Below are 72,089 nucleotides of genomic sequence, written 5' to 3' on the forward strand. Positions count from 1 at the left end.
TCTGGCAGCATGAGCTCCTTGTTAGGTGTATACCACCATCCCTTTATCTCCTGGGCCATGGGGAGTTTCTTGATCCGCTGTAACTCCTCCTGGGAGTATTTGGGCTGGGCTGGTAAAACTGGGTCTCCCAAGTCTGGTAGTTGTTAAGCCATTTTCTAGCTCCCAGCATCAGCGCCTTGGTGAGGGCTATGAGCTCTGCTCGCTGGGCTGACGTTCCGGAGGGTAGAGCCTCCACCCATACAGTGTCCGTTTCGGTGACCCCCGCTGCACCTGCATACCTGTGTCCGTCTCGCACAAAGCTGCTGTCATCAGTGAACCAAGTAGCCTCGGCATCGGGGAGGGGCCAGTTGGTCAGGTCCGTCTGGAATCCATGTACTTGTTCCAGGATTCCCGCAGTCATGTAGTGGAGCACCTAGGTCAGGGTCGGGCAGCAGGGTTGCAGGATTGAGGGCTGCACTGGGGTGGAACTGCACTCGTGGAGGGTTGAGTAGGAGGCTCGGGTAATGAGCCATATGTGTGTTGCTCATCCATCTATCAGGAGGCTGTTTCAGGACTCCTTCAATGGCGTGTGGGGTCGTGATCCAGATCTCCTTTCCTAGGGTCAGTTTGTCTGCGTCCTTGACTAGGAGTGCTGTCGCCGCAATAATTCTTAGGCATGGCGGCCAGCCGGCAGCCACTGGGTATAGTTTCTTGGACAGGTAAGCCACTGGGCGGTTCCAGGGGCCTAAGGCTTGAGTTAGAACCCCTTTTGCTATTCCCTTATGTTCGTCTACAAAGAGGTGGAAGGGCTTCGTAATGTCTGGTAGGCCCAGGGCTGCGGCACTTAGGAGGGCCTTTTTTAACTGATTAAAGGCAGTTTCTTCTTTTTCAGCCCATTTAAATGTTTTCTCCTCTTTAGTAGCTTCATATAGGGGCCTGGCGATCTCAGCAAAACCTGGAACCCAGAGGCAAGCAGTAGCCGGCTGATCCTAAGAATTCCCTTGCTTCTCTTCAGGAGGTGGGAGTAGGGATCTTTAGGACAGTTTTTTTTCTGGCATCTGATAACCACCGCTGTCCGCCCTCGAGGATATATCCCAGGTAACTTACCCTCTCCCTGCATATCTGAGCCTTCTTCGTGGATGCCCGGCACCCTAGGGCCCCCAGGGTAGCCAGCAGGTCCTGGGTCCCTCGCTCACAGTCTTTGGCCATGTCGGCAGCAATCAGGATGTCATCTACGTACTGTAGGAGGGTGAGGCCAGGGTGCTCCCTTCTGTACTCACCCAGGTCCTCGTGTAGTGCCTCGTCGAAGATGGGGGGCGAATTTTTGAATCCCTGAGGTAGCCATGTCCAGGTGAGTTGCCCACTGTAGCCCTCCTCCGGATCATGCCACTCGAAGGCGAACAAGGGTTGGCTCTGGGGTGCCAGCAGCAGACTGAAGAAGGCGTCCTTTAAATCTAGTACAGTATACCAGACCCTGGAGGGCGCCAAGGAGCTCAAGAGAGTATATGGGTTGGGAACAGTTGCGTGTATGTCCGTGACCCTCTTATTTACTTCCCGGAGGTCTTGAACCAGTCGGTAGTCATTTGTGTGAGGCTTTTTGACCGGCAGTAGGGGGGTGTTCCAGGGAGACTGGCAAGGAACTAGTACCCTTTGGCTTTGTAGTCTCCGGATGTGTGGCTGGATCCCCTTCCGGGCCTCCTGAGACATGGGGTATTGTTTGATCCTTACCGGACTCTCTCCTGGCTTGAGCTCTACCAGGACCGGGGTCCTGTGAGCGGCTAGTCCTATCCCCCCCAGTCTCTGCCCAAACCGAGGGGAATTCTTGTAGCCATCTGTCTATATTATCCTCTCTTGGAAGTGCCTCCTGGTGGAGGTGGTATTCATCCAGTTTCATGGTCAGGACCTGGACGGGGTGGCCCTTGCCATCGGTGACCTGAGGCCCTCCCTTGTCTGAAAGTTATCTGAGCTCCAATCTTGGTCAGTAAGTCCCATCCTAACAGTGGGTAGGGGCATTCTGGTATTACCATAAAGGAGTGGGATACCCGTCCCGTCCCCAAATCTACCGTTCTTCGGGTAGTCCATGAATACTGGCTCATACCAGTTGCCCCTTGTACCCAGGACTTCTTGCTGGCTAGTTTTCCTTGTGGGGTGTGGAGGACCGAATGCTGTGCTCCGATGTCAACAAGGAAGTCCACAGGGGTCCCCTCCACTTTAAGAGTTACCCTGGGTTCAGTGAGAGGGTCCGAACCCTGACTCCCCTAATCACTTAGTTCATCTAGCTCTAGGACTTTTACTCGATCAGTCTTGCTTCCCTTCCCACTGGCCCTTTTTGGACAATCCCGGGCCCAATGCCCTATCTCCTTGCAGTATGCGCACTGATCTTTCTGCAGCCTCTGCTTCCCCCCCTTTGTGGTTCCTTTACCTTTTCTTGCGTTGTCTGCCAGCTGCCGGAGATGGCGGTCTCGTTCCTCGGGGAAGTCAGCAGTGGTAGCTAGTAGTATTCTGTCCAGGTCTCGAGTCTGCTTACTGCTGACAGCCGTCATGGCGCGAGCCTGCTTGTCCTCAGGAGGTTCCCGGTTATTATATACCTTTTTGGCTACCACCAGTAAGTCCTGCAGACTTTTTTCTCCTAGTCTATCTATTTTCTGTAATTTTCTCCTAATGTCTATGGCCGATTGGTTTACAAAGGCCATGATAACAGCTGCCTTGCTTTCCGGAGCCTCTGGATCCCTGGGGGTATAGGTACGGAATGCCTCCATGCTCCGTTCTAAAAAGGCAGCCGGAGATTCATCTTTTCCCTGTTGTACATTTCCTACCTTGGCCAAATTGGTTGGCTTTCTAGCAGCCATTCGGAGACCCCCCCATTAGAGTCTGGCGGTAGACCTGGAGCCTCTCCTTACCTTCTGCCATGTTGAAATCCCACTGGGGCCGAGTTAAGGGGAAGGAGGCATCTATCTGAGCCTGGTTGGTGGTGGGATTCCCGTCTGCTCCTGGAACTAGTTTTCGGGCCCCATTGAGGATTCTTTCTCTTTCTTCAGTCGTGAACAGGACCTGCAAAAGCTTCTGGCAATCGTCCCACGTGGGCTGATGGGTAAAAAGAACAGAGTCTAATAAATCAATAAGCCCTGCCGGTTTCTTGGGAAACTTAGGATTCTGAGCTTTCTAATTGTAGAGGTCACTAGTGGCAAAAGGCCAATAGTGATGGGGCTGATTCCCCTCTGCGTCTGGGGGTCCAGTGGCTCACAGGGGCAGAACAGTGGAGTCGGCGGAGGCGGATTGCTCCCCCTGAGCCCTTTGTCTGGTAAAGGGTGGGCTTCCCACTGGAGCGTTTCTGCCTCCCGCTCTCGGAACAGCATCTGCCTCCCCCGGGCGGGGAGGATGGTGTTCTTCTGGCATCCTAGAGGGGTTATACGGGGGAGGAAAAATTAATTCTTCTTCAGTCCCCCCTTGTAGGACAGGGTAGAGGGGTGCTGAAGGCTGGGTAAGACTTTTCTTCCTCTTTGTCCCCTGCAAAGCAAGAATGGGTTTTGGCTCCGGAGGGAGTGGGGCTAGGAAAGGCTTAAGCCAAGAGGCTGGGTCTCCTACAAGGTCCTGCCAAGTGATAATGTAAGGGAGCTGATCAAGATGGCCCATCTTAGGCTGAGAGATGATACTCCTGACTCGGTGGATGGTAGGGAGGTCGAAGGTCCCCTCTGGTGGCCATCCAACATTGAAAGTTGGCCACTCGCTAGAACAAAAAACCTGCCATCGACCCTTTCGGACTTCCACGCTGAGGTTGTTAGCTCTTCCCCTCACATCCTTAAAGTGATTAATCATAATACTTAGAGGAGTAGTCTGAGTCTGTCCCATAACGTCCGTCCAGTAAGTCCAGTAAGTCCACAGAACAAAACAGAGAAACACAAAAACAAACAGGGCCCCTAGAAAGTCTTCCAACTCCATGGAAGCAAAACTGAAAGCTAGCTTAGACCTTTGAGGGGGTTCCACGTCCCTCCAAAACCGATGAGGGGATTCCACGTCCCTCCAAAAGGGAGGATCGGAACGTCTTCTGAAACTCCCGGCGCGTGGTCCTCCAGTGCGTCCACTTAGACCGCGTCGGGCACTACCAGAATTTCAGAAATGAGCTCACACAGAAAAGACGGAACGAACAGACACTAACCGTGGCCAGTCAGGCTCTCCGGGTCGGGCGTCCCTCGGGGGCCTTGGGGATCCCGGACGAGCCCCCAAATGTTATGCCCAGAATTCGTGATCCCCAAAGACCGCCAGGGAGCCAAGTCCGATGTAAAAGCAAAAGAGCCTTTATTCGAGCTAGCTCGAGCTCAATCCCCTACCTGCACCGACGCAGCGGTGAGATACCAGGGAGAGAGAGCGAGTTTCAGAAGCACAAAGGTTTTATTGGGGCCTAGGGGCAGTTGGTGAGGTAATGGCTGCGGCCTCAGCTGATTGGTTGGGGAAGGGTCGGAGTCCTGTTAGGCAGGTGAGCAGGAGGTTACTCAAGGGGAGGAGGCGTGGTCAAGGTGAAGGACACAGAAGATGGAGTCAGCCGGCTTAGGCCCGCCCTTTCAAAACCTTATGCCTGATTTCAGTGTAGCTCTAAGCCTGTTACTAGCTCAAATGCTTTCTGGTCCATCTGCTTTTCTGCCTCAAGGCTTTCTTTCAAATCCTAGTAGAATGCTTAACCCTGGGCAAGCATAATCAGGAAATGTTAATGAGTTCCAGCTGGGGGATTGAGATAACCCTCAAATAATGGGGATGAAAATTAAGAGGTAAATGACCCAGTTTCCTTGCTATTTGGTGGTGCAAAGCTGAGGCACCTTCTACATGGTTTTCAGAGGGTCTCCAGTAAGCTCAAGCCCAATTATCTAGTAAAGCTATCAGCTCAATATCACACTTTTCTTGGCTTTTCCACTTTCCCCTCTTTCATTCTGTCTCCCTCCCATCTGTTTCTGGAGCTTACTTCCCAAACAAATTACCAGCAACCAAGTCCTGGCCTCAGATTTTGCTTTTGGGGAACCCAACTGAAGACATTACTTAGCTATACAGGAGTTTCTTTAGAGATAATGTTTTGCCCTAGGAGTTTTGTGCTTTAGCCTCCTGGACTTCTTTGAGTATCACTGCTGTTCCCTACACTCTGCCTTGCTCATGCTGCTCCCTCTGCCTGGCACAGTCTTCCTTTCCTTTGCCTGGCTGACAGCTATTCATTCTTCAAGACTCAGCTAGGGTATCCACTCCTCTTTAGGATTTTCGTTGTTTTACTCCTGCCACCTCTAATTGAGAGTTCTCTCTGTGATTCGGTAGCACTTCAAACACTAGTTAACCTCTATCAAAGCCATTTTCTCTCCATCTCTCTCTTTTTGTTTCTGTGACTACATCCTTTTGTTCAGTAAAGAAATGTATGGAGTGTCCACTCTCTGGTGGGCTAACATCCTAGAATAAGTGGAAGTCCAGGCTGGAGGTGGTGTCTCTATGAGGTATATAAAGCCATAATCTCTTCCTTTCTCTGTGAGACCTTTGAAGAGAAGGGGCCTAGAATGGTAGTTGTTAAAAAATTAAGTGCTCAATAAAACTGGTAGGATGTGCAGGAGTGAACTTAGGATTCATTTTTCATTCCACAAACATTTACTTTTATGAAGCACTTACCTTGTGTCAAGCACTATGCTGTGGTATGGAGTATACCTAGATGAAGTGTCAGACCCCAGGCATCAGAGAGCTCACCCCACCCTTAAGTGAGGAAGAGAGAAGTAAATAATGCATAAAGCATTGTCAGCATCAGGCCAGGGACACACAGGTGACTGTGGGAGGATAAAGCAGCTCAGAAAAGGGTAATGTTTAGCTTGGTCTTAGAAGATCGTGTCGATTCACCAGGGGGAGATGGGAAAATACATCCTAAGTATACTGAGAAATACAGCAGTAAAGTCTAGGGTTAGGGCTGGTGCAGTTGTAGAGGGGCAAGGAGCCAGAACTCTTTGGGCCTCTTCGAGTTTGGTATCGGTGGGCACAGAACTATTGATTCCTCAGTGCATTTCAGTTGAAGAAATAGGTTACCCAGCACCTCGGCCAGAACCAGGCAGGCCAGGAGGAGATGTGTTGGGAAATCAGGAAATCTGTCTCAAGTCCCAAATTGAGCTTCAACAGCAGTAAAGCCAGTCCTTACATGTCTGGGGTGGGCAGGAAGAACCCCTCAGTGCAGCAGAGCGCCATCCCAGCACAATGGGTCTCCAGAGGTGGCTGAGCATGCTCAGTTGCCAGGACTCGAATGCTCAGGAGCAAAATGAGAAGTGCTGGGGACTCCTAGCCCTGTGGGCACCTGGACCCAAGAGGACTGGGGCCATGGGGGGGTGGGGCCTCAGGCGACTGCTCCCTCCCAGCCCACCTACCACCTCCCCGCCAGGCCCTCTACGTGCCTGCAGCTAGCACGTGGACCACCAGTTGCTCTATCAGCCATTGTTCCCAGTCTTCCTGAGGAAGGTATGTCACCCCGAGGATCCTATTGCCCACTCCCCACTGCCCCGCGATTTTTGCATGGGCTTAGAAGTGGAGGGACAACAAAACATGGCAGAGCAGAGCCAGAGGGCACCTGAGGCAGGTCTGTGGGGGCGGTCGTTCAGGGGGAAGCGCTGAAGCAGCTGGGCAGTCCTGGGTCTGAGGGGAGAGGGGACTTGGGCATGGCCCTACTCCTGAGGAGGCGTCCCTGTGTGTTTGTGTGGTGGGGCTGGGACCTCGGGGTCAGGGGTCAAGGGAAGTCATACAACTCTGAATGGTGGGAAGGGACCTCGGAGTCCCAGAGAAGGCGCAGGGATGTATGTGCGAGTGTGCCCACTCCTGAGTGAGCATGAGCCCAGAAAGTGCTGGGACTCCAGGGAAGATACAGGACTCCAATCCTGAGGGGCACTTGTGATGGGGCTGATCATAGGAGTGGGCTTAGTCATGGACCGGGGTACACAGACTTGTGGGAACATGGGAGGGCTCCCTAAAGGGACATGGTTTGATAGGGTCTCTAATTGTGAGGAGGCAGGTATCTGTGAGGCGAGTGTTACTGTAATATCAGGCAGTGCCATGGAAAGGGGGTATACACTGAATATTTGTGTTTTGGGGAAGTACAGTGCCTTGGTTTCCGCCCAGGCCACCCAGAAAGTATACAAATCCTTCTGTGGGTTCTGATAAAGACAAGAGGCTTGAGGGGGCACTCAGAGACCCAGTCCCTCAGAACTTGCCATCTGATGCTGGAGCCTGAGTTTGAGTATATATGGGATCAGTGATCTTGAAGGTCATTCAGAATCACAAAGTAGTTCATGTCCATCTACGTGTGGGTAGAAGATAGTCTTTAAGGTGCAGGAGACTGCTGGGAAGGAGAGACCCAGGTTCCTTTTCCTGAGGGGCCCCCCGTTGTGGGTTTGACTGGACTTGGATAGTAGTGACCTAAGTGTCTCATAGGGTCAGGGAAAAGAGCAAGGGCTTTCACAGTCTTGTGTATATGGGAGGGAGTTTGTACCTGAAAGGGGCTGGGGACTGGAGAATGGAAGCTTCAACACATGTGATGTCTGTGTGTGTGTGTGTGTGTGTGTGTGTAGTAAAGAAGTGGCTTTAGGGATATGTGTGGTGGTGAGTGATGGAGGTGGTATACACAATCTTGTATCCGTGTCCTGATTAGGTATTTTGGTTTCAAGAGTGACCCACTTGAATTATCCAGCCCTTGGCACTGGGGAAGGAAGTGTATGGATACTAAATATGGTTATACTAAGACCATATAATGACTGGAACTGGAGCTGAATGAAGCCATTGAGAATGAATGGTTCAAGAGACTGTTATCTCTCAAGACCTGCCTGGTTTCTCTTTGTTTCATCCATCAAGTAGTTCCTTTAGTCTTTTACAGTTTACACTTTTTCATAACTTGAACATGCTCCTTCCTTTATTCATTCATCTGCTCAACAAATATTTCTTGAGGGCCAACTCTATGTCAGATACCAACTCAGGCACTGGAAACTCTCTGCTTGTGATTTTCTTACCCTTTTTTTTTCTTTCTTCCCCCCTTACCCCCAGTCCCCAGACTTACTGGCTTTACATATATTATACATTCTATGCATTATTTTATTGGTTATTGCCTGTTTGCTTCCACTAGAATGTAGGCTTCATGAAGGGAAGGGTTTTTTGTGTTTCTCAATCCCATATGTTTAGAGCTATACATGGTGTATAGTAGGTTTTTATTAAATATTTGTTGAATAAATAACTAAATGATCTGATAAAGTCTAGTTGTTCAAGAAACTTTCTGTGAGGAAGTATTATGAGATGAGATATAATAAGGATTAATTAAGTGAAGAGAAGGACGAGGAGTAGTCCAGGCAGAACGAAACCATGTGCAAAGATCCTAAGGTAGCAGGAAGTATAATCTATTATGTTTAAGGAACTGAAAAAAAAGACAAATATGGCTGCATGTAGGGCAACAGGAGAGGGAAAGAAGCTGAAACATATCTTGCAGGTCTTGACTACTATGATATGTATTTTCACCAAATATCTTAAGAATAGTAGGAAGCCATTGTGGACTCTTCAGCAGGAACATGACATGATTAGAATCATAAAAAAATATAACTTGTTACAGTATGGAAAGTACACAAGATATTAGAATGGATGTAGGTATACCTGTTAAAAGGTAGCAGTGGAGATGGAGAGAAGGAATTGAGAAATATTTAAGAGAGAAAATTAATAGGATTTAGTAGAAGATGGGGATAAAGGAAAAGGAGGTATTTGGGCATGCTTCTAATTTTCTAATTCGTGATCTGGTTACTTCTTGGGGCCATTATGGAGGTAAGGAGCACTGGAAGGGATCTTGGCTATGTTTGAGAGGGAAGATCATGAGTTTGGTTTGGGACATATGGTGTCGGAGGTATCATTTATCGTTGAGCCATCCAGAGAAGTGAGAGATGGACAAGGCAGTTGAATGTGTAATACAAGTCTGAGCTAACATGAAGATAATTAGTGAAGTCAAAAGTGTGGATGAAATTGCATAGAGGGACAGTGGGGTGTGGAGATTAGAGGCTTGGGATTAAGTGTTGAATAGCTGCAATTTTTCAGTGCTTTCCAAAGAGAATGAGGAGAATGGTCTTGAACATATGGAATGCTGCCAAATGATATAAAAATGAAGACTGAAAGACTAGATTCAGCAACAGTCTTAGCATTGTTGGTTACATTGATGAGAGAAAAATTGATGAAGGTAGGAGCCAAACCATATAAATTCTGAATTACGATTAATGGGCTTAGTCCTTGTTTCTTAATTCAGATTCCCAAGAGAGAGAAACTAGTAGACATGCATCATATTTTCACCGGATCATATCATAGATTTCAAGCCAGTGTAGGATTGACTGTTTTTGGATTAGATGTCCAGCTATTGCTGACTGGAGTCACCTGGTTTAAAACATGTCCATCTGGTGAGTTTTCATCTCAGTAGCAATAGCTAACATTTCTGGAGTGTTTACTATGTTCCAGATATTGTGCTAAGAGCTTTATATATTTTAATGTATGTCAGCATCATAACTAATTTCTAAGGTATTATCACTACTGTTTGAAGCAGTTTTGGCACAGAGAAGTTAAGCAACTTGCTCAAGATCTGCAAATAAGTGTAAGATTATACATGTTTGGGGCTTATTTTATTTATTTTGAGATAGCACACATGTGGGGAAAGAGCAGAGAGGGAGAGAGAATCCCAAGGAGGCTCCACACTACCAGTGCATATCTCTGTGGGGCATGAACCCGAGAACCAGGGGACCATGACCTGAGCCAAAGTCAGACACTTAACCAACTGAGCCAACCAGGCACCCCTGTTTGGGGCTTATTTTAACATTATCCAGATGCATTATTTGGCTTTCTCTTTATATTGCAATATTCTATATAATGAAGCAATAATAGCCATGATGAAATTCCTGTCCTACAGGAAACGTCATTCTAAGGTAAGCATATGTTAGCAAGGTAATGTGGAAAGAACTGGAATTCAGATCTTTGTTTAAAATCTGTTCCTGTAACCTATTAGATGAGAACTATGGACTCCATTTTCTGATCTATAGTTTCCTCATCTATAAAATGGGGGTGATATCTGCAGGATAGTTGTGAATTCTAAGAAATAATATATCTGAAGTGCACGAAAAATGATATTTTCTTAGTACCCCCTGAAGATTGAATGTCAAAAAATTAAGATGTATTACCTATACATATAAAAGCCAGCTCTAAGCATACAGTGATGAATTTAAGACATTCTTTTTTACCTCCTTTTTTTTCCACTGGTATAATGTATTTACTGTTACAAGAAAGGCAGACACCAAGTTTAGGAGCATGCGGAATTGTTATGTGAACTAAATGTCATGGAATAGGTCTGTATATGAGATGGATTCTGAGGAATTTCTTGGAGTGAAGGGATAGTTAAATGTTTTTTTCCAAGGTCTGTTAGAAGGTCATATTTGCAAAAGGAATTTTCTTTAAAATATTATATACTTTTTAAATTTATGTATGTATGTTTATTTATGTATGTATGTATGTTTGTTTATTCTTGAGAGAAAGAGAGAGAGGAAAAAAAAAAAAAAGAACAAACCGGGAAGGGGCAGAAAGAGAGAGAGAGGGACAGAGGATCTGAAGCAGGCTCTGTAGTAACAACAGACAGCCAGATGTGGGGCTTGAACTCACAAACCACGAGACCATGACCTGAGCTGAAGTGGGAAGCTTAACTGACTGAGCCACCCTGGTGCCCCTAAAATATTGTACTTTAAAATGAGGACAAGAACGTTTGAATTTTTCTTCTCCAACAATTTGACTATTAATAATAATAAAACAGAAACCTTATAGCTAACTACATGTAGGAGTATTAGTCTCACCCTAGATTGCACTTGCTTCAATTTCTCAGATTCTTCTTCCTTGCCAACTGTATAAAGGAAAGCTTTGTGTGAATTACCTGGTCACATTTTGTTCCTGTATTGCCAAATGTGTTATTTTTGTGGAGGCCCATACCAACCAGAAATTTTAGAATGATGCAGTCTGTTAAGAATGGCCTGTACCTTGAGGTGCCTGGGTGACTCAGTTGGTTAAACGTCTGACTCTCGGTTCTGGCTCAGGTCATGATCTCATGGTTTCATGAGTTCGAACCCCATGTCTGCCTCTGTCCTGGCAGCACGGAGCCTGGTTTGGATTCTCTCTCTCTCTCCCCCCCTCCCCTGCTTACTCTCTGTGTGTCTCTCTCTCTTAAAAAAAGGGCCTGTACCTCGATCACTTTGTGAAATAAATGCATATATTTTAAAAAGTAATTTTATGATACCTGAAATCATCTATAGATAGAATGTTGAAATTTTAAAAGCCTTAGAAATGAGAATAGTGTTTTCATCTTTTGTTAGTACTTGGGCAAAATACTTAAGTCTGTTGTAATTGGGAACAGTAAGATCAACTTCTCAGATGAGAGTTAGAGATAGATTTGGAAAGTGCATAATGTGTTACACCCTACCCTCAAAGAAATGGTAGTTTATTTGGTATCTGCGTGTGTGTGTGTGTGTGCATGGGTGTGTGTCTTTTCCTAAAGCTTACTAGTAAAATTGTCTTTTAAAGAAGAGGAAATGTACATCTAGAACCCCTTATTCGGAGCTTTGGATGCAAATATATTTCAGAATTTAGATTTTTTTTTTTGATTTGGAAAAGTAATACAGCATATGTACGGTTGATTACATAATATCCCCATGGGGTATGGGAGAGTACCTTGTAATCAAACACATTAATATCACATTCACAGTAAATGAATAAGTTATAAATAGTTTCATGTCAATTTAGCTTACATTTCATTGACAAAATAGTTTTGACACTAAATTTATGAAAAAAAATGCTGTTTTTAGAGATTTATGGATTTCAGAATTGTGGAAAAGGGAATGTGGATTTACATAATTTTATCCCTTTTTAGAAGAAATATTTTCTAAAGCTTAAAATTCTTTTTGTCACCTATATATTTTTCTGTAACATTAGCAAGTATACAGTTTTATTAATGATCAGAAAACACATTTGGTTTCCATGATGCTCCTGGGCTTATTTCTTCTAAGCAACTGATCATGTTGGAGATGTTAATAAGGTTTCATTTGGCTTCAGTTTCAGTATCATTGCTCAGTGTTAATTTTTAAAAATCTTTTTGTAAATTTTATTTTTTGTTTTTTAAAATTTACATCCACATTAGTTAGCATTAGTGCAACAATGATTTCAGGAGTAGATTCCTTAGTGCCCCTTACCTATTTAGCCCATCCTCCCTCCCACAACCCCTCCAGTAACGCTCAGTTTGTTCTCCATGAGTGTCTTCTGTTTTGTCCCCCTCCCTGTTTTTGTATTGTTTTTGTTTCCCTTCCCTTATGTTCATCTGTTTTGTGTCTCAAAGTCCTCATATGAGTGAAGTCATAGGATTTTTGTCTTTCTCTGACAAATTTCACTTACATAATACCCTCCATTTCCATCCACATAGTTGCAAATGGCAAGATTTCATTCTTTTTGATTGCTGAGTAATACTCCATATGTATATATATAGAGAGAGAGATCTATATCTATATCTATATCTATCTATATCTATCTATCTACGTAGAATATAGATAGAGTAGAAGACTAAAGATTAGAGACTAAAATAGCAATTAGTATATGCTTGCTACCTAGTAGGTATTCAATTAACATTTGTAGACCAAATGAATAGAAACATTTTTTATCCATAAATTTTAGGTTAAGTGTTACAACTTAGGCTACTGGAAGCTGAGGATGTTAACAGAAATGAAGGGGAAGATGAAGAAATTTTTACATTTCACAAACAAGATGTCCTAGTTGAATAGGGCTTAAACACAGTTACTATACTGTGGATGGAAGAAGCTCATTACAATCCCATTTGGGAAACTTCTGGGGAAGGTGGCAGAGTAGGAGGATGTTAAGCTTACCATGTCCCATTGATACAACTAGATAACATGCACATGGCTGTATATAACCCAGAAAACAACCTGAAGTCTGGCAGAACAGGCTCCCCAGGGCTATGTGTAGAGAAGAGGCCATATCAAAGAAGGTTGGAAAGACAGAAACGTCATTGGGAGGCAAAAGGATCTACAGGAGGAAGGAAGGGAAGGATGCTGCAGGTGCAGAAAGGAGAAAGAAACAGATTCTCCTAGCATATCCCAGGGGTGGAGTATCTACACGAGGAAGACGAATCCTCATAACATTTGGCTTTGAAAACCAGAAAGGCTGAATCTATGAGATCTTACAATCAATGGGGCTTAACACCTGGAAGTTTAAAAATCAGTGTGCTCAGCTTTGGGACAGACAGGAGGGCTAGAGGAAACTGAATCCCTGCCCTTAAAAAAGATAGGGGAATAAACAGCTCCTTACAGACATAGCATAGAAGCAGCATTTTCAAAAAAAAAAAATGCCTAAGGTATACAGGAGAGAGATTTGTTTAATAATCTCCAAATGTGTGCTGAAGGGGCAGGGATTCCTGGGAGACTTCTCCAGGAACAAAGGAGCTGGTGTGTGCCTTTTCCATCTTTGCCTCCCAGATTAGACACAGGGACATCTGCAGGAACCAGCATGATACCATTACTCTCTACCTAACTTGTTAATGGAATGCCCTGCCTCTGAATTCTCCTGTGGTCACACCGCCTCAAGCCAGGCCTTGGTTCCAGGCCTCCTCCCATAGAAAACCCATGCAAACCTTGCAAACGCCATATACACCACCGCCTCCAACCTTGCCTTGGTCCCTGGTTTCTGGAGGTCCCCTCTCACAGTGGACTGTGTTAGAGTCCTTGCTGGTACAGGGTGCCCCACTGCTTTATTCTCCTGCAGACCTGCTCCCTCCAAATCGCTCTTGGCTGGAGCCCATCCAGAGTGGTGCCACAAGCCTGGCAGTGTATAAGAGCCTTGACATTGACTCTTTTCTTGGGGAGAGGACACACACACCAGTCTGACTATGGTCCCGGCAGTGGGCTGGGGACAGACATTTGTTCTGAGTGCAGATCCCACCCATCAGTGAAGCTCCTCAGGGGACAACACAGGGAAAATGACCTATAGTTGGTTCTATTGCATCTCTGGCAAATGCCTGGTCTGATTCAACTCAAGCCTAAGATGGCCCCAGATTGGTTCACTAACAACACAAGGACCAAACACTGGCTACAAAAGGCAAAGAAAGCCATGCAGATGACTGGAGTGAAGGCAAATTCAGCTCAGCCACAACAGCTGGGCACATGCAGTAGACCTAAGGAGACCACCTTGAGCACCAGATTCTAGTGAACAGGGGATATTGCATTGCAGGGCACTGTAATGCCCTTCATAAGACCACTACTTTCAAGAACAGGAGACATGACTTAACTTTTCTAAGACATAGAAACAGACACAGAGAGTTAGACAAAATGAAGAGGCAGAGCAGTATGTCCCAAATGAAAGAATAGGACAAAATCATAGCAAGAGACCTAAACCAAATGGAGATACGTAATATGCCTGATAGAGAAATTAAACTAATGGTCATAAAGATACTGGATTTGAGAAGAGTGGAGGAGCTAAGTGAGACCCTTAACAAAGACATAGAAAACATTTAAAAAAAACCAATTAGAGATGCAGAGCTCAATAACTGAAATTAAAAGTAAGACTAGATGGAGTAAATAGTAGGCTAGAGAAGGTAGAAGAATGGGTCAGCAACCTGGAGGTCAAGGTATCAGAAAGCAGTCAAGTTCCACAAGAGAGAAAAATTAATAACAATGAAAATAGTCTCTGGAAACTCAGTAACACCATCAAGCATAATAATACTTACATTATAGGAATCCCAAAACGAGAAGAGAGATATGAGGCAGAACATTTATTTGAAGAAATTATAACTGAAAATGTCCCAAATCTGGTAAGGAAACAGAAATTCAGGTCCAGGAGGCATGGAGAGCTACCAATAGAATCAGCCCAAGGATGTCCACGTTGAGACACATTAGTAATTAAAATGGCAAAAAGTATTGATAAAGAGAGAATTTTAAAAACACTAAGAGAAAAGAAAAGTATCACATACAAGAAAATCTTATAACGCTATCACCTGAATTTTTTTTTTTTTTTTGTCAGAAACATTGCAGGCCCGGAGGGAGTGGCATGACATGGCAAGTACAAAAAGAAAAACCTGTAGAGAAGTATACTCTATCCAGGAAGGCTACAATTCTGAATAGGGGAGATAAAGTTTCCTAGACAAACAAAATTGAAAAGAAATTCATCACCACTAAACCACTTCTACAAAAAAAGTTAAAGAGGACTCTTTGAGTGGAAAGGAAAGAAAGACCAGGGGTACGGAAAGGAAAGGACTGGAACGTAGGAGTAAGAAAAGTAGGAAGCTCAAACGCATAAAAAGAAGCTTAGCTATAAAAATCAGTCGAGGGATTCACAAAATAAAAGGATGTAAAGTATCTGACATATACCTAAAATATGAGTGGGGAAAAGAGTAAAGAATGTGTTCCTATGTAAGCAACTATCAACTTAATGTAGATTGCTATATGTGGGAGATGTTACATACAAATATAATGGTAACCACAAATCAAAGTCTAGTAATAGATATGCAAAGAATGAAGAGAAAGGAATCCCAGTGTATCACTAAAGAAAACCACAAAACTTTGGGATGAAAGAACATGAGAAGAAAGAAACAGAGGACTACAAACAGAAATGCAGAACAAATAACAAAATGGTAACAAGTTACATACCTATGTATAATTCCTGTGAGTGTAAATGGACTAAATGCTCCAGTCAAAAGACATAGGGTGCTGAAATGGAGAAAAAAGCAAGACCCATCATATGCTGCCCATAAGAGACTCACGTTAGATCTAAAGACACATGTAGATTGAAAGTGGAGGATTGGAGAAGCATTGATCATACAAGTGGAAGTGAAAAGAAAGTTGAGGTAGCAACACTTCTGTCAGAGCAAAGACGGTAACACAAGACAAAGGAGGACACTACATAATCATCCTGGGAACAATCTAAGGAGAAAATAGAACAATTGTAAATATGTATGCACCCATCATGACAGCACACAAATACATAAGGCAGGTAATAACAAACATAAAAGAAGTAATCAATAGTAATACAATAATAGTAAAGACTTTCATACACCACTTACATGAATAGATAGATCATCCAAATAGAAAATCAAAGAGGAAACAGTGGCCTTGAATGACACATTGGACCAGATGGATCTAACATATATTCAGAACATGCCATCCAAAAACAGCAGAATACACATAGTTTTCATGTGCACGTGGAACATTCTCCAGAATAGGTCACATATTAGGCCACAAAACAAGTCTCAACAAATTCAAAAAGATCGAAATCATACATTGCATCTTTTCTGATCACAACACTGTGACACTAGAAATCAATCGCAATAAAAAAGTCTTGAAAGAACACAAATACATGGAGGTTAAATAGCATGCTGCTAAACAATAAATGGGTTAACCAAGAAATCCAAGAAGAAACAAAACAAAAAAAAAATACATGGAGACAAATGAAAATGAAAAGACGGTGCTCCAAAATCTTTGGAATGCAGCAGAAGTGGTTCTAAGGGAATTTTATACCAATACAGGCCTACCTCAAGAAACAAGAAAAATCTCAAATAAACAACCCAACCTTATACCTGAAGCATCTAGTAGAAGAAGACCAGACAAAACCCCAATCCAGCAGAAGGAAAGAAATAATAATGATTAGAACAGAAATAAATGATGTAGAAACTATAAAACAAACAAAACCAAACCAAACCAAACAAAACAAAACAAAAAAAGGAGAACATCAATGAAACCAGAAACTGCTTCTTTGGAAAGAACAAAATTGATAAGCCTTTAGCTGGACTTATCCCCATCCCTGAAAAATGAGGACTCAATAAACAAAACAGGAGGGACGCCTAGTTGTCTCAGTTGGGTAAGTGCCAGACTTCACTCAGGTGGTGATCTCTGACTTTGTGAGTTTGAGCCCTGCACCGGTCTCTGTGTGGACTGCTCAGAGCCTGGAGCCTGCTTCACGATCTGTGTCTCCCTCTCTCTCGCATCCCCCCCCCCCAACTCACACTCTGTCTCTCTCTGTATCTCAAAAATATAGAAAACATTAAATTAAAAAAATAAACAAAACAGGAAATGAAAGAGAAATACCTGATACCACAGAAATATCTGTGGTACAGATTATAAGAGAATATTATGAAAAACTGTATGCCAACAAGTTGGGGAACCTAGAAGAAATGGAGAAAGTCTTAGAAATGTATATCCTCCCCAGACTGAATCAGGAAGAAATAGAAAATTTGAACAGACTGATTACCAGCTATAAAATGGAATCATTAATCAAAAAACTCCCAACAAACAAAAGTCCAGGACCAGTAGCCTTCACAGGCGATTTTGCCAACCATTCAAAGATGATTTAAGACCTATTCTTCTCAAACTATTCTGAGAAATAGAGGAGGAGGGAGATTCCAAATTCCTTCTATGAGGCCAGCATTATTCTGATACCAACACCAGCAAAGGACAGTACCAAAAGAGAGAACTAGAGGCCAATATCTCCTGTGAACATAGATGAAAAATCCAGAACAAAAGATTAGCACATTGAATCCAACAATACACTAAAAACTCATTCACCATGATCAAGTGGCATTTATTCCTGGGAGGTAAGGGTGGTCATTATTCGTAAATCAATCAGTGTGATACATCACATCAGTAGGAGAAAGGATAAAAACCATATGATCATTTCAATAGATGTAGAAAAAGCATTTCACAAAGTACAACATTCATTTATGATAAAAACACTCAACGAAGTAGGTTTAAAGGGAACATAACTCAATATAATAAGGCCTTATATGAAAAACTCAGTTAACATCATACTCAGTGGGCGGAAACAGAGAGCTTTCCTCCCAAGGTCAGGAACAAGACAAGGATATCTACTCTCACTATTTTTATTCAACATTGTGCTGGAAGTCCCACACTCAGCAGTCAGAAAAGAGAAAAAAATAAAAATCAGATTGGTAAGAAGGAAGTGAAACTTGCATTGTTTGCAGATGACATGATACTATATATAGAAAACCCTAACGACTCCAGGAAAACAAAACAAAACAAAACAAAACAAAACAAACCAGGGAACTTGAACAATACATTTGGTAAGTTCACAGGATAAAAAATCAATGTACAGAAATCTGTTGCATTCCTATACACTAATAATGAAGTAGCAGAAAGAGAAATTAAGAAAGAAATGCCTTTCACATTTGCACTAAAAATAATAAAATCCTTAGGAATAAACAAAAGAGGGAAAGACCTGTGCTCTGAAAAGTACAGAACGTTGATGAAAGAATTTACAGATGACACAAATGGAAAGATATTTCCTGCTCATGGATTAGAAGAACAAATATTGTTAAAATGTCTACACTACCCAAGGCAATTTGCAGATTTAATACGATCTCTATGAAAAGACCTAAGAGTATTATTCACAGAACTAGAACCAACAATCCAAAATTTGTTTGGAACCAGATAAGACTCTGAATAGCCAAAGCAGTCTTGAAAAAGGAAAACTGGAGGTGCCCCAGTCTCCAATATTAAGGTATAGTAGTACAAAGCTATAGTAATCAAAATAGTTGTGGTACGGGCACAAAAATAGATACAAAGATCAATGGAGTGGATGGAAAGCCTAGATATAAACTCCTGAACGAAAAAGCAGACTTTTAACTGTACATAATAAACTAACGGTTATCAGAGGAAGGTGGATGGGGGGATGGGTGAAATATATGAAAGGGATTAAGTGAATGCTTATCAAGGGGTATCAGTCTTCTCAAGGGGTGCCTTTGTGGTTCAGTCTGACTTTGGCTCAGGTCAGGATCTCATGGCTTATGGGTTTGAGCCCTGCATCAGGCTCTGTGCTGACAGCTCATAGTTTAGAGCCTGCTTCATATTCTGTGTCTCCTTCTCTCTCTGTTCCCCTCCCTCAAAATTAAACAATTAAAAAAAATTAAAGGGTACACTTATCATGATAAGCACTGAGTAATGTATAGAATTGTTGAATCACTATATTGTACACCTGAAACTAATATAACACTGTATGTTAACTATACTAGAATTAAAATTTTAAGAAAGGAATAATGAAGGTTTTGTCATGTTGAGTGTGAGGTGTGGCAAAATGACCAAGTAGAAATGACTAGTGGATAGCTGAAGCTATAATTCTGATTGCTAATGAGAAGATAGCATGATTTGGGAGTTATTAGTAAGGAAGTAATGTCAAAGTCATGAAAGGGAGATCTCTGAGGGATGGAGAGGACAAGAGCATAAAATCAAGATCCACTAATGAAAGAGTTTATGGCATTGTTAGCTCAGTCTAGTTCTTGATGTATACAGGGAAAAACTGAGGCCCAGAAAGAAGAAAACAACTTGATTAAAATTATTCACTAATTCAGTGGAACCAGAGTCTATGTCTCTTCAGTCCCAGCCCATAGCACCCTTTCTTCCACTAATACTTATTTCAACCAATTTAGGTGTTCTGCAACAGAGGACTAGAGCTGCTCATGTGAAATTGACACTTGAAATGGAAACCAAAATCATGTACAGGAAGAGAATATTGACTTCCTTACTTTTACTCACTTTTGCCCAGCAATTCTTAGGTTCATCTTAGAAGGCCTGGCCTCTGGGGATCAGGGGACTGCACATTCCCGTGTGATTACACATGGGTTTATTTCTCTCTTGTTTTTTTATTTTTTTCCCTGTAAGTTTTGGTGTGTGTGTGTGTGTGTGTGTGTTCTGGTTTTTGTTTTGCTAATTTTCTTTCTTGGAGGACAGTTTGCTGAAAGACATTTGAAATATTGCTAGGGAATATGTGGCTTATCTTTCAAAACAGTAATTTCCCCTTTTCCTCAGCTGCTGGGGAACCCGGTCCTGAACATACTCACTACTTCCTCTGCCAGGAGATTTGCCTTGACATGCTTCCTAATTCATACTCTGCCTCCTTTAACCTTCTCCCACCAGTGGCAAAGAAATGAAAACTCCCTTTTCACCACTGTTTATTAATGCCTGTCTACTGTGAATCAGGGTTCAGTTTAATGGAAATGAATTATTTCAGTAGCAAAGTGTGATCAGTATAATTTTACCTGTCTTACAAATAAGGAAATTGAGACACAGATAACGGGTTGTGTGACATGATTATGGTAGATAGAATAAGGATCCTCCAAAGAAGTTCATGCCCTACTTCCTAGAACCTGTGAATATGTTACCTTACATGGCAAAAGTGACTTTGTTCCTATGTAGTTAAGGATTTTGAGATGAAAAGATTATGCTGGATTATTTAAGTGGGCCCAACATAATCACAGAGGTCCTTAAAAGAGGAAATATGAAGGGTTAGAGTCAGATGAGACATGGTGATGGAAACAGGTTAAAGAGAGACAGGTTTGAAGATGCCATGCTCCTGGCCTTGAAGATGGAGGAAGAAGCCACAAGCCAAAGAATGCAGATGACTTCTAGAAACTGAAAAGACAAGGGAACAGATTCTCCCCAGAGCCACCAGAAGGAATGTCACACTGCCCACACTTTGAAATTAGAACTCAAAAATTTTAACAGTTTTTTAATGTTTATTTTTGAGAGAGAGAGAGAGAGAGAGAGAGTGAGCAGGAGGGGGGCAGAGATAGAGGGATACACAGAGTCTGAAGCAGGTTCCAGGCTCTGAGCTGTCCACATAGAGCCCAATGTGGGGGTGGAACTCAGGAACTATGAAATCATGACCTGAGCCAAATTTGGAAGCTTAATCGACTGAGTCACCCAGGTGCCTCTAATTTTTTTTGTTTATTTCAAACAAATGAGGGAGAGAGAGAGGAGAGAGAGAGAGAGAGAGAGCATGAGCGGGAGGGGCAGAGAGAGAGGGACACACAGAATCTGATGCAGGCTCCAGGCTCTGAACTGTCAGCACAAAGGCCAAGGCAAGGCTTGAACCCAGGAGCCATGAGATCATGATCTGAGCCAAAGCCGGATGCTTAACCATCTGAGCCACCCAGGCACCCCTGAAATTCGAGCTTCTTACCTCTAAAATTGTAACATAACAAATTGGCATTGTTTTAAGCCACTAAGTCTGTGGTAATTTGTTGCCAAAGCAAAGGAAGCTGATACATTAAATTTAACAGCAGGTAATTTTGCCCGTGATTTCTGTTTTTCCACATGTAAACAATGCACTCTATAGACATGTAACTGAACCCTATCTTTCATGACATTGTTGACCCCTTCTTTGTGACTCTCTTCCCTTGCATCTCAGATAGTAGACACCCTTAACCTCTTCCTCCTTCTCTGATCATTTTGTCAATTATGGGTTCCATCTTTTATTTATTGTCTTCTAAATATATTTCTCTTTCCTTTCCATCTCCTAGCTTCCCTTTTCTTTACTCCTTTTCATACTGTCCCTAACATTCACCCCTCATTACTCCTACTTTTCCCCTTTATGCTAATGATTCCCAAAGATGTCTCTTGTCTAATCTTTAGGCTCCCTATTCATATCTATCCTTGGAGAACTGAGAACTAAGGCAGAGAAATTTTTAAAAATACGGCTATAGACCAAAGACCAATAATCTTCAAAGGTACAATAGATATGACCTTTCAATAGGGATGACAAAAGTCAGAAGACTATAGATTGACATATTTTTTTTAAAAAATAACATTTATTTATTTCTAAGAGACAGAGCATAACCAGGGGGAGGGGCAGAGACAGAGGGAGACACAGAATCTGAAGCAGGCTCTATCCAGGCCCTGAGCCGTCAGCACAGAGTCTGACGCAGGGCTCGAACTCACAAGCTGTGCTGAAGTCGGCCACTTAACCACCTAGCCCCCCCAGGTGCCCCATTAGGAGATAACTTTGAATGTTAACTGAAAATGTAGAACCCGATATGATGTGTGTTAACTATGATATTAGTGTTCGGATACCTAGATACATGACAAGAATGAATGATAATGTGAATAAAAATGAACACATGCTCTGTGATGAAACTCCAATGCTTCATTAATTCTATGATTGTGACGTTTTAATTTAGGACTTTCACCACAACTTCAAAGAGAATTGTAAGTTAACATCATCTTCAATAATTGTGCCAGCCCTGGAGAATTGTGGGTACCTGGACGGGAAATCCCTAACATTTCTGTGATTCAAGCAGTGGTTCATTCCCTATATTGGACTGTGTTAGCAAATCCTACCCCATCCCGCCAAGATAGATATCTCCAGGACTGAGAAAGTGAAAGACCATTGCAGAACTGGAAAGGGTCCCATTTCCAGTTCCATCTTAGAACAGCAATGGGTACATAAGGTCATTCCTGCAAAGACAAAGCACTTCCACTCAGAGATCCATTTGGAATTGGACTCTGCAGACATCTACTCTTTGCTCTATATGAATGGTCTTTTAAAAGAAGGTGCTAGGACAATGATTAACATAGAGTTTCTGTTTTGTAAGTTACACCTGCAAGAATGCTAACGTAGGGAGAATGTAGGAACTCTAAGATGAGTTCTGGCCTGTTTTCAGATCAATTCCTTTTTCCTCGTTGGTCAAAACATTTATTATATCCCTGAGGTCTGTTTAAGTTGAATGGGTGAGGCATGGTATTCAAGGAGTCTCTAAAACATAAGATGTTGCCTGCAACATTTTGGGTTGTCTACACACATATGCACCTGGGAGAATGAGGGAGAAAGTCTATAACATCTTTCTGATCCTCAAGGGAAAACCGGACTGAGGAATCAATGGTGTGAACGTGCCATGCAGGAGTAGGAGCACCTAAATCACGTTATTCACTCATTTATCAAATTTTCACTGAGTAATGTCTGTTTCATGGTACCTTCCACTACTTCAGAAACTGGACTGTTTATGAGGGTGGCAGTGTCAAATATACAATCTTGTCTTCATAGAACTCCAAATTCTGGTGCAGGCAAGCAAAAAATTCTGACATGAAAACAAACAAGTCATGGGTTTCTGTATTGCATAAGTAATCTGCTGGTAGTCTACAATGAAAAAATGTGCACTGTATAAGATAAAGTTGATTCTAGAAGTTTGAGAGGCTCTATATTTTCACAAAGACTATTATTAAAAATGTTTTATAAAATTCTGAACCTTTGAAAAGGTCTGCCTGTGTTGTAACATAGGTCAGCACTTCATTCCCTCTTTGCTGAATAATATTTCATTGTGCAGATACAGGACAGTTTATTCATGCCTCAGTTGATGAACATTTGTTACTGTTAGCACTTTGGGGTTATTGTGAATAAAGCTTCTGTGAACATTCATAGACAAGTTTTTGTGTGGACATATCTTTCATTTGTTTAGAGAAGTGCAATTGCTGGGTCCAAAGTTAAGTCCTTATGTCCCTATTTGAATACCTGCAAGACTGTTTTCCAGTGTGACTACAATTTTCCATTCCACCCAGCCAGGTGAGAGGGTTTCAATTTCTCCATCGTTTCACTGACAGTCTCAGCATGTCTTTTTGGTTATAGCTATACTGTGGCTATGAAAGGATATATGGTGGTTTTGGTTTCTGGGCTTTTGATGACGAGGGTTGTTGGACACGTTTTCCTGTCCTTAATGGTGTTCTGAATACCTTCTGCAGAGAACAGTCTTTGGCACTCATTTGTCCATGTTTAAATGGAGTTCCTTATCTTCTTATAAATGAGCTGTAATTGTACACTAACAATGTTTCTCATTAGCTCTATGAACTGTAAAGTTTTCTCTAGAGTGTGGGGTGTCCTTTGAATCACTAAAGTTTTACCTTTTAGTGAGGTCTAATGTATAGATACTGGAGTCCTACTCAAAAGTTATTTAAGCATTATCACATATCCATGTCCGCATTGTGGTTGTAGAAACTAAAGGTCACATGGGAAAGGGGGAAATTTCGAGTATGTTCAGCTTTGGTATAGATCCGACAGATTTCATCAGGGAATATGTCATTTCCCCGACCAAATTTTTATTTATTACTAATTTTTGTTTGTTCTCATTTCATTTCTAAGACCTAGCTTTGTTTTCTTGATTTTTCTATTGTCTTCCCATTTTTAACTTCATTGAACTTCTACAGTAATTGTTACTTCTTTCTTCTGTTTGCTTTGGGTTTATGTTGTTCTTCTTTTCCTAAGATTATTGTTGCAGATCAGTCTTCTTTCTAATACATGCCTTCAGTGCAGTGAATTTCTTCTTAAAAACTGCTTTCACTTCATTTCACACACACTTTCAGGAGTTGTATGTTTTCATTTCCATTTAGAGGAAAACGTTTGAAATTCCTCTTCCTGCTGCTGCTGCTTCTTTTTCTTCTCCTTTTTTTCCTCCTTCTCTCCCTCCTCCTTCTTCATCCAGCGACACTATTTCTTCATGGTTAGGGCAACAAGTACTTTCAAAAGAGAATTCTTTCAATTCCTCTATCCCATCACTGAACAAAATTTGTTATATGTTTTCATTATTTATAAACTATCATCAAAATTATTTTTGCAATTATTATATTAAGAAATGAGTCTTTAAATCAGCTTAAAAGAAGAAAAATAAGACCCTAAGGACAATTTTACCTTCATTTCTTCCTTTCTCCAAAACCCTTTCTTTGTGTGGAGTCAAGTTGCTGACATATATGTTATTCTTCCCTCTGAATACCCTCTTCAAGATACCTTGTAAGGAACATTTAATGTTGGCAATTCCAATTTCTATTTATATTAGAAAGACTTTATGTCTGCAGCGGTATTGAAGGAGAAATGTATTTGATTCAGAATTCATCTAATTAATTTTTTCTTTCTACACTTTAATCCCACTCTCTTCCTGCTTGCATGGTTGTTGAAGATAAATCCAGAATAACTCATACTGGTTCTTCTACACATAGGACTTTTCCCCTCTGTCTCCTTTCAAGTTTCTTTTTTTTTTTCCTTTTTGTCTTGATTTACTGCCCTTTGCAAATGCTTTACAAAGGTATTGATCACTTGGTATTTCTCTTGCTCTGACATTCCTGGATCTGTGGTTTCATACATGTTGAATTTGTCAGCCCTAATTGCTTGAAATATTTTCTGTGCCCCTTCCTTCCTTCCTTCCTTCCTTCCACATTCCTCACTCCCTCCCATCCTTCCTTTCCTGGTTTCTTTATACAGATGTTACCATTTTTACAATGTCCTATAGTTCCTGGATGTTCCTTTACATTTCCTTCTGTCATTATTTTCTTCTTTAGTTTGTAAAGATTCCAGTGGCATGGCTTCAACTCACAGATCCTTTCTTCATTCCTGTCCCCAGCTATCCATGAGCATATCTAAAGTATTCTTCATTTCTAACATAGTGTTTATTCCCACCATTTACTTTACATTCAGTAGAATTTCCATCTCTCTGCTCACATGGCTAATTACACCTTTTCCATTGCAGCCCTTAAGGTTTTAATTATATGTTAAATCCATAGCCTAATAACTCCCTACTCTCTGTCATAATCTGAATCTGATTATGGTGCTTGCTCTGTCTCTTCAAACTGTTGCCTTTTGACTTTTAATAAGCATTGTAATTTTTTTTTATTAAAAGCTGAACATAAGGTGTTGGGCAAAACCAACTCAAATAAGTTGAGTTTTTTATATTCTAGGAGTTAAACTATGTTCTCAGTTCGCTGCTAGGATAGATATCTAAGCTACCATTTCCTTTGTTTTTTGTTTGCTTGTTTGTTTATTTGAAGGATTTTTGCTGTTATTTATTTTGTCTCTCCTGTGTGCTTTGGGTTTCCTTTGATACATCTTCAGTAACATCTGAGACTTGGAGTTCTTCAGGTAAAATCCCCTTTTGATATAGGATTTTTAAAATCCCTATTCATGCAGCAGAAATGTATAGGGGAGGGGGCGTATTGTTCTATGATGAGGCCTCAGTCTTCCAGTGAGCCTGTGTCTTTGGGATTTGACAGTGACAGTGCTTCTCAGAATCCTCCTTCCCATGGGGTGAGAGAATTCAAGAGGGAGTTGAGTCCCTTCCTCTGCATGGGAACTGGAGTGACTAGATTTGGGCATTCCCTTTCCCCAGGCCACTTATGCTCCTGTCGCACCCAAGGTGATTGCTCTGCTGAGACACTTTCTTTGAATGAAGGCTTCCTTAAAGAGAACAGAGGGCACTGGGTGTGTTTTGGAATGGTTGATTCTCTTCTCCCTGGTCCAAAGTTTGAAGGATTTTTCTTTGACTTTCACCTTGAGAATGTGGAGGGGTACTGGAGGTAAACCATGGATGTATGGAGGCCCCACCCTCTGGGCCCCTGGAAATTTGCCCTTTGCAGCTTGTGCACACTGAGCCTTCAGAAATTCATCATTCAGAGTGGAAGTGTTGCAGCCCAGATCCCTGCTCCTGCAGAAGTCTCTGCTCCTGAATCTCTGACTCTTCTGTATTCACCTATTTGCCAATTATTCTCCAATAATTCTGCAATTATTACAATGATAGTTTGCCCTGTGAGATCAGTTCTCTGTAAATTTTAGGAATTGTTTATTTTCAGGTTGTTCTGCATTTCTCTTGTGGTGAGCACGGGAGTGATGATGTCTCAGCTACATACATATCAGACCACAAATTAGAAGTATTTCTTCTTTTTTATTAAACACCTGACTAATTTTCGTTTGGTTCCTGCTCGAATGGCTCCCTTTCATCCCTAAAGTTGCAGAAAGGAGGAGAGGAACAGAGAGAGTCCTGATATTCAAATCAGCATGTCACAAATCGCATGGGCATATGTGGCAGGCTAGAATCAAAGTTTTCCTTCTTTTCCCTGGCAAGAATGCTTCCCACCAGGCCCACAGTATGTAGATGAAAGGTGTACATAAGTGATATGCCTAGGACTTTCAAGCAACAATGTTTAAAAAATGAAACTGTTACATAGAGGAGGCTTTTAGTCTTGGACTCTTGGGTAATTTAATGTGGACTCCTGGTGACAACTAGTAATGGTAGAAGAGATTCGTCAGAGTGGTGTTTTAGTGGTAGCAATTTCAACAAGCATGGATGACTGTCCTTGTTTATTCCTCCCTTGCGCTTTTGGTATATTCCAAGTGTTATCCTTAAACTCCAACCACACTTTTAAAACTCAGGTGTCCATCCTAACCATCAAGGATTGCTACTTTCTCTAATCCATTAGTTGAGTCTCAGGAAATTTGAATCGGGTCATTCTCTCATGTTGCCCCTCATGATTTTCCACACTTGATCTACAGAGCACACTCACAGGAGAATTCTGCAGGTGAACAAGAGGCAGGCTTTATGACAAATATGGAGAAGTTACGAGAGTCCTGGGAAGAACACAGGCAGAGGGCAGGAGTGCAATATAGGCCGCGGGAGAGTTCCAGATCCAGGACTGTGAGAAAGGGGAACCTGGTTCTCTCTCTACTATGCTGAGGGCTCCAACGACAAAAATTGAACAGCAGCCTCAAACCACCCACTTTCAAGCATGCTGTGCTGTGGGCCTCTAGTTTGCTCCAGGGCCACAGAGGTCAGTGGTAGAGACGCATTTCAAATGGAAACAAGGCTCACCTGTGCTCCAGCCTGGGAGGAAGGGGCACATTGGAAAATTCTAAGGACAGTGGTTCTCAAGGCCAGCATTCTACTCTTAGACCCAAGGAAGTGGGTGCTTCCCTGGAGAGAAAGGTCATGGTGCATAACTCAGCATTTTGTGTCTAAGCAAGCCCTGGACAGGTAATGATGGGTACTCTTGGTAAGGCGCTCCTCACTGTGGTTACCACTGGGGCAGGGATGCTAAGAGTAGATGCTGGACAAACAGCTCTAAGGAGAGTCTTTCAGACAGTGGTGCTGGGCCCCCAGCTTTATGTCTGGGGACTCTGGTGAACAAGGCACTGGGAATGTGAGCGTCGGGTAATAATGTCTCCAAATTCATGGTTTTCCTTAATGTTGGGTCTCGTGGTTGCCACTGGAGTCTCTGGTGAGGGGGTCCTGAGTGTTCAGGTCCCAAATTGCAGTGTGATACTTGGGGCCACGCGTGGTAATGTTCTGGTGATGAGTGCTCCACAGTTAGAGTTCAGATGTGGGGTAGCCTCTCCTCCCTAAACCTATTGGTGCTTCCAAAACCCCCAGACTGAAGTGGGCCTGTTTTGTGGTGCTGCTGGCAATGTTCAGCCCAGCACTGGTCACAGTCTTCTGCATGGAGGCAATAGGAGTGATCCAGGGGTTGTGCCACAGGGAAATCTAGCTGGGTGGCAGCAAAGCCTGGCTGGGTGCTGGTGCCTGTGCCCAAGGGAGAAGTAATAGGTGATGAATCAACAAAAGCTACCTGTGTGGTGCTGCCCAAGACTTGCTGGCTTGGCTTTGTATCTGGAAGCCAGCAGGGGCCATCTGGGTGTAAGGGGCTGAGGACAGTGAGTGTGAAGAGATGTCTGGAGGCAGATATATCAGGGAGGAGAGGGGTCCAGTTGAGTCAGGTGTCCTTTGACACAAAGGATACAGCCAGGTTGCCCCTAAAGCGCATTCCAGGGTGGCCATTGACCATGGCAGACTTGCATTTCCCTGCATCTCTCCTTCTGCACATTCCCGCTGGGGACTGGAGAGACAGCAGGAGCAGGAGCAGCCCTGCAGCAGGCAAGGGGAAACCCTGGAAAGCTGCTCAGCCCCATGCTTCCAGATGGGCACACACTCACCCCACAGGGCACTATTGATGGTCTGGGGTGCTGCTTCCTCCTCATAGTGTCAGTCATCAGCGGTGCCTGGAAAACCAACCAGGGTGTGGTGGCCATCTTGCTGGGTCCCCTTGTCCCCAGGAGTCACAGTCTTCTCTGCTCATTGCAACCCCAAACATCTTCTATTTGTATGGCCCAGAAGATTCAGGTGCAGGAGAGGAGTTCCTCCAGCATTGTTTCTTTTCCAATTTTATTTAGGTACTGTCTTCATCTGGTTCTTCTAGGCCACCTTCAAAGCTGTTGGCTGGGGACCGAGGGCACTCCTGGTTCACTTTTTCTGAAATCTTCTGTGGCATCTGGAGCATCGTGGACACGGTCCAGCTATTTTCTTTTGCAGCTGCAGAAAACATTAGGTGGAGCTGTATGAGCTTGTGTGGCATGCTGTTTCAGGCAGATCTGACAACTGGGCTAGGGTTTATTTTGGAACATGCCTTTTGAGGTCTTGGAGTGGAAGTTTCCCTATAGAATCCATGGCTGGCATGAAGGAAGAGAACCTTCCACGTTTTGGCCCTGGGCTGAATGAAGGCTACATCCCAGGGTCTTCGGGCCCCTTCCCTGATTGCCCTAATTTTTTGACTGCTGAGTCCTTCCACTGCTTGATGTCCTATTCATACTCTATTTGAGGGCTGTCAACATCCCCTGCTCTGTCAAGGACCCTGGCACATGTGAGTGTTGTGGGACACGCGGTGGTGATATTTGCTCCTATCTCACATGGATGTGACTCTACACACTGATGTGACTGTGTGGGGAACAGACACTGTGGACTTCCCTGATCGACTTGACTACAGATGAGGCAGCATCTACAGATCCTGAAACTCATACTTGGAAGTGGTACTCTGAGGTGACCCTGTATCTCCCACAGCATTACTGGAGGTTTAGGGGACCCGAGGACATTGGAGTCTCCCAATCAGGGAGGGATCCTACAAGCCCCCTCCCCATTGAGACTGCATCTACTCAGTGCTCCCAGTGATGCACAGCTAGGCGAGTTGAGGGGTCCTCCTCACATGAGCTTCAGGGACTCTGTCAGGTTCCCTCAACTCCCGGATGTTTGAAGGGGATGATCAAAAAATGCCCAATGTCTCATCCCCACTAGTGATGTCCAGGGGAAGCTCTTGGATCACTTGAGCAGGATGGCAGGACAGGGCTGGGTCCTGCAGAGTGAGATGATGAACAACTCCTGGGGCTCTCTTCTCCTAGAATACAGTGCATATGTCTCCTGGATTCCTGCCCCCCAGGTCCCTTACTGGCAACCACAGCACTCCTTCGAAGTTCAGCAGCTGCTGGTGGAATGATAGCCCAGGATTTCATGGCCTTGTATAGATTAGATTGAGGTTCCTCGGGGAATGTGCTCAGGATATCCTTCAGGGTCTACAGGGATTATGGCATTAATCTTGTCTCCTCTTTGTGGTCACAAGCCCTGGCAGCATCCCAGGTTTTGGCTGGGTTTCCTGAATTGCCATGTAAGCTATGCAGAGATGGAGAATGTGTGCCCAGGTTTCCTTACCCTTTTCATGACAAACTCACCACATTTGCATTTGCTCCTCTGGTGACAGCAAACCTGCTTACCCTGCTTTTAATCGTAAGTTGAGCGAAGGGGTGCTTCTTGAGAGATGGAGGGAAGAACTGAATCTAGCATGAAAAGATCCATTCAGGCAGGAAACACACAGTGACGGAACCCAGGTAGATCCCCACTTCCTGAGACAGGTCCAACAAGTTGGGCTCAGCCCTGCTGACTCCTTCACCCCCTCCCTTCTGGGCCATTTGGGACATTTTCTCCAGACTTCGTGCTGAAGTAACATGCTGACACTAAGTGTCCAGAGGGACACTAAGAAAGGGACTGAGGGGTTCTGCAGAGAGGTTGCATACACGCTACATATGCAAGTCATCACTGCCTGCATGAAGCCAGGTATGTCAGCATGGGGATTATAAAAGGATTGAATGGGGAGGGCTCCAAAGCGTTGCTTATGGATGGCAGAAGAGAGTTTGTCCAAGACACGGAGGAGGAGATGAATTACAGGTAGCACATGGCTCCTTTCGTCTGAATCCTTGCCATCCTTGGAGTTGCCTTCCTTTGGACAGGGCATCAACCATGTTTGGGTGGCTGTTGAAAAGGGCAGGGAAGAGTTAGTGGAGGTGAGAACCTGTGGCCCTCTGCTCTTGGAATGATGGATCCTGGCTAAAGGGTGATGGGTCTTCAGTTCTGAGTCCTCCAGACCTCAAGCCCTTGAAACTTCAGGGGAGGAGTGTGTCTCCTATCTAACACTCATTTGTACCATCTCAGGTTATCTCCATGACGAGGAATGAAGCCTGTGTCATCCTGCCCATCCTTCAGGCGCTCACTGTCCCCATGACTGTGCAGGACTTTGCCTAGGTCCCTCCTTGCAACTCACACTTCGTGTTCCCCTTCCTCCTCCCTTCCCAGATATACTCCATTTCCATTCTTCTGACAACCTCCACAATTATACTGTTCTCAAATATGAGGAAAGATAGGTGATTTCCTGGCACCACTCAAACAATCCCTGATCTCTCCTGTTTGTAGAGTACCTGTCATGCATCTGGGCTGCTGGGTACCTAGAGGGAGAGAGTACTGACAGTATCCACATATCCAGTGTCAATTCTGTCACTGAGATGACTTTCCTAGGGACACACGTTAACCGAAAACAACCTCAACATTTCCCTTAACCTTATGTTAAGTGAACCTTTGTCAATCATGTCTACTATTGTCAAAAAATCTGGAAACACTCTTTCACGGGGAGATCGATATTGAGCTCTGTTCAAAAGGTAGCTAACGCGATACTAGACACTTGTGTACTATTCAACATGGATCCTGTGTTGATATAGAAATGCTTCTTAATTTCTATAGTTATTGTACTATGATTGACTTAAGGAATTTAAATTTGTAGCCTCAAAATCACTGAAACACCTGCCTCGACATTTTATACTGTTCCGGTAGTACAGGACAATGAATGAAAAAAAGTTATTCTTAACTTAGTGAGTAAATTTCCATGGTACCTTCCTCTGGTACAGGAAGAGGTTGCATCCTCATGTGCAACCAGAAGAGGTCTCCTTTCTTTATGGATGTGGTTGTCCTGGGTGGCACATCTTGTGCTTCATTGCTACAGCAATTTTCTGGGAAATGCAGAGAATTAGAGTAAGGTTGGCATCTTGCTAGCAGAAGACCATAGAACAATTCATCATACTTTACCCATAGTCAACTTCCCGCTCTCCCTACTCACCAGCTGCCCAACAAATCTCATGCATTCAAAATGGACTTAGGAAGATGTTGAGCTTTGGTTTGCACTGAAAAGGGCCCACAGCCAGGTTTGGTGGGCCAGTCCTGATATTTAGCAGGGACACTAATAGAAATGCCATAAAGCAGAGTCACCACACGTGATGGCCAGGGTTGACATCACAATAAGAATCTACACATACTTGAGAGAGACCGGAGAGGGCTCCATTCCTCAGGTTCCTGTTCTCAGATGTGAATATGTTACTATGCTGTGTTCGTTTGTTTCTGTGATGGGGCTAAAAGTGATGTACTACAAGTGGAACCTTGAGAAAAGTAGCAGTTGGGTACTTTACAGTTCACAAGATTTAGCCTCTAAAGGGAACTCAGATCATAATTTGGCACTGTTTATATTTATACTGTCTTAGGATAGCTACCTTAAATTGTTTACTTGCAAAAGCCTTCTTCACACTACATCAAGCCCCTCTTTCCACTGGCAGAGGGACACAAATGTAAGTGGGGATTCTCCCATCACACTGGTGAGATTCTCTTTCTCCACCTTAATGTACCCAATGTGACTTGAGTGACTTGGGAGGACTCATTGTGGAGCCTCAGATGAAGGGTGTTTTGTGTGAGGAAAATGGCAAGAGTGACATATTGTGACCAGTCATGCCGTGAGACCTACCAGGAGGTGAGGTCCTATTGTCTCTGACTCTGTGACAGATATTGTGTGATGAGAGGTTTGTTTTCCTGGTACATTGACATGGGTTGGGCGTATAATGAACACATTTCAATTGTACTATTTGATGCACTTTTACCTGCATAAACACTCATGATGTAACGGTGATGGGATTTTTTATTGAGATAGTCGACACCATTAATTGCAAGGTTTAGGGGATTATATATACATCTAGGGAAACTGCATACAAAACTGACACACACGGGCATATGCACACACATGCAAACACACACATACACACAAGCACTGAGAATTACAGGCACATGGATGCACATGTAGACACAGCTATTTCCCGGCACACAAACTGCCATCACCTGATGGCCCTACCGCTGCTTGCAGGGATGCTACAATGTGACTATAGGTCTTTTCCGGGAAAACCTCTATGGACTGCCATGTGTCTTCTTATTCCGGCAGGAGCTGGAATCAGAGTGGCTCTGCACAAGAAACCTGCAAGAAAGCCCCACCTTTTTCATCGTCCAGATTTCTCCTCACCAAGTGAGGGACTCCAGAATACATACCGCTTTCACATTCTAGAAGGGTGCTCTCCAAGATCAGAAAAGAAAACACTATGAGGTTCAGATCATGCTGTGTTTTGCTTGCACAGCTCTTTTGTTACCTTAGTGACAGGAGCAAACAAGATAGGAAAGAGTGATAGAGGGTCCTTATATCGGATCTTTATATCAATGTTATGGCAGCGATGGAATGAAACATAAAGGAAATCAATCAAGGAGAGAGAGGCGGAGCAGATGGGGAGACATAAACAGAAAACAAAGAGGAGGAAAAGCTTAAAGAAAAAAAAGTATAAAAAAGGAGAGAAGAAGAAAAGATGGGGGTATAAAATAATAGAACAAGAGATGAGAGATAGAATATTCATCCCAAAATGAGAAGGGGAACAATGGAAGTGGCCTAGTTGGTTCTGAATTATTAGAGTAATGGATTTTTTTTGTATTTGTTCGTTTGTTTTCCTCCCCTCAATTTCAATCTGGTTATGCCCTTTAGAGTAGTTTAAAATACTACCTCTGTCTTTGGAAAAGTGATTACTGAACCCACTTCCTTCACTGCTCTTCACCCGGAGCATGTGTGAGACTTTACTTCAAGTGGAGTCCCTACGGTGGCCATCAGAAATGGCAGAGTTCTCGGATCTGTACGTCTGGTGCTGGGGCAATTTCACAACAGGGTTTGGCTGACTTCCAAACAGGGTTTGCAACACGGGTCTCACTCTGCAGTAAATAAATGTGTGGCATTTGGAGTCTCCGCATTTATGGCCAGGTGGCTCCTCGAGTACAAGGTGGAGTCAATGGCTGGGCTTTACCTCAGGGGCAACCCTTTTGCTATGAACCTTGAAACCAACACATATAGAAAGACACGGCCATCACTTCAATTTCCAGTCTAAGCTTGATGTTCCCGTATCATACCTCGTCCTCCTTCTCTTAGTATTTTGTGTCTGCTTGTTTATTGCTGTTCTGGGGGGAAAAAAAAAAGACTCAGAATTGGAATGAAATGGCAAGGGCGTAAGTGTTTTCAAGTCCCCAAGAAGATCATGGAAAATAGCCTTCCCCGCCATTGGGAGATGTTTCTGTTTTGATTTGTTTTGGTATGATTTAGTCATAGAAATAGTGGGACACCTAGGTTCCTTTTATTTTTCTTATTTCAGCAACTGAATTCTGTAACAAACTCCTATGTATTTTGAATTATGTATGAATTCTTATGTTTTAACTTTTAAACTGTCAGGAAAATCCATTTTTATGAATGTGAAGAAGTGATTACTACATAAAAGAGGCAAGTTTGAACACTCATAACTCAGCAACACGTACACTGCTCTGACTTGCTCTTTTTTAGCACTTCACATTTGTGTTTTATTTTTCCCTCCTTCTATCAGCTCTGACGTTGATGTCATTCAAACATGAAGGTGAGAAGAGTACCAAATGTAAATTGATACCTAAATATAAATGTGCCATGGTGCAGGTCCTCTGAGAGGAGAAGCAATATCAATGAGGGAAACAAACAAACAGAAATAAAAGGGCTTACAATAAATAGACACAAAGCAGACAAACTAATGCATGTATATTAATTTCTTAAAAAATAAAGCTGGAGGAATTGCCCAGAAAATTGAAAAAAAGGCATGAAAAGAATAGAATATATGAGAAAAGAAAAAGGATGATCCCAGGAGTTTCACCATTAGTGCTTAGAGAAAGGCCAACAAAATATATAAAAGGGAAAACAATTCCAAATAAATTCGACAAGAAAATCTCCAGAACCGAAAGGCACACATCATCAGATTAGAAAAGCTCACGGGTATCAAGCAAATGAATAAAATAAAACTAAAAACTACTTAAACCTATCAGAAAATCTAAAAACGGTAAAGAAAAGGAGGAAGTCCTAGAAGCTTTTGGCGTGAGGAAAACATTATCAAACATAACAAAATAGAATTCACCTGCCATCAGATTTCTTAATAAAAATGCGGGATGTTATAAAATAGGGAAGTAATGCCTTTAACCTCTGAAGGAAAGTATTTTCAATCCAGAATTCTATACTCAGGGAAATTATCAATAGAATGGGAAGTGAAAATAAATTAATTTTCAGGCGTACAAGTTCTTTAAATTTATCTCTTTAGATCCTCCTCTTAGGAAGCTACTGTGGGATGTGTATCAGAAAAACAAGAGAGAAAATGAAAAATGAGAAGGACATGAAATCTAGCTAAGGAAGAATCTGAACAGCACAGGAGACCTAAGAAAACCAGAGCAGGGGACAGACACCTGCAGAGTGAAGGTGTTCCAGAAAACAATCAAGGCCAAATAAAAAAAGGAATTCTGCTCAGTCAACTGAAACATTTACCAATAGGCATTTGAAAGATCTGTTGGAATATTTGGAAAATGTAGTAATGATTCCAAATGAAACTGGGAAAATAGGGGGAGGAAAGGCAATGATTAATTCCACAGGAAAAATGTAAGAGAAAAAAATGTTATCATATACATATATATATACACATACACACATATATATATACACACACTAAGTAATGTAATCCCTGACTTCCTGTTAAAAAAGTAATGTTTAATTTTTTTTTGAGAGAGACAGAGAGAGTAAGTGGGGAGGGGCAGAAAGAGAGGGAGAGAGAGAATCCCAAGCAGGCTTCCCACTATCAGCATGAAGCCTAATCCAGGGCTTGAACTCATGACCCATTAGATCATGACCTGAGCCGAAGTCGGATGCTTAACCAACTGAGCCACCCAGGTGCCCCTAAAAACATAATGTTAAACTATATTGGGAGAATGAGGGAAAGGGAAGAATGTGTGTGTGTGTGTGTGTGTGTGTGTACATGCTTATTTATGTGTGTGACTGAGGCAGGGTGGACTTAATTGCCATAACAAAAATAAAGTGATAATATCTGAAATTGAAGATTGAAGAAATAGTAATGCAAGTCAATTATTTTAGAATATTGAGATAAGTAGAAGGAACAGCCAGAAGAATTAAAATATTTTAGAGACAAGGTTGGGACATAGAAAAAGTGGAGGGGACTGCAATTTATATTAAAAAAACTTTTAGAAAATATGTGACGTGAGGGGTGCCTGGATGCCTCCAGTTAAGCATTTGACTTCGGCTCACGATCTTGTTCATGGGTTCGAGCCCTACATCAGGCTCTGTGCTGGCAGCTCAGAGCCTGGAGCCTACTTCAGATTCAGTGTCTCCCTCTCCCCCTTTGCCACTGTGCTATGTCTCTCTCTCAAAAATAAATAAAAGTATTTTTAAAAATTTATAAAAAAGGAAATATATGACTTGAAAGCATTTAATTCATTACTTTAAAATAAAAATAATTTTTAAAAGAAATAAACATAAACTACTACCAGTTGTAATGTTTTAATCTACTAATATGAATGTAGGTTTTTTTTTTATGCTATCAATACCACTCAAGATTGTGAGACAAAACATGGTGCATGGGCTTAAGAAAATGATCCTACAGGGCACTTGGGTGGCTCAGTTGGTTAAGCATTCATCTTCAGCTCAGGTCATGATCTCACTGTTCATGAGTTTGAGCCCCGAATTGGGCTTTCTGCTGTCAGCGCAGAGCCCGCTTTGGATCCTCTGTCCCTCTCTCTCTCTGCCCCTCCCCAACTTGCCTTCTCTCTCTCTCAAAAATAAACAAAAATAACATTTAAAAAAAGAAAAGAAAAAAGAAAATGATCCTGATTTACACCTTGATTTCCTGTAAATGAGTTAAAAAAAAAAAAAACAAGGTAGAAGTTTGTTCTATCACAAAGAATTGGGTAAAGGATTTACAGGATTTGCATGTATGACATCTGCCCAGAGGTTGCGTATTATTCAGATTTTGATGAATTTTTGAGAGATATTAATTAAATTGGTGAATAATCCTAACTAAGGTGATTAAAATCCAAACATTCATTAATGTATTGTAATTCATAATATCAAACCAGCCTTGAGATAAACTCTGTGTGTGTGTGTGCGTGTGTGTGTGTGTCTGTGTGTGTGTGCGTGGTGGAGGGGCAGACACGATGACAAGAATCACATAACTTTCCTGTACCCCAAGGATTACTATTGATGCTTCTGATCCCGAGGGCTTATGGATGAACTGTGTTCCACTCCAAGGCATTCTTTACTTTTGGGTAATGCGTGATCAGAGGAAACTCTCTCTTTGTGCCATTAAATCGGTCCAGTGGCTCTGTCTTTTGAGGTTTTACCAGTTACACTGACAGCATTTCTGCATTGTTTCTAGTTTCTTTCCCTTTGTTCTCAGCCTTAGTGGTACATGGTTTGTTCAGTTCCCCTCCAGCCTATTTCTCTGCTTATTGCTCAGAGCAGCAGCCACAGGGGTGAGGCCCCCCACATCAGTAGAAAAAGAGCCTAATTTAAATCCTCTGTAATGATTCAGAGTTCAGCTTTGAACCCACTTCATCACAACACGGACCACTTCATCTGTCTCGCAAGATTTCTTCTTAATTCTTTTGTTAAGTGCCTTTATTTAGTTATTTTGATTGTGTTAGCATTCCCGTTTGTTTGATTATGCTGTAACCTTGCCATTATGATTTTTTTTTTCTTTTAGTGCACCACATGCTATTGCACGAAGAAAATGGTTGCTGAGTGTCAAGTGTTCTGGAACTATTTAGAGGTCAATGGCCCTCTAAAATACAGCACCTGTAATCCTGGTTTGCAAGACAGATGTGCTTTCAAACAAAGTACACTCATAAATCGTCTCTGTAGGGATAGCTTATTTTATGCTATGGAAAAGGGAAGGTACTAGAATGTTGAAGATTGCATAACAGGTACCCAGTTTCCTTTGGGATCGAGGGGAAATGCAGAATCAGTTAACTACTCATTACTATGCTTAGAAAAAAGCAGTATTAGCTTTAATCAAAATCATATAACCAACCTTCTTTTTACAGAATACCTAGTCCCAGGGCCAGCCAGTGTTTTGTTTCCCTAGTACAAGCCTCCGGTGCTTGCTGACTGATGGGATAGTGACAATTACCAGTAATAAGTTAATTCAATTCCATCCAATTCAATCAGTAATCGTGTACCAATTACATTGTGCAAGTACACTACTTGTAATACAGTTTTCCTACGACTCAGTTCCTGTCCTGGGCGAGTCACAGTCTAGTAGGAGAAATAAACATATGATTAATTAAGCATACCAGTAGGAAAGAAAACACCACGACGACCATAGCAGCAACTTTCTATATCTGGAGTTAATGCGCTCACAAATGTATACGCACAAGTTTAAAGCACTTCTTAATTTTTGAAACATTTTTAAATACCTTTTCTACTCCTGCATCTCTCTTTAACCACTATCTAGTGATTTTGAATTCCTCCAGTGATTTTGAATACTCTTCTGGAAACAGGAGTATTGGTGCATTTGTGTGAATATCTTCTGGAGTTAAACTTGATGGGACAAGGTGCTAGATCTCCACTCAGGAGTTTCCTTTAACTAAAGAGCACTGAGCTTCAAAATCTAATCCGGGATATTCCCCCATTCTTCCAGAGTTGTCCTTGTCCAGAAAAGCATCATCACATTTCTATCTTCTTGAACATCAGCATTGACAAGAGTGGCCTATGATGCAATTATGTTGGTCCCTGAGTGCCACAGGGTAAACCTCTCCAAAGCCAGTTAAATTAATCAAGAAGGCGAAATGTTAATATGTCAATATGGTGACTAAGCAGGGGAAATTCGTACCCTGAGCATCATCCCGTCTGCAAAACTGGGTCTGATACATGGAATAGCGATATGAAACGGGACTTGATTTGAGAGTAATGTTGGATGATGTGTTATAGCCTGATCAAGTCAGCAATTAAATATAATCAGAAGAGAGAGTTGTTTAAAAATGTTTCTCTACTTCACTTTGGTGGAATACAATTCTACAGAACACATTCAGAATTAAGAGGTTTATATTTAGCTTAAATATTTAATCACATGTCATCTACCTATTATTTCCACTCTCCAATTTTCCATAACACCCAGAAGAGTTGGCTAATTTTTAACATTTCTGTTGACTTTCTCCAAATTGAACACTACTGTTTTATGCTTCTATCCACCTTGTGGTTGTCACAAAATCTCTTCCTCTCATTACCTTCAGCTTTGCTGGGAAAACCAAGTGGAATTAGCAATCAATCACAGCATTTAGCAGCTCAGCTGGCCTGAATGAAAAGCTCAGGACACATCCAGGTGAAAAATGAAATTGCTTTGCCTTGTTGCAATCCTCACATATTTCTACTCCACTCCCTATAACCATTTCTTACTCTTAATCAGAAGGAAAAATGCAAGCCGATACATTATGTAAGACAGTGGACTAAAGACCTGGCCCCAGGTAGAGGCCATTTAATTAAAAGGTGTAAGATGAATAGGCTGTAAAATTCAGCTAGTCCCACATAAAAAGTGTTGGCTTAGCAGAACTGGATGATGATCCAAGTTAACACATGTGAATTTGTGGAAAAGAGAAAAACAGCTTTGAAATCTTATTAGCTTTGCTTTTACTTTTGTTGTGCTTCACATTCAAGATTATAGGCTAAGGAAAAAATTTTTTTAAACTGAAGAAAGGAAGGAAGAATGGAAAGGACAGATGGAAGGAAGAAGGACAGCAGTCATATAAGTATGTAGTTGCAGATTACAATCAAAGAATATTATTATGTTTTGTTTGTTTAGTATTAAGTGCCCATCAGCATATAGCTTCATAATTTTCAAACTGTTTCAATAGTGATTAGGAACAACAAATGTCTGGACTGTGGCTTCAAAATAGCTTATCCCAGATTTACGATAACAAAGAGGAATTTTGTGATGTTTGCTAGGGGGCACTGTGAGGCCATCTTCACCTTGTTTGTTCCTTTGAGTTGTTAGTGGTTGGTCCATTTTAATTGTCTGTGTTTTTGTGAGACATGAAGTATTACACTGTTAATTATGGAGTTTTCAGCCTCATAATGGTTTTTGTCTGACTACTTTGACTCCAGGTATTTCCTGTGCCCTTCAAAATCTATGTTTTCTGGTGGGATTTGGGTAAATTGAAAACACTAGATTATAGTGGGGGCTTCATCTGGGAAATGTAACCGAATCCCGCCTCCACTATGAAGAGTGACATTCGGGGTGCCTGAGTGTCTCAGTAGGTTAAGCGTCCAACTTCAGCTCAGGTTATGTTCTCACGGTTGGTGTGTTCCAGCCCCATGTTGGGTTCTGTGCTGACAGCTCACAGCCTGGAGCCTGCTTCAAATTCTGTGCCTCCCTCTCTCTCTGGCCCTCCCCTGCTCATGCTCTGTTTCTCTCTCTCTTTCTTGGTCTCAAAAATAAGTAAACAAAAAGAAAAGAAAAAAGAAAAGAAGAAAAAAAGAAAAGAAAAGAAAAGAAAAGAAAAGAAAAAAAAAGTGGCATTTGTTTTCCTCTAAAGTCGCCAGGTCTAAGCACATCACAGAGTTTGGTGTTGAACATCTGAATCTTGGGACTTGTATACTGAAAAGTATTCCTTCTATTCTGACATAAACATAATAGATTTTTGAAAGCAATATGCTATCCTCTCTATCATCAGCAGGGCCTGGGTTCACCGACCACAATGCAGTTAAATAATAAGAATATTCATAAGCACCTGGGGACTCTTGGTTTGGAGATTTTAATTTTCTAAGGGAAACAAAAATAGTTTCCGAGGCACTGCTGCTCCGACCTCAGAGCACCATAACTGAGCCAATTTAGGTTCTTCTGAGTCCATTTGTCCACAGCAGAGTTCTCCTAACTAAAATGTATTTGGTATTTTCATGGTCCAGGTAAGGCCACTCAACAGTTGAATTCTTTCATTCAAATTCTCAGAAATTAAGACAACAATTTTAGTGTAAATGCTCCAACAAGAAGCAGACACAGAACACTCACAAGGTCAGCAGAAAATGGAGAATTCATAGCTTGAACATCTCTAGCAATTTCAGACATGAGTAGTCTAAGCTTAATTTATAGGGGGTTAAATCAATCATTTGCTTATGAGTTCGAGTAGCAGTCAATAGATTTTGCAAGGCAAAGGGCCACCCAGATGGCATATATTTGTAAATCAGTCCTTCCCAAAACTTGAAACTAAAACTCATTTCATTTCTATGAGGCCCAGTTCTTAGGGTGGGCCCTCTGTGGTGACCAACAGACATGTCTCCAAGGTATAATGGAAACTTCTCTATCCATCACATTCAATTATTTGGGTGGGCAACTGTTACCTACTCAATACCTATTTCTCATTTACTTCCTTACTAACACAATAGCAATTTTATTGGGTGTGGCGATTGTCCAGCTAAAAACCCTTACTTTTCCCAACCTTCCTTGTAGCTAACATTTCCCATGTGAAACAGTTCTGACCCACGAATTTGAAAGAAAATTTTATTGGGTGCTTCCAATGAGACATTTAAAATGGGACAAACTTGGCTGGCTTGTCTGTTATCCTTTCATCTTTTCCACACTCCTTTATTTCTGGAATATAGATTCAATGGTGATACAGAGTAGGAACCATCTTGTGACCCATGTGGGCTGGCTGAGCACCATGGCAGAAGGTGCTTCCCGACAGCCTGTGCCAACACTGGACTCCCTAACTCACTCTTGACTTCTCATTACCTGATAAATAACACCTCTACCTCATACAAGCCACTGATATTTCAGATATCTCTTTAATGAGGCTGACCTAAGTTCTTATCTGGTACGTACACCCTATAGCAAAAAAAAAAAAAAATATATATATATATATATAAGCAATTGACATAATGAACAGCAAACTTTAAATTTCTTCAGTTTCTTATTTTATTTTGAAAAATTCAAACATTTTATTTTTTATACCATAATATACCTAAAGTAAAATCGATGACCTGGGGGAGGGGGGGGAAGGCGCCTGGGTGGCTCACTCAGTTAAGCATCCGACTTCAGCTCAGGTCATGGTCTTGTGGTCCTCAAGTTTGAGCCCCATGTCAGGCTCTGTGTTGACATCTGCTTCGGATTCTATGCCTCCCTCTCTGCCCCTCCACCACTCACACTGTCTCTTTCAAAAATGAATACATGTTAATTTTTTTTTAAATTGATGACTCAGGTAATGTGGCATTTATCCTCTGCCTTCTGATAGCACATCATGTCACTGTGTATCCAATATGGAAGATACAACATTGGAATAAAGTCCAGGAAGTTTGCAACAACATGTATCCCATGAAAATGCCATCAGTAGGTTAAGCTTTCATGTTCTCATATCTAAAATAGGAATAAAATATTTAAAACATCTCATTGTGAAAAGGAATACATAAGATGAAGCTAAATCCCCTAACACTGTGAATGGAAATCTCTGCCCCCATTTCTATTGAATGAAAGACTGAAGAATAAAATAAAAAAAGTTCAGTTATCTGAAAGGTAACTTTATCTGAAAGGTAACTTTAACACTAATGAGAAAATCTAAAGTGGAAATGGAGCAGTTCAAATCGAAGTGTCTCAAACAAGGTAGATAGACTAGATGGAGTAGACCACACCAACTGGACTTGTGTTAAGAGCCAGGAGCATTCTAAATTCAAAAAAAACAACATGAAGAGCAAAGTCATGTACAGAGATATCCTCTAAACTCATAAAAATTAAAAATGACTATATAAACCTATACTTATCAATACAGATTAAATATCTTTTTGACAAATCAAGCCTGAAATCCTTAGCTATCAGATGGCAAGTTCCATTTGTAGGGCTTCATAAGTCACCTACTGCCAAAATACAGAGATTGCCTGTGTTTCAGACCTAGAAAAGGCATAGCATATGATTGATTTGCAAAGAAAAATACTCTAGGATATTTCATAAATGAAGAAATTAATCATGTTTTGACTTAGGCCTAGATTTGATGTGGTGGAAAACAAAAAACAAAAACAAAAGGCCAATGTAACACAACACAAAGGAATATACAAAAGATATTAAAATCCATTGGACAATGAATTTATATAGTATCCGAGGAGTCATGAAGTTGTATAGAGAAAACATCTTCTATATTCATTAAAGCTGCTGAAATGGAAACTTGACTTTTGATTGAATATCCCTTTCTGATTAAAAGGAAGGTGGTTTAGAGGCCATGAGGTTTAATTAAAAAATGGCACTGGATTGAAAGAGAAGATCACGGCTCTAATCCCAGCTCAATCTTTAACATATGACCTTAAAAAGGTACTGTCTCTAGGTCTTGGTTTATTCAACAGAAAATGAAGGTAATAATAGCTACACTACAGGTCTTCAATGGAGACTGAATCAGATAATATATGTAGAAGTTTGCTAGCAGAGGACTTAACCTTATAGAAAATATTTCAAAAACATTCCTTTCTTGACTTCAGTGAGTTAGTGTCGTGCCTGATGGGGTGCAGTAGAGTCAGTATTTTTACTGAGCAAACCCAGTTGCAGAGTATGCTCCAATCTGTCCATCGCACTGCACAAAGGGAACAGAGATGGAGGGAGGGTTATAAATCTGGCTACTGGGGCGCAGTAACCCACAGCCACTGCATATCATGAAAAGGTTATTATGGGTTCACACTTTTTTGGGGGCAAGTGTCTCTAAGGAGTCTTATCAAGTGAATTGGGCAGGGTGGCCAGAGATTCTAGGAAATATTCAAGGTCAAGACTACCAGGAATATGGTTCTAGGTGACAAGTGCATTCAGAAGAGAACCAATCCAGTTACTGAGAAGCTGGTGAAAATACTGAGCAGGCTTGTAAGAAAGAGCAGGACAGAGGATCAGAAGAGGATTCCTTTCCCAGAAGGCCGGGGACATGACAAGCTCAAATTTACAATCCTTGGTTCCAAGGTTTCTGTATTTGTCATTTTAATAGATTCTGCCAACTTTACCTCCTTAGGAATTTCACAAATTCACACTTCTATCAACAATTTGCAAATCACAGGTGTGTTCTCAAACTTTTTGAGTTTTCCTGATGTGGCAGTGAAAACTCTGTATGTTGTGGTACCCTGTTTGTCTGTCTAAAGGTATCATAGGTTGGGTCTTACTTTCTCCCACTTTTATATCCTGGTGGATCATACCTAGGAATTTTTGACAAATGTTAAGTTCAGCATTACTCCATGAGAACAAGTAGCCAAGAAAAGAAAGCATGCACTCTTGTATCCAAACAAGCCTGACATCAAAACTCATTTACCCAATTACTTAGCCGTGGACCTTTAGGAATTTATTTCATTTTCAGCTATAATTTCCTCCTCTGTAAGTGGCATTATTGAATTGTGGGATTTACTGAAAATCTTATAAAGCACCTGTCATTTATCATGCATATAAGGTCCAATTTTTAAAAATTTAAATGTTTTTAAAAGTATTAAATTGTGATTGGGTGAATGTGTGTGTGTATTTGTGTGTCATTTCATGCTAAAATGCTTTTTATCCTATTTGTGCATTCTTTTGGAGGTAAGATATCTAAATTCATTAATACAGAACAAGTTATGCCCTGGACATTTTAGATAAGCAATGTGAAATGCATTTACTGATAATGTGTAATTAAATCAGTAAGTTAGATTGTTATGCCAGTAAACTTGGTTTCCTTTAGGGTTTCATAATAGGTCCTAATTCCAACTTCTTTCGCAATAACTTTGCCTAAGTGTTTGAAAATGGTACACGAGAATAGAATTTCTAGTGGTGGCAGTTTTACACACTCTCAGTCCTTTCTCTCCAAACTTAGTGCATCATTGGATACAAGACTGATAAAAGAGGTCTCATTCCTGTTATCTGTTACTTCCCATTATGTAAGACAATTGAATTTCCATTCTCAGTTTTTGGGAGATTTGCACATTTCCAACTGCTAGGAAATTTAGCCCTAATCCTTCTAGTCAAAGTAGAAAAAAAAATCTGCATCCGAACTTAATCTTATGCCATGCCTTCCACAAAGTTTACTTAATTTCCCAGTACCCTTTGAGTCTATTTTGAGTCTCTTTTACCTCCTAGTACTAACCAAAAATCGTAATTCTATATATGTGTGTATATTTCCTTTTAAAGATTGCCTTTTCACCACTAAAACACAAGTCCCATGTAGTTAGGGATCATGTTTGTTTTATTCACCGCCTTACACTGCCATACAATTCCAAAAATTGTATTCAGCCTGTAGTGGCTATTAAAACATATTTATTGAACGAATAAATACATTCCCATGCCTTCAGATATCTTTATGCCCCTCTTAGGAACAGATTACTAATCACATCATGGTTTAGTTCAAAGTCCTTCTATATGGTCTCTCTTTTTCTTTTTAAACCGTATCTTCCTAAAACCTAGTAATTTTTATTTCTTCTCTCTGGGCTGATATGATTCTCTGAGTTTCATTTTTCCATGTTAGACAGTTTCCAAATTAATTAAAAAGCAATGAAACAAAATATTTGTAGTCTCAAAAGCATGAGCATATAACGCTTTTATTTTTGCACTATAGCTATTGGTAAAAATATAAGACTATGTTTCAGTTCAATAAGTTTCTCTGACTGGTAAACGCGGCAATGATCTTTTGGCACTTCCTGACATATACCAAGAGAATAGAGCTTAAGAGCCTATCTTTGTCTCATAGGATATAAAAATCAGTATGACAACTGTCAATTCTCCAAAAGACCAGGAGAAAATTCTGTTAATCCAACAAAGCTAAGTTTATTATTGTAATAAAGGAAACTACAACTTTGACAGAGTCTTTGTGGCACTTCAGAAGGGGAAAATCTGGGAGGTGGGTAATATTTGTATACTTTTAGGTTATGAAAGGGGGAATTTTAAGTTGGGTCTTACCAGGAGGGGAACTGGTTGGGACTGGGCAGAGTTTATGAAATGACTATTTTCGATTGGCATGCACAGAGAAGTGAGGGTCTTGAAGTGGGTATGATGAGTAAGCTGTTAGTCTCTGTAAGTAAGCTATTCTTGTTTGTTTATAGTCCTATCTCCCAGGAGCAAGTATTTCCTGGAGCAAGTACCTAAGTTTACTTTGCTTATTCTCGATATTATTTAATGGAGTCAGAGGAAGTATGCCTAGCCCCAGTATTGTTTAACACAGGAATAGATGCGATGCCTGGGTGGCTCAGTTGGTTAAGTGACCAACTCTTGATTTTGACTCAGGTCACGATCTCATGATTTGTGGGATCAAGTGCCACATGGGGCTCTGTGCTGTCATCATGGAACCTGCTTGGGATTCTCTCTCCCTTTCTCTTTGCCCTCCTCCCAACTCATGGGCACCAACTCTCCCTCTCTCTCTCTCTCTCTCTCTTTCAAAATAAATAAACGTTTTTTAAAAACCACACAGGAAGAGAAAATCATTTTGTTATCACGTTTCAGCCCTTTCTTGATTCATCAGTGTTAGCTGAGAAAGACTCTATTATCATCTGAACACAGGATAAATCTGTATCTGTGTATTTTTTATGGTCATGGTTGTGTATAATGTTTCTGTCAAGAATCATTTCAAGTTTCAGACTTTCTTCTATATTTGTTGGAAGATACTTTATTGTATTGTTTGCTAGAACTATAGCTGTGAAACAACATTTAAGACTGGAGATTATTACACATCTGGGTGCTGTGACACAAATACTAATCTCAATGATTATTATCAGGACTGTAGGCCACTTCTAGGCCAGCCATAAAGAGTCCTCAAATGAAATCTTGAGAATAGATCAAATCCCACATCTAAATGGTGCACAAAACCATACAAGGGGTTGTTAGCTACATTTATGAATCTTTTATTCCTTAAATGTTCTTAGATGCAAGACAGATATTCCTCAAATATTAAAGATACAAGAGAGATCTTTTTCTCGGGGAGGGCTGGATGGCTCATTTGGTTAAGCGTCAAGTGTCTGACTTCAGCTCAGGTCATGATCTTGCAGTTCATGGGTTCAAGCCCCAGTGTTGGGCTCTGTGCTGACAGCTCAGAGCCTGGAGCCTGTTTGAGATTCTGTGTCTCCTTCTCTCTCTGCCCCTCTCCCACACACGCTCTGTCTCACTCTGTCTCTCTGTCTCTCAAAAATAAATAAACATTAAAAAAATTAAAAGAAGATCTTTTTCTTGATCATCAATTCTTGAATCCTCAAATTTAGCTGCTTTTCTACCTTTTCTGTAGCTTCATTATGTACTATACATATTACTTTAGCACTCTCTGGAGCAGTCCCATGTACAAAATAGCAGATTCCCTCTTCTTTTTCCTGAATGTAATGCACTGTGGAATCATTAACATTGAACACAAGGTAAACACCACTGTAACTAAGCCTGAGTGAAGCCTATCTAACACATATTTTCTAATAAGGCACATCACAGCCTTCTTGTGCTAAGGGATACTAAACAGAACTCTAGAACTACACTTGAAGAGAGTTTAAAATGGCAAAATCACAACAAAAACACAAAACTGCACAAGGCTTGGCATTAAATACACATCAAAAAGGACACTGTTTACGGTATGAACACTTAAACAATAAGGCAGCGTGTTGCCTTCAGTGACCTCGGAATGTGTTTAAGAATGTGTGTGAAGGGCACTTGGGTGGCTAAGTCGGTTAAGCATCCAACTTGAGTTCAGGTCATGATCTCGCGGTTTGTGGTTTGAGCCCTGCTTCGGGGTCTGTGCTGATGGCTCAGAGCCTGGTGCCTGCTTCAAGTTCTGAGTCTCCCTCTCCTTCTGCCCCTCCTCCGCTCATGCTCTGTCTCTGTCTCTCAATATTAAATAAACATTAAAAACAAAAAAGACTGTGTGTGAGAATGTGTACGTCGGGTCCCTCAAATCTTTCATTGCTCGGCACATGTTGGTGAATGACTGAATATTGCCATGGATATTAATTTGGGGGATTACAAATAAATTTTAGCGAGTAGCCAATTTCACAAATACAGAATCCATGAATAATGAGGATGAACTGTATGTTAGTGTGTTTAGTTGGATGCTCCATTTCTCCAGGGCTCTTGTTATTTTTTTCTCATTCTTTTTTTCTTTCTGCTCTCAGATTGGATGATCCTTACTAATCTAGCTTCATGGTTACTGATTTGTTCTTCTCTCCACTCCTGTATACTCTTGAGCCCCTCAAGCACATTTTGTAATTTGGTCATTAGACTTCCGAACTCCAGAATTTCCTTTTGGTTCATTTTATAACTTTTATTTTTCATTAATATTCTCTAATAGATGAGACGTTAGCATCATACCTTCCTCTAATTCTTTAAGCCTGGATTCCTTTAGTTCTTTGAACATATTTATAATAGCTACTGTCTGCTAAGCACAACATTAAGGCTCCACTAAAGGCGGTTTCTGTTGCTTACCCTTTTAAATCCTGAGTGTAGGTTACACCTTCTTGTTTATTAGCTTGTCTCATAATTCACCTTTTTTTTTGTTCAAAACTGGATATTTTGGTAATATATTGTAGAAACTCTGATACTGTCACCCTACCTCCAGGCTTGTCGTTGTTCGCTTACTTGTTTATTTTGGGGGGTACATGACTGAACTAGTTGAGTGAAAACTATTTTTCCCAAAATGTGCCACCTCTGACGTTGCTTCCCAGAGAGTGCAACTGTGGCCATGTACACAGGTACCCTAACTTCTACTCCACTGGCTTGACAATAGTTTTACTTTGACTATCTCTTTCCATGAATGCCCTCTTAAGCTACTGGCTCTGTCTGCCTATATTGGTATCAGACCCAGCAGTTAGTCTGTGCTCATTTCTAGCTGATTGCTCTATTGTTTTTGGCAACCCACTGATAAATAAATGACTCTGAAGTCTGACCCAATCCTATCTGAACAAAAATGGTCTGACTCCTGTTTGTAGGAAGAGACTTTGAGGCTAAACCTTAAGGCTTCCTTCAATCCCAGCAGAGCCCTTCTTTGTTGCTTCTTTCTTCAGTTATCTCTGTTAACCTTCTAGCTGTTTTGTCTTTTCTCTTACTGCTGTTACAGAGTCACAAGCCCCCTACTAATTGCTCACTGTCAAAATCTCCATTGTTTTCTATCATGCCCTTACACTTGAACTTCTCCACACTCTGTCCCATATGAAGTGTGTCTTTTAGGGAGAACTATGGAGGGTTTGTCCGTATGACCTTCCTCTTCCCCCTGGGAAGAACTGGGAAGAACATGGATGCTAGTGCTCCAGAGGTGGGGTGAGGACAGTAACCCATTTCACTTACAGGGACATCCATATTCTATGAACAGAGTTCTAGGCAAAGAAAGCCTCTGGTCTTCTTGGCTTTCTTCTCTTATCATGTAATTTTTGCTATGCACATGAAATGGGTCAAGAATGATTAGGACCCAGTATTCACAGCCTCTCATGCCTAGTAAAGAACTTCCTATGACAAGGGACTGGGGGAGAAAGAGGACCCATAACTTCTGTGTTAGTTTTGGCTGGAATAGAGCTTCTCCAACATGGAGCTGGGAGAGGCAGGGATGAGAAATACTGGTAGCCTGCCCCTCTTGGGGAGATGCCCTAACACTACACTTGGAGCTGTAGTGAAAGAGCTCCCCATCCTCTTAGCTTCACATGCTTAGAGTAGAGCTTCCATCATTCTGACCTGGGGAGATAAAGGGAGAAAGTCATGGCTCAAATTTACTGACTATTTCTGTTCTTGCTGCCAAGATTTAGCTTTTGTTGAATAAATATTTCTCCACTTACTGAATGACTTTCGGGGGATTTAAAAGGGGTTTGTTTTTTTTTTTTTTTTTTTTTTAGCTTTTCATGTTACTTTAGTTTACTGGGAAGAGGATCTACAGAGCTCCTCACATCACTATTCTACAAGTGCTTCTGACCTGGTATTATTTTGTATAGATGTTATCACTATTTACACATTGTTACATTGAAATACTTTTTCTATCTCTGATTATTGTTCTAAAAGCTTTTATCATGACAGAGCGTATGTCATCATTTGTAATCTATTATGATCATCATTCATGTTGGGAGACCGTCTCTTCCAAGACTTCCAGTTGGGTATCGAGACATAAGTCTTTTCTGCTTTCTTATTTCCATCCTTAATTAAAGTTTCAACCACAGTGTTGGCAGGTGCTAAACATGGGCATAAACAGAGAATAGATACCCAAGCCAGACGCTTAATTTTTCTAGCCCTAGTTTCTCTCCTCTTCAAGATCATTGCTCTAGTCCAGGAACTGTTTCTATCTCTCTCTTTGCTGTATGGTGTGAAAACAGCTCTCATTTCATCAACCCATATCTTCCATACTCTGTTTTGGTTTTGTTCTGTTTTTAAATAAAAGCTGTATTAAATCCACAAACACTTGCTTAAACCTCTTAAACCTAAAATGGCTTGCTCTCTCAAAATTCACAAGTGTTAGAAATCACAAAGGTTTTTATTTTCAATAAATTGCCTTTTCAGTAAGTTTTCAATAACCCAACAAAGAATGTGGCTGCTTATTCCTGCCTACCCTGAAGGGCAAGGCATAACGAAAGCTGCCAGAATGGCCCAACCATTGACAGTAGGGCAGTCAATGAACACAACAAAACTTGGACAAAGACATGTCAAGTAACATTTCAAAATATTACCCTGCTATGACTTTAGAATTGCTCAGCAAATCACATGATCTTTTTATTGGCGAGGGCGACTGTGGGATGGTAGGATGGGGAGAGGGTGGCTGCTAGTGAAAGCTTGCTTGGTTCCTTTTTTCTGTAAAAACCAAATGTAATTGAGAAGAGAGAGAAGAATAAAGGAATGAGTTACTTTGCTTTCATATGTTTTCTTTTAAAGTAGTGATTTGTGCAACCTGTTTTTCCTTAGCTCTTTTCAGAGTTTCCATTCCTGGATGATGGGTCCAGAGTTCCCTCAATGTCTCGGCCATGCCGTGTTCATCTGTGCATTTGTAGAGGCTGTGGTTTCTTCATCCCGTCTGCATGGGCTTTCGTTGAGCATTCATTCCCTGCTTTTTCAAGTGAGTTCCACTTGGTTATTTCATGCCCCATTTTTTAGTATGTCTGAAAGTCTGCACCACCAGAGCAGAAAGGGCAACTTTCTTCCACTGTAAGGAAGCTAAGCACTCATTATAAACTATTTTTACTTATTAGAAAACAAAAGGGAACATTTTCTAAGAAGATAAAATAAAATGAGAAAGCTGCCAAAATTGTTAATCATCCCTTCTCCAGATCAGAGCACCCATGTGTTCAAAAACCAGGGGGAAAGCTTGAGGGTCATGAAATCTAGTGTGGGAGGATAATCTTTTCGTATCTTCCCTGATTCATTTCTCCTGAAATTTCCAACTTTCTTTTTTTATCTTAGCCATTTTTTTCTCTGTTCAGCGAATCACGGAAAGGATTTAACAATGGAAATCAGGGTCAAATGGATTGTCTCCTCTTGACTTCTGATTTTCAAAAACCTGGATCCTTGTTGAAATAGAAATGGCTCCAGGCATAGAAAAAGTATTTTTGGATAATACTTTAGTAAGAGCAAAACATTCTTGCTGTCCACTAAGAAAAACGAGAAACAGAAAAGAAATCAACAGTAGTGGGTCCCCTAGGTAAGATCGCTGTGCCACCCTGCATGGGTTGTTTACCAGAAAGGTTGAGGGAAGGGTAGAAAATCCCCAAGTAGGTTTATGTCTCAATTCCCAGGTAGATCTTGCAGAGACCGCATGTTACAAGAATAAAAATTCTCTGTTGTGTAAAGTCTTCTACCTTTCCACTGAGTTTCCCATACCTTAACGTTATGTTGTAGAAGCAACAGAATACTCTCTCTCCAGTGTGCCCAATGTGCAGGTAAGGAAGGTGAGTAGCAAGAAAGAGAGCTCTCAGATGTGAACAGATGATGTGTGTGAAATTGACTTACGTGACCTTGGGAACCTATGTGGACGAAGAGCCGAGCCCCAAATAGGATGGTGGATGTCTCTGCAGATTATCACTATGGGTTAAAGACACAAAGGTTTAGATGTTTGTGGTTTTGCAGATTGGCTTCATTGTCAAAGAAGATTGCTCTAACGAACTATCACACTAAATTTCTAGCCAGTAGGAAAATGTCTTCTTTATCTGTTAAGTTCTACATATAGCTTTTCCTTATATCTCATTGGCCAAAGCAGGTGGAAAAAAAAAAAGAGACTAGGGAATACAGTGTTTGGCCGGTTCTTATTAAAGAGTTCTCTTTCTGTGCACCTCTCTTTTCTCTGATACTCTTTGCTGGGACCTCTAGCGATCTTCCTCCAGACTCTCAACACCAACTTTTCAACTCAAGGAATTTCCTGGGTGCAACCTGGGTTTGACCTCACGCATAACAACCTGGACTCTTTCTCAAGTCAGTGGGCTGGGGAAATTTTAGGGCTCACCTTTTCTGTTTCTCATTTTGAAGGATCACTTTCCTTCATTGCCTGATATCCAGGATCTCAAAACCGTTTGTTTCATATGTTTATTTCCTTTTATTGTTTGTGTGTTTCTGGTGGGAAAGGTTAATCAGGTCTCTGGTATTTTGTCTTGGCTAGAAGTGAAAGTTCCCTCCCCTATTCACTCCCCCCACCCACACTATTTATTATATGCCATCTCTTTCATCTACACGGTACTTTGCAAATTATTTTGGTATTCTTTGCAGTTTGCTAGACTATAAAGTGAAGTTGGCATATACACATTACTTCTTGCCAGAGATAAAAGTGCTTTTGAATAGTCTCATTTCTAATTATGTCTCTCTGCCTGCACAATTTGAGCCTGGAGAGATGGGGATTGGTTCAAGAAGAGGATGTATCTGGGGGCACCTGGGTGGCTCAATTAAGTGGCTGACTTCAGCTCAGATCATGATCTCATGGTTCGAGGGTTCCAGCCCCATGTCAGGGCTCTGTGCTGACAGCTCAGAGCCTGAAGCCTGCTTTCAATTCTGTGTCTCCCTCTCCCTCCCCTTCCTCCACTTACGCTCTGACCCTCTGTCAAAATACATAAAACATTTAAAAATTTTTAATATAAAACAAGAAAATGTATCTGAAGTGAAAGATTATGAACCTAGGAAAGCGGTAAGCAATATCTCAAGCAGGACTGTGTTATAGAGACAGCAAAGGTGATGGGTATTGAGGAGGGCACCTGTTGGGATGAGCACTGGGTGTTACATGGAAACCAATTTGACAATAAGTTTCATATTAAAAAAAAGAAAAGAAAAGAAACAGCAAAGGTCGTTTTAGAAAGGCCAAAGTGCATGATGAACAGGTTAGATCGGAGTACTCATACTCTTGTGGACTTTTTGCCTAATCGAAATTTGCAAAATGTCTTATAAAATGTTTAGCAATTAATGCATTATTATTTTTTTAAACTACTAAATTTAAGCGATTTGCAGGCAGATTACTCAAGTCTGGTCCTAGTTCTGGCATAAAATATTTTCAGGGTAGGTAATCTACCATTTCTAAACCTGTTTCCTTGTAAAGATTGTATATGGGAAGGAATAAACTACTTGATTTTTTCCATACTAAATTTCTATGTTTTTGTGGGAGGTTTTCTGAAAGTAGGCAACCCTATTGAAGTTTCTACAGATGTCAGAGAGCCAGTTTATCCTGGAGCTTTCCCCTTTCCTAATCCTTACAATTCTTGCTAACACTCAGTTCTGCATATAAAACTTTCATTGTAACCTCCAGGGTGTGCACAATCTGAAAAATTAGAAGAATTACACCTTGGTGAGTATTTGCTTTGTTGCACTTTCTCCCCTTCTACAATTCAAATTTTTTTTTGCTAATGACAACAATAACAAAAGTGTCATGTAAAAGAATTAGTGCCCACACTTGAGATGAAAAGATTTCAGAATATAAATCAAGTTGAACATAGTGACGGGATATTTTCCATTGGCAAACTATTCTTTATAAATCTGGGGGGGGACTGATGTGCCTGAATTTCAATCTTAAGGGAGCACAAGTTTTGTAGATATGAATTCTGTTATTACTATATTTCTAGCACATTTTACAAAAGCAAAATGTCTTCATACCACTAAACAACATCTACTTGCAAGTGAAGAGGGAACAAAAGCTCATAAAACTGCAATAAAATATTTATTTGTCTTCAGTGATAGGATTAATTTTATCACTGTAGATTTATGACCCCAGAAATTTGTTGCTGGATATTTAATATATCAAAATAGCAGAACAAGGAGCTTGTATTAAGAAATGTGTTGTGAAACTTGTGATTTACCAGAGAGAACAGGTTTCTTTCTTTCTTTCTTTTTTTTTTTTCTGTAAGACTTAATAAAACAGGAGCAAAATTGAATTAGTTTGGCATAAAGTTTAATTGCCTGACCAAAAAATTTGACACTATTACTGCATTACTGTTTATGTGCAACATTTATTGGACTTGTGGGTTATCATCCCCTCCCCCCCACCACTAGACCCTCAGATGGGGAGGGTTAATGATGGCAATAGGATCGTAGTGTTAGCGTCTAGGAATCTGCCTTTGATTGCATCTTCCTATCATAAAGGAGGAAAAGTTTGCCACAATGACCTTTCCAAAAGAGAAAACAGGGTTTTATAGCTTGCTGCCTCCCCTAATGAAATTCCTTTGTTGATTGCCTACCTCTTCAGGAATTCCAGAGCTCCTCAGCACTATAGTACCTTGAGATAGTGTGCCTTAGTGGCATTCACTTCATGCATCTGGGAGCTTTCTTTTCTTTTCTTTTCTTTTCTTTTTATGATGGAAATAGCCTGATAGCAGAAAGTCATAAAAGACCACAGCAAATCTACAAATTTTCTCTATTTTGAATTGTGGGTATAGACCTGAATTACTCTCTTTCTGCTCACATTTTTTTTTTTTTAAATCTTTTGAGCTCCTATAAGAATTAGGTACACAGGAAAAAACACAGTCTCCTCAGATTGTAATGTGGGACTAGACATCATCATGTTCAGAAAGGTTAGAGGAATATGGTCTGGCAGAGGCAGAACAAGTTCAGTCTCCATAATTCAACTAGCATGGAATTCAAGAATAGAGCCACTAAATCGATGATGCAGCCATAGAATTTACAACCAGAAACCAGCTCAGTTCTTATCCGTAAAGCTTTTAACAGCTAACCTTCATGGGGTTGCTTTGTGAATTTCCAAGCAGATGGACAGTTCCCAGAGTGTGGCTGAGTCTGGATCACTGTTATAGAAAATAATTAAGTGAAAATATATACCATGGAAGAGGGAGAAGCCAACAATTTCCTTTACGTTTGATTTGAATGAGAACAAAAAAAAAAAGCTGGATTTATTTTCTCTCGTCTATCCTAGTGTTTCCTGGGGGTCTTGATATTTCATGTTTTTAAAGAAAACCACTTGCTTTCCTTCACACCTCTGATTTGCTCTCTTGTCCCATTGTACGCTCTTGGTAGCAGAAACATGTAACTTGATGGAGTATATTTGATGGAGGCCAGCATTTTCAAGATTTGGGGGAAAAATTGTAAGATATCCAGTGCTTTTATTTCCACCCCCATAACTGTTTATTATTAACCTACTCAGAGATGTTAAAGACCACACAATGCATAAACCTGATTCACTGACAACCAGCCATTATTAGGCTTCTGTATGTAAATCTTGCTGTGAGTGATTCATCAAAAACCAATGAGATTTTTGTCTGAAAATTTCCAATCAGAAGTTAAAATAAAAGATTGAACCCATAAAACCTGCATGTGTTTATGGTAGAAAAAGAGATTATCGGTTAAATTCAAGGTAACATGTTCACATGAGTGCTCGTGTCTATTTCTCTCCTCAATTCTTGATTAAAATGACCAAATAAGTTTAACAGTAGGAAATTAGTTTAATTAAAGGGAAAAACTCACATCAACATTTTTTTTTTACTGAAAGAAAAGATTATAAAACTGCGCCATCTAAAAGAAAAGTAACTTCGGGCTCTGTGCTGAGGCTCAGAACCTGTGCTCAGAGCCTGGAGCCTGCTTCGGATTCTGTGTCTCCCTCTCGCTCTGACCCTCCCCCCGTTCGTGCTCTGTCTCTGTCTCAAAAAATAAATAAACATTAAAAAAAATGTTTAAAAGAAAAGTAAGATTATCCACTTAAAAAATCTTCACAAAAGTTAAAAGCAAAAGATGGGAAAAAATATACAACACTCATTGAAATGAAAAGAAAGTAAAGGTGGCAACATTAATGCTAAACAAGATAAAATTCAATGCCAAACATATTAAATGCACCCGCAACACTGTATTATTGATGAAAGGCACAATATTCAAAGAAAATTTTAAAAGCTGCGTTCTTTGCATAAAAGTAACCAATATCAAAATAGGTAAAATAGTCAAAATGTTCAGATGGTAGAAATCCAAAAGAAGTTGAAAAGAATATAATGCAAGACAATTGCATTTTGTATCATCCTAGAGGTATCCCTAACACATAAATAAATTAATTAATACATCAATGTCCTACAGAGATTTAGCATTTCTTTCCCAACACTCATAAAACACTTGCAAAGAACTGGTTGTGTATTAAGCTAAGGGTTTTGGAGAGTCCAAAACCTCACAAAATGCTGCCATTGTAGTGGATACATTCTCTGACCATAATACAAGAAAATAATAGCAACATAAAATGAACAAGATGCAATAACCTGACTGTCTTCTGAGTTTTGCAGGATTCTGTTATGACTCTCTATTTCCAGGAGCATTTCTTTGCATATTCTTGCAGAGAATTTCTTAATCTAAAACCATTCTCTGTGGCCACCCCACTGGCATCATCCAGTACTTTTTTAGGTAGTTAATAACACCGGAATTCTTTTTGGCCTCTATGTATCCAAATAGCTCTAGCTCCTGCAGCACAAGACAATGAGTTAAATCCCTGAGCTTGTCACATTTGCCCTGAATGACATGTGCCATTGCCCATCCTAAAATGCCACTTAGTTGTGCTTATTTATTTTTATGCATGACCCTATTTTCAAAGCCTTTTTCATTTCCTAGCATTTAAAAGTTAAACGGACAACTTTTCTAAATAATTCTTAGACCACAAGAAAATATAAATGTAAATTATATAACATGCAGGGAAATATCAGCAGTGCGAACTTCACGTATCAAAATTTATGAGAGATTTCCAAGACTATACTCAGAGCAAAATAAATGTCTCTATATATTTTAAAGATTACAGAAAAAAGGTAAACATTTTAAATTATAAATTTCAGTTAAAAAGTTACAAAAAGAATATCTAAAATAAAGCGGGGATTGGCAAACTTCAGTCTAGTGGCCAATTTCAGCCCACCATCTGTTTTGGTAAATAAGCTGGTTACTGGAACATAACCATGTTCATTCATTTCTGAGTTGTCTATGTTTCTTTTTGTGCTTCAAGTACAGAGCTGAGTAGCTGTGACAGAGGCCATTTGGCTTGCAAAGTCACACAGCCCTTTACTATATGCCCTTTACAGAAAAAGCTTACTGGTTCTTAATCTGAAGTGTGCAGAGAAAGGGATTATTAAAAATAAAACGAAAAACTAATAATGTGGGTAGTAGAAAAGACTATAAAATTGAGAGATATATCAATTATTGTTTAAGCACATAGAAAACTGAGCGATGTTATAAATCTTATTTTGTTAGCATTTTCTCAAAAAAAATCATTGGGTAAAAAGCATACTTTAAAAAATATAGAGGGGCACCTGGGAGGCTCAGTAGCTTAAGCATCCAACTTTGGCTCAGGTCGTGATCTCACGGTTCAATGGGTTTGAGTCCCGTGTCAGGTTCTGTGCTGACAGCTCAGAGCCTGGAGCCTGCTTCAGATTTTGTGTCTCCCCCTCTCTCTGCCCCTCCCCAACTCATGCTCTATTTCTCTCTGTCTCAAAAATAAATAAACATAAAAAAAATTTTAAAAATATACACTTTTTTTTTTTTACATATGGGTGGAAAATTTTTTTCTTTTTTGAGAGAGAGAGAGAGAGAGAGATAGTGCAAACAGGGGAGGGACAGAGGTAGTGGGAGAGAGAATCTTAAGCAGGGTCCATGTCCAGCATGGATCTCACAACCATGAGATCCTGACCTGAGGCGAAATCAAGAGTCAGACGTTTAACTGACAAAGCCACCCAGGCAGCCCAGCATACAGGTGAAAAATTCTAAGAAAACATTAGTAAATCTAACTCGGCAGTATACTGAACTATTAGTAAACTTCAGCAAGTTAAGATATACTCCAGGAATATATAAATTATTTATCATAAGTAAATATGTTTTTATACCTAATCACATCATACAAGTCAAAACAAGAAAGAATATACTAATCTCAATAGATACAGAAAAACAGTTGGTCTTTTTTATGATAGAAAAATAGGAAGAAATAGGAAGGGAAATTCTCAGTATGATGCCAACATCCAGTATTTTTTCACAGCTGAAAACATCAGAGATAATTTCATGAAAGTCATATGTAATGTAAAAATGCCTATTATTGTAATGAGTATTTAAAGAAAAAGGTTTGTAAAAGCTCTAGTCAATGGAATAGGACATGAAAAATTTTTAAAGGAAAATATAAAATTATTATTTTCAGATTACATGAGTATATTTCTTGAAAACAAACTAAATCAGGAAATTAACATTAATATATTATTATGATCTTTGGACGCCAGTCAAATTTCTTCAATCAGCAAAAGGCTCCAATTCAGTGTTACATGTTGCATTTACTTATTGTGTCTCTTCATTTTTCTTCAATCTGGAATAGTACCTCATTCTCTTATTTTAATGTTTAATTAATTAATTAATTTATTTATTTATTTATTTTGAGAGAGATAGAGTGCAAGTGGGGGAGAGGGGGACAGAGGATCTGATTTAGACTCCACACTGACAGCAACTAGCCCCATGCGGGGTTGGAACTCATGAACCACGAGATCATGACCTGAGCCAAAGACGGATGCTCAACCAGCTGAGCCACCCAGGCATCCCAGTACCTCATTTTTTATTTGTATTCTCTGTCTTGACACTTTTGAAAATTATATATTACTTATTTTGTAGAATATCTCTTAATTTGGATGTGTCTGGTGTTTCCTCATATTTGAGTCAAGTTTCACATCTCTGGAGAGACTATTTTAGAAATAACGTGTTCTCATTTTATCTCATCGTATCAGATACACACATTTTTCCTTTGCCTTACTAATAATATATACCTTTGATAAGTTGATTAAAGTGGTGTTGGTGGGGTTATTCCATTCTAAAGTTATCACTTTTCCTTTTGTAATTTATAAATATTGTCGGGAAGGTACTTTGGAAAAATAAAAATATTCTGTTCTCCATCAAACTTTCTATTTATTCATTTATTTATTTATATTGGTATAGATTCATGGTACTCTATTTTGTTCAATGGCTATAATTTGTTTCTATATTTATTTGTTTTTGTAATGTTTGTATTTATTTTTGAGGGGGCAGGTGCTCACACACATGCATGCACAAATGGGGGAGGGGCAGAAAGACAGAGAATTCCAAGAAGGTTCTGTGCTGACAGCAGAGAGCCTGACGCCGGACTGGAACTCGTGAACTATCAGATCGTGACCTGAACGGAAGTTGCACACTTAACCAACTGAGCCACCCAGGCGCCCCTCTATATTTATTTAAAAGCTCAAATTGTCCCAGATTGAGAGGTAAGAGCCCCTTTGATCTGGCTCCTGTGTCCCTTTGATGTGTCCCTATCATTCTTTAAGCACTTTTACATTCTGACATGAGAGTATATTCTGATCCCATCTTGTGATTTCTCTCCTCCAGCTGTGGGATCAATACAGAAAACAGATATATTTGGGGGCCACTTTTCAGCTTACCTCAACTAAGGTGTTCAGATTCCTTTTAGTAGAATCAAGACCTGGGTGCTAGGTGCCCTCCTTACTGTTAGGCTATTGCTGTTCCCAGATTCTTTCTTTCTGTGGAAAGGGCTGCAGAGATTTTTAGGTGTGTATTCACACACATTACTACATATCTATCTATCTATCTATCTATCTGTCTGTCTTTTTATCTATCATCTATTCTATCTACCTAAAAACAATGAGCACATACTGACACCTGTTAGCATTCCACCACTGAAGAATTCATACCAGTTTCTCCCTTTCTGAATTTGTAGTTCTCTTCTCTAATAATGAGATAACTGACCCCCATCACCCTTAATTTACTGATGTGCTTAATCTCCCAGTATGGAACAAATCTCCCAGTGCTGCTGCCATTCCCTCCCCTGGAGATCCCTCTTCATCCCACTAGCGCTCTAACGCTCTACACCTGGTCAGCACCTGTACTCTGATGCCCCACACAGGGATATGCTACGCTGCAAGATCCTTCTTTACCAAGCCTGGGGTTCAACACCTCATGGCAGGCAATCAACCGACACGATTTTTCTTCTCCTCCTCATCCCAGTGGCAGTCTGCTTGACTATAGCAGGCTGTCCTTAACAGCTAGCTTCCTTACCCTGCTTACATTCTGCCACACTGCTCTGGATAACCCTTTTACACATTTGTCCTTCTCATTCTTCTTGGGCTTGGATACCCTCCCTGCTTGGGCCGCTGGTGCTTCCACCTCACGTAGATGCCTGCCTTTCTTGAGTCCATCAATATCTCTAAAATTGTATTGTTCAAAAAGGGAGGGGGTACGGGGGCGCCTGGGTGGCTCAGTTGGTTGAGTGTCCGACTCTCGATTTCGGCTCAGGTCATGATCTCACAGTTTGAGATTGAGCCCCATGCATGGCTCTGAGCTTTCAAAATGGATCTTGCTTGAGATGCTCTCCCTCTCTCTTTCAAAATAAATAAACTAAAAAAAAAAAAAAAAAAACACAGGGCAGGGAAAGGAAGAGAAAGATGTCACCATTTTCTTTTAGAAAGAAGAGAATTAAATAAATGAAAAAAGAACAATTCCTCATACTTTTCAATGGTTTTAAGAGCTAAATGTTAAAGAAAAACCATGATTTAAAATAATATATATAAATATAAACATATATATATATTGTGTATATATATATATAAACATTTTCCTTACATTAGGGTTTTTAGGTTGTAAAAGCAAAGAGCATACATTCAAAATCATGGTTAATTAAAAAAAAAGAGTATATCATAAATAATATGTTATAACATATAATGGATAAAATTATTAGTATTATAATTATCTAAAGCACTCTTACAAAATAATAAAAAAAACCTATCTCAATGGTAAAACAGGCATAGGTTATGAATGGAAATTCACACATGAAAAAGCACAAACTACCAGTAATGATGAAAGAAATGTTCAACCTCTCTAGAAAAAAAACTTAAAAAATAATAGAAGTAATGAACCGTTTTTCCTTTCAAAATGACATATTGAGATGAAAATAATTAGAATGGTTGGCAAATATAGATAGTCTAATTCCCTGCTTGACAACATGTAAATTGAGAAAGAATTTTTGAAGGAAAAACTTGTATCAAGTATATGAAAAATATATATAACCTTTGAACTAGTACTCTACTTCTAGAAATTAACCTTAGCAAATAATCAGAGGTGGACAAAGATTTATGATGGTGTTGATTTCAATATTATTTAATATGGGAAAAATAATATGTATTATGATATATCAATATATACACATATTTAATATAAGAATTGAAAAAAGTAGCCTTTGGCCTAAAATAAGGAGTTGGTTAAGGGGTGCCTCATTGGCTCAGTTGGTTCAGCTCCAGACTCTTGACTTTGGCTCAGGTCAAAATCAGGTTCTGCGCCTACAGCGCGGAGCCTGCTTGGTATTCTCTCTCTCCCTCTCTCTCCCTCTCCCCTGCTTTCTCTCTCTCAAAATAAATGAATAAAACAAACTTTAAAAACAATAAAATAAGGAATTGGTTAAGTAAATCATGCTATATAAATAGATACAATATTAAGTAATAAAATTAATAACTTGAGAATCAAAATTATTTTATTACATGAAGAAAGTACAATAGAAGATGATCAATAAAATATGATTTTTTTTAGATTCTATTTTTAAGTAATCTCTACTACATCCAACATGGAGTTTGAATTTACAACCCCAAGATCAAGAGTCTTATGCTCCACAGACTGAGCCAGCCAGGTGCCCCTAGAATATATGATTCTGGGTGTATATGTACGTATGTGCATTATGTATTTGTGTGTATGCAGCTGGATCTATAGCTTGATAAAAGATATATACAGAAGAAAACGCACCAACATGTTAACTACGATTTGCTCATGGTTTATTTCTATTTCCTTCTTCTTTACCAGATTCTCTAACATGAATGAACATAGATAACTATTGGATTACTTTCCTATTACTGTTTAAATTATCACCAACTCGGTGGTTTAAAATAACACCAATTTGAGGTGCCTGGGTGGCTCAGTTGGTTAAATGTCTGACTTCGGCTCAGGTCACCATCTCACAATTCATGGGTTCAGGCCCCGTGTCAGGCTCTGTGCTGACAGCTTGGAGCCTGGACCCTGCTTCAGATTCTGTGTTTCCCTCTCTGTCTGCCCCTCCCTCACTTGTGTTCTGTCTGTCTCTCTCTCTCTCTCAAAAATAAATAAACATTAAAAAAATGTAAATGACACCAATTTATTTTCTTACAATGGAGGTCCAAAGTCCAGAATCGGTTTCATTGGCTAAAACCAAGGTGTCAGTAGTTCCTTTTGGAAGTGCTGAGGGAAAATCTGTTCCCTTGCCTTTTTAAAACTTCTATTACCACCTACATTCCTTGGCTTGTGGCCATTTATGTTTTTCCATCTGTAAAGATCACTCTGCTTCCACCAGCACATCACCTTCTCAGACTCTGACCCTCCTCCTATAGGGATGATGTAAGGGCAATCACATCGTTCTGGATTATCCAGTCCCGGGGATGACCCAGGATAATCCTCCTATCTGAAGATCCTTAGTTCAATGAGACTTGCAAAGTTTCTTTTGTCAAATAAAGTAGCATTCACAGTTTTCTGGGATTAGTACAGAATACAGATATATTTAGGGACCACTTTTCAACTTACCTCAACTATTAGCATTATCAAACTTTTCATTACTATAGGGATATATGCTTCACTATGACACTCCTTAAGGAGGAATTGATTTCTTTGTAATGTTATGGAACATAATATATATTACTAGAACATATAGGTGAAGAAGAGGAAAAGATATATTCTGAGGGGCTCAATATATATTTTAGAATTCAATAGGGGTGATTTACAAGAAATAAGGACATAGATAGGAATTCATAATTAAAGAGAGATTTAGGAATTCTAGCCAATATCTTCAGAAATAACTGCCCCTTCCTAGAAGGAAACCATACGGATGGCTACTAGTATGTCACTTAGGCCAACCGCACTGATGTGTAGGAACCGTTTAATGACACTTTTTATTCAGTCATATATGTCTGCTTCCAGGAAGATGATGCCTAGGGCAGCTACTGAAAACTCACCATATGGCCAGTAAATATAAATATATAGGCATTCCCTATTCAAAAATAACAGAATACTGGGGCACCTGGGTGGCTCAGTCACTTGTGTCCAACTCTTGATCTCAGCTCAGGTCATGGTATTATTCATGAGATCAAGCACCACTTTGGGCAGCATGGAACCTGCTTGGAATTTTATACCTCTCTCTCTCTTTCTGCCTCTCTCTCTCTCTCAAAATAAATAAATAAACTTAAAAAATCAAAATACAGTGTTTGCTAGCAAAAATTTATATATAGCAGTATCCACAGTAATGTTACATATAACCACAAGAAACTGGAAACAGTCTCACTGCACAACAGTAGAGGAATTAACAAAAACGTATGCATTATCATATGTTGTGGATTGGTCTATAGCCCTAAAATCATAAATGTTATTATGTTGTTCATACGTTATTCATGGCATCAAAGAATGCCGTTATAATATTACAGGAAGCAAACCAGCTGCCAAAGTACATATGTTATGATCTTGAACATGTTAAAAAATAAAAAGAAGCTAGGGAGAGTAGAAGCAATATTAAACTATGTATCATGGATCCTCAGGATGGTAGAGTTGTGTGACTATTACTTTTTGGAGTTTCCAAATCTGTCATTGTACATGCTATATTTTTATAATCAAAAAGGTGAAGCACAATAAAAACTATTGAATCAGCTTCCCATAAATATTGACTCAGTTATTGGGCCAAGGGAAGTTTTACTACCTGGGAAGCTTTAATTTTTCCACTGTGTATCAGTCTATAGGAGAAAAAGTGTGCCACCCTTTTTGTGTGGGGTCTCTGGGCAGGAGAGTGCACCATTAAATCCACTAAGTGGAGATAATGATCATTATCTGCTAGGTGACCTGGAAAGGCTGGAGATCTAGCAATTCTGGATGTATTCTACTTTACAAACTTTAAAAGAAATTCATCTCCATCTCAGTGGGGAATACAGCCCTAAAAAAAAAATATTAGAACTAAACAGAGTGATATATACACCAGATATTATCAGACAACAGAAAATAAAAGGACTGTGTGTTAAAAGTTCTTTACTCTAAAAAGATACGATGCAATACAGTATGTTCGTTCCCGCAACTGTACTATGATATTTAGGGGAGTTGTTAATGCTTGCCATAAACAGACTGTATGTGTTAAACAGTCTTGCTCTTTTTTCTTTATTGATTCATTGCACATTTACTTGAGTTCAGTCCTCTTTGGATTGAGCAGGACAACAATACTTAGTGCTTGAGAATTCACAATAAAAATTTCGAAACCTCAAGCTATATCTGCTTATTCACAATTAAATAAATCAGCCTTTTAATCCTTTAATCTACTCTAGAAATTGAATAATTAAGCCAGAACGGGGATTGTTCCATCTGATTCAAAACATTTTGAGGTCAGCGTCTCAGAAGAGAGATTTTTCACATGTTTATTTGCTCTAATTCGCATAATTAGTATGTTAAAATGAACAAATTAGAAACAGGCAAGCAGAGGGTGCTGGATTAGCAGAAATCTTAAAAGCTTTGCAGCTTCTTCATATAATTATTGAGGAGGCGTGTTTAGTATAACACACATTAGTAACAATTAAACAGAGTCAAGTTCAGGAAATTAACTCTTTGACAATTTAAAGTTGGCATTTTAATTTTATAGCACTCTCAGCACAGCAGATATTCATATATTTCAATGTAGTATTCTCATACTGTTATAACATTAAAAATCAGTCTTTTTGATATTATTGCAACATGCTAGTTTATAGGTAGGAAGATGAGATTTTAGCTTCTAGAAATATCTCTATAAGACTCTCATAAATGTGAAAGTTTGATGCTCAAGGGAATAAGGATGCACGTACAATTTCAAGTGACTGTGCTTTGTTAGCTGGACTCTTTCTGAGCTGAGTGAAAAATAGAATGGAGAGACTTAAATAGTTGCTCCATTTCCTAATCCCACATCTTGTACCTCAATTGAAAGGGGTTAAGAGCCCATTAAATTCTCTTCTTGGTCCATAAGCTTCTTTTCAGTACCTTTCCCAGGTTGCAAAGAAAATTTCCTGAAGGTTAGCCATTAAAGATTACTGTACTCCTGAAAATCCTTGACTTATGTCTTGAAACATGGGGCCATTTTAATTATCTATGGATGAAAGACAGTGGTTTGACTTCAACTGACTTTAGGTGTCTCTTATTATGTATAACATTATAAGGTTTGGAAATACTGACTTCCTAATTACAATGGGAGGAATGTTGCATTTTCTCAGCTTTTAGTTTTTATTTCTACCCTGTGTAGTTGATGACTACCGATGCATCAGTTCTAATCTCTATGGAGAATGAAATGAGAATAAAAAAATATATATATACAAATTTGAAAAGCAGGCTTATGGATATTATCCTTACAGTTTCCATAATGAAGGTACCATCCCTTTGATTAAAGATGTCAAAATTGTTCTCAATAATTATAAGAACCAGAGGATAAAAAAGGTGGTGGAGTTAGGAAAGTATTTTGTGATCATTTATTTGTATGAAATCTTTCATATTGAAGAGTGAAATATGATTTATGATCTCTAGCTTTTTTAATGTTTATTTATTTTTGAGAGAGAGACAGAGCACGAGTGGGAGAGGGGCAGAGAGAGAGAGAGAGAGAGAGGGAGAGACAGGATCTGAAGCAGGCTCCAGGCTCTGAGCTATCAGCACAGAGTCCAACTTGGGGCTCAAATGCACGACCTGTGAGATCATGACCTGAGCCCAAGTTGGATGCTTTACCGACTAAGCCATTCAGGTGACCCTCAAACGTTTTTAAAGATAGTTTTCCGATGGAATAAAGATTGCAGCCCTATTCATCATACATTTCTATTAATTGAATATGTAATATATTTAATGTGGATGAAATATATATTTATTAGAGAGTTGTCCCATGTTAATTGTGATAAATACTTGGTCTTTTCTTTAGAAGTTAAAAATAAGAAATCAATGCAAGATGAGTTGGGTAAAAACATATGAATAAAAGAAGGCCTTCTCACATCTGAGGCTGTATTCTTTCATCAGGATGAATTTACCAAAGCTCAGGGTCTTTCCTTCAGTTCTGAGACTTGGAAACATGAAATTTTTAGGATGTTGAATACAATTTCTATTCTCAGGGAAGGACTCACATTAAACTAGCAAACACAAATAATGTATGAGACTAGAATGTCAAGTTATGAATGTAAAGATAAATTAAAAATAAATAAATTACAAACTGACTGGTGGCTCAGTCAGTTGAGTGTCTGACTTTGGCTCAGGTCATGATCTCACAGTTCATGAGTCCGAGCCCCACATCAGGCTCACAGCTGTCAACATAGAGCCCACTTAAGATCCTCTTCTGTCTCCCTCTCTCCTCTCTATATCAGTCCCTGCACAAGTCTCACATGCTCTCTCTCAAAAATAAGTAAAAAACATTAAAAAAAAGAAATTACAACATTCTGTATCTCTTTAAACTGTACTTTCTCTCCCTTTAGGCTGAGCTGATCTGGATGTCAAAAGTAATCAGGATTCATGAATTTTCTGTATCTATATTATACCTCAATAAAATTTACAAAAACAAAGTAAAAGATGAGCATGAAATCAGAAAATAGCAAATCTGGGGGGCGCCTGGGTGGCTCAGTTGGTTAGGCCTCTGACTTTGGCTCAGGTCATGACCTCACGTTTGGTGGGTTTGAGCCCCGCGTTGGGCTCTGTGCTGACAACTCAGAGCCTGGAGCCTGCTTCAGATTCTGTGTCTCCCTCTCTCTCTGCCCTTCCCCTTCTCATGCTCTGTCTCTCTCTAAAAAATAAACATTACAAAAAAAATAAAATAGTAAATCTGGTGTTTAATGACATCACACTCATATAAACTGTAACCTAGTCATTCACTCAATGAATATTTTTCTTGCATATGGATATTAGGTGCCAGGCTCTGTGCTGGGCCCCGGAGTAAGCTATAGAAGCTAAATGGACATCATCTTTCAGGAAGACAAAGTAGAAGCAAAATCGACAATGAAAAAATATATTTTCAAAGAATTAAAGCAAAACAAATTGGGTGATAAGATGGAAGGCAGTGTCCATTTGGGCATGCGCTCATGGGCTCCGTGAAATTTTCAGTGAGGAGATAGCACCCGGTGAGGGCAAAAAGGATGTAAAGCAGCAAGCCATGTGAAAAGGAAAATATAATCATTCTAGGCCGGGAAGCAAACCTGAAGAGGTTCTGTGTGGCTGGAATATGTTTGTGTAAGCAAGAGTGTGGTCTGTGATTTAAAGTGAATTTCACATCCTTTTTATAAATCTATGGCCCCTCCACCCTACCTCCCAATCACAGAAATGAGCCCATTCAAATGTCCCCCACTTCTTTCCATGACAGTCTCCAACACCTCCTTACATGTTCCCCAGGGACAATTCTGTTGACTTCCTTTCACCCAACTGCTTAGCATTGCCACTACACCGCAGCCACGGGTCAGAGAAAAACTTGTGAGATCTCTCCACTGGGGTTGGCAAGCTCTCTCCAGTGACAACAGTTGTAACTTCAGGTCATGGCCACCAGGGAGGGGATGTTGTTCTCCCCTGCCCTGCTTGGCTCCGTGCCTTGGTTCCATCTCAGTGCAGCTGAGACCAGATTAATCCATTTGAATGTGGCTTTCCTGAAGCTCAGGGATAATGGAAGAGATTCCAAACTATCGCATAACTTTCGATCACCCCAGGGCCTCTTATAAGACAATGATTGGCCTGGATCCCAGCCTATCGATGTTTGTCAAGGGACAGTTTACCACTCCATACCAGATCCGCAATAGAACCTTCTAAAGTCTTGAGGTTCAAGCCAAATTCACTCCAAGCTCCAGAGGGAACAAATGGTGTTCCCAGTCATGACCTCAGGCTGAATTCTGTAAGTCTTAATTCTCTATCATAGGATTAATTTCGTATCAGGATGGTTAGTAGCAGAAACCATCTGTAGTGTCTATTCTACAGAGATGTGGTCTAGATCCATTGTCCTTATTAAACCAGATAATCACAGAATAATCTTACACTTTTAGTACATTTCCCGAAGACTGTATTATTCAGGATTGCCAACACTCATCTTTTATGCTATGATAGTCAAAATGATGTGGCCAAAGACAGGAGAAATTTCGAATCCACTGACTAATTTAACTCTCACCTGGCTAGCACTTTGATGTGCACTGCCAACTTTTACCTCTGGTACTCTACTTTTTCTACATTTTTATAGGGGACTAATTCTTACTTAAATTTTAATGACATCTTTTTTCTTCATGTATATGAATAAAATAACTCCACTGATTAATCAGATTACAGGCAAAATGTACAGCCTTGAGAGTCATTCTTTCACATTTAGGTGACTTTGTCTTTCTCGACTCCGTTTTAAAAAATGTATTGATCCCATAGTTTCACTCTTAATTATCTCTCTTTTTCAGGTCCTTGGGGGATATCTGCTTGTCACTGCCATGTACTAACCCAGGTAGTAATCATCTTTCCTTCACAGACCAAAGCCAATATCTTACAGAGAGTTCCTTGACTGTGCAGTAATATAAATCCCCTTACATTTAAGGGAAAGAGGCTTAAGAATCAAGAGAATTACACAACCAGCACCATCACCCTTCACATTAGAAGTTCTTCACTTTCTAAAATAAGAATATTGGACTAACTGGTTTTAATTAACCATATGTCCTGCTCTACAAATTTAAAAACCTGTAAGACAATATTTTTGGTCTCCAGGTATCCATTTGCAATAATTTGGAATGAGTTTGCATGGCAGAACAATTATGGTGTTCTAGTTTCTGCATTAGTAGCCTCAGGTTTTGTGGTTCAGTGTTATAGAAAGGATCAAATTATGCTTCTTTTTCTCATTGCATATGACGTCATGTTTAGAAAATCCATGAAATCTCTGAAACCTAGGGGCCAGGACTCCATATGGTAGATAATAAGACAATGCATTGCTCCTGGAACGTTCCTGAGGGCGAAGGACAATAGCCACAGGAATTTTCAGTCATGATTTGGAGCTTTAATTTCAGAATCCTAGATGCATGCATTTGGAAGGGACCTTAGAAATTTGGATGGATGGCCAGAGAAGACCTTTTGTTCCTAAACACTGTGGATGACACTCTAATGATTTATGTTTTTTTTTTTTTTCTGGAAGTTGCCTAATATAGCTTTACTTGTCTCACTTGGCAAAACAGTTGCTAGTGTTTTCTCTAAACTGGAGGTCAAGATGTAGCTCTTACAAAATTTTTCCAATTATTTCAATTTATTTCACAACTCTTTGACCTTACTGACCTCTCTTACTTAAAATACCTGAAAATAATTGTAGTTTAAACTTGGAGTTGTAGCTCTTTGAAAGCTTGTCCCATGTACTATATCTTCCTGGGCTTTCAGCTCCTGGAAACTCCAAAGTGTTGGTCTACCGAATGTCATATGGTTCTGGATATTTAAAGCTATTCTATCACTTATCAACTGTGTGACCTTGAGTAAGTGGTGAAACTTCTCCCAGCCTTAGCTTCCTCATCTGTAAAGTCAGGAAGTGAGTACCAGTGTGTATAATACTATAAGAATTAGGTGAGGTGTAAGTGCAGTGACTCTGGTAAGCATTTAATAATGGAAACAGCATCTTGTTCTCGGTCCTTTAGTATGGTCTTAAAAATGTATAATCAATCAAACTGACACGTCTGTGGAATGATAGGGTTCGTAGATAACAAACAAAATCAATTCTCAGCTGATTAACTCTTATTTTTTCCATAATTCTGCTTTGGGATAAGAGGAAGAAAATTTGGCAGGAAGCAGGGATGAGCCACAAGAAAATTGTCCTCCAGAACCATCTGCCTTGGATGGAATTTGTTGTGCATTGGGAGGATGTGGATTGAGAGTCTGGCAATGCTGGTGTAACTCTGATGTGGATGCCTTATCTCCAGCTAGCATTAATTAACCTATTTTATTTTTTTTAAGTTTATTTATTTTGAGAGAGACAGAGACAGACCAAGTGGGGGAGGGGCAGAGAGAGAGAGAGAGAGAGAGGGAGAGAGAGAATCCCAAGCAAGCTCTGTGCTGTCAAGGCAGAGCCCAACAGGAGGCTTGAACCCACAAACCATGAGATCATGACCTGAGCTGAAACCTAGAGTGGAACACTTAATCAACTGAGCCATCAAGGCACCCACCCCTTAATTAACCTATTTTAAATGTATAATTCTGTTTACCTTTTTTTTTTTTATTTTTCATCTCTTTATTCTCTCTTTTTTTCGTGGTTGTCCTCTTTCTTTCATTTTTGGTTTTTGTTTTATTTTGTTTCGTTTGTTCTGTTTTGTTTTTTATTCTCTAGAGCTTGCTAAATAAAGTGTGGGTTTAGATACCAGAATGGATTCATTCAAATCCTTGCCCTGCCACTGGCCAGCAGGTATTCAACATTTATATTTGAAATATAGAATAGTAAATATTTAATAATACATGTGACATACTGGCATATCATAAGAAAGATAGCTATTGTCTTTAACCACAAATTTGCAATGCTCAAAATGTCAATGTTCCGCAATCATTCAATGAACTCCGGACAATTCTGTGGTATTTTCTCTGTGCTCCCCACTTTGCTTCTTTAAACTCCTTTCCCTATTCTTTACCTCTCTCTTCCTATCTTTTATTGTACCGTTTTTTTTTCCCCCAACCCCTGCCCTGAGTCATCTGCTTTGAAGATCTCCTCTTTGAAGACTTTCTTGATTCTATAGGCAAGATTTAATCTGAATGCCCCACTTGATTCTCCCATACTGTTCTGTAAATACCTTTATCCTGGCACTTATCTCATTTTAATGAAAATTTCTATTTATACATGTTTTTGAAACACACACTGCAAACTAATTGAAGGTAATGACCATGGCCATTGTTGGTGGATCTTCAAAGTCTCTCATGTTAATTCTTGAGTGTCATCTGGCCTACCTTCCCCCCTCTCCTCTTCTTTTCTTCCCTCTACCTACATTGTCTCATTTTTCTACTTTTTGTTTTTGTATCCTTGCTTTCTCTTTCCCATTGGATCTGTCACTCTTGTTTTATTCTCTTTCTGACTCCATTATTATGGCCAAGCAAAAAGATCTTCAGTACTCCTGTGGTCTCCACTTTCCTTGTCCTTTTCACTGCTATCCACAAGTTCTTAGAAAATATTTTTGGTTGTTTTCCTCACTTCCTAGGATACCCATTTACTTTGTGATCATTTTGTTGCAGGATTCTTTACCTCAAAATGAGGAATTCATTGTCTCACTGTTTTGAAGAATGAAGAGGTGGACACAAAATGAGCATCAGGCAAAAGTTGACTAGAGTATAAGATCAGAAAGGAAGAATAGTATGAAAGCTCTCTTTACAGAGATGGGGCATTTGAAGGTGACTATCTGGGGCTATAGGCGAGGGTCCTTGTTTTATAAAGTTCTCATCAGCCCTCTCCACTGTTTCCCTCTCAGGTCCTACCCTTATTGGCTTGAGAGCTCTAGGTGCTGGGTTGTCCATCCTGATTGTCTCACTTGCATTGTTTGAGGGGTGGCCTATGGCCCTCTCACTTCTTTATTGTTTACATTTATTTATTTTTGAGAGACAGAGAGACAGAGCATGAGTACGGGCGGGGCAGAGAGAGGGAAACACGGAATCCGAAGCAGGCTCCAGGCTGTGAGCTGTCAGCACAGAGCTCAATGCGGGGCTTGAACCCACAAACCGTGAGATCGTGACCTGAGCCGAAGTTGGACATTTAACCGACTGAGACACCCAGGCGCTCCTGGCCATATCACTTCTTATAATAAAATATGTTTTATTTTTAGTTGGGTCTTTTGTCAAATTCCTGAGGGAAACCTGAGGAAGAA

This window comes from Lynx rufus, unplaced genomic scaffold (genome assembly GCF_022079265.1).
Source record: "Lynx rufus isolate CCGP_SWC_20201006 ecotype Redwood Valley unplaced genomic scaffold, mLynRuf1.p SCAF_4, whole genome shotgun sequence".
Lineage (NCBI taxonomy): Eukaryota > Metazoa > Chordata > Mammalia > Carnivora > Felidae > Lynx > Lynx rufus.